A 72,089-nucleotide genomic window follows, 5' to 3' on the forward strand; every position below is an offset into this window, starting at 1 on the left:
ATGAAAGGGACTATGCACTCACTTGTTAAAGTGACGACTCGAAATTCGAGCAGCGCTTCGCTTCTTAACAATATGATTTCCTTCGATGAAACCTGGTGTTATTACCACTAGATTTTAGTCTAATTTGCGACTAATTATTAGTCTATATTCATCATTAACTCAGAGTATACTTCATGATCTATCAAGAAAGGAAGAACCAAGTAGGATCATATCGGAGGTAGGGTCCGTTTGGTGTACGAAGTATACTGTATGCGAATCCCACTTTAAACACCTCACTAAATCACAACCTAGACATCATCCCCGTAAGTAGATCAATCAGTATATCGACTTTGAATCACTGATAAATCTTATTTATAGGTTCATTATGACGATATTATATTTAAATATAAGCTATATTTAAAATAGGGTAGGCGTATCTTACCTACGAGGGGGTTTGGCTAGGAGCCGGGTTCTGCAGGGGCAGAACTTCTGAGCCGAAATCTCTTCTTCTCGGAGCCTTCCGGTGCTCCGGGACTCGCATCTAGCACTAAGAAGTTGCTAGGAGGGGGGAAGAGGGTTTGGGGGTAATGGGAGAGAAAGAGTATGAAAGGTGTGAGTTTTGGGGGTGATTTACGCCTCTATTTATAGGCTGTCTGGGCTGATTCACGTCGTGAAAAAGGGTACTCACGGCGTGAGCCTTGCGTAGGCTCCAAGGCGAAGTCTGGTGCTGACACGTGGCTCCGGACGCAGGTATAACAACCAATCTATAAATGTTCATAACTTTCGCATACGAACTCCATTTTTGACGTTCTTTATATCCACGTGTAGATAAAGACAAGATCTACAACTTTCCTTTTGACTTCATCGGCAAATTCTCGACCGATTTTAAATTTAACAGTATGAGAAGATTATACTGTTAAATGAATGCTTAAAATTCATAAATTCTACATACGAACTCCGTTTTCGTCTGTCCTTTTATCCTTGAGCTCCTATTAATTAGATCTTCAATTCTCATTTAGGTTGCATTGGCCAATAACCGATCGATCTAAAATTCGAATTCCGGGTTGTACACTGCTATGCTAAATCTTAGAAAAGTCATAAGTTCCCCATACGAAGTCAGATTTGGACGTTCTTTTGATGCACGCTCTCGGTTTAATGTATACTATAACTTTATTTTATATTAGTAAGACTAAAAGGTAATTTATTAAAAATTCACTTTTTACGTTACGCCGTGCGGTGCCGGTTTAGCTGTAAAACTTCGACGGGCCATAACTTCTTCGTTATAACTCGGATTTCGGCGTTCTTTATATGTACAGAACCCTTGTGACATATACTACAACTTAGTTAATGTTGTTCATCCTAAATAAAGTTCTATCAAAAAGTCATTTTTTTATGCTTATTGTCTTTAAATTGACTAGCCCGAATCTACGGGCGTTACATGCTCCTCAAGATTACGGGTGTTACATGTTAACTCCTTAAACGTAATACATCAACATTTCATACCATATAATATTCAAGAAATTCATCGGCAAATGACTATACTAACACAATCGCCTAATCAACATACTACAACGCTTCTACCATCTAACGTAATGGACATATACCATGACATGTATTATAGTGAGAAAAATGCAAATTTCGATCTTACGAACCACCTAGACATTAAATAAAGTTCAAAACTCAGTTTTTGGCCCAAAACCCTAAAGTTTAACCCAAGGTCAAACTTAGTAGAAAAAACATCTTAGTCAAAAGACCAAAACGTCAAAAACTTCGTCAACAGGCGCCAGTCACTCCATTCTAGGCGCCTCGCGTCCACTACGGGACAAACCAGACAGGCTCCAATTCAATTCATATGTGTCTTAGAAATATTCAGATTCATCCTGATGCCTTTCAAAAGACGCATCGCCTCTAGGCTAGTTTCAAGAGCGTTTTGACTTATTCCATGTAACGTATCGAAAATCCAAGGTAAAATTTTCATTTTAAAACGATAATACATATAACAATTTGTTCTCAAAACCATTCAAGAAGAAAATAGTATTTAAATATCAGAGTAAAAAATCATCAATGCGGAATAAACTCTGGGGGATCCTATGCAGTCACGTCAGGTCCTTCTCTTTCAATCCGGAAGTACTTGAAACCATAAATATGAAACCGTAAGCACAAAGCTTACTGAGTTCCCTAAAATACCACATACCATACATATAATTGGACCTAGCCGGCATATTAGGCCCATCCTACAATAATAAGTGTAGCGCTTCCTAATCAATGGGCCTAGCCCAACATACAAATAGGCCTTTCCCGACATACAATGGGCCTAGCCCATCATATAATGGGCCTATGCCTCTCATGCAATTGGGCGTAGCCCTACATGCATTCCCTTGGGCCCAACCCATCATACGATACAAGAGTCACAAACATAGCTAGCATCCTACATAACATATCCTAGTGGGCCGACATTGGTGCCTTCGACCCACGGGTACACTGAGAAGCCTCACCTCTATCTGAGAAAACTGATGCACACACGCATTGCTGCTGTCGAGATCCTCACACCGAACATATCCAAAAATCATACCTAATTAATAATTAAGACAATCATCCATAATCCAAGGCCCAAATCATATACTATCATTTCAAGGGGTAAAAGACTATTTTACCCTACCCATACATGGCCCAACAAAACAAGGTCCAAGGCTAAAACGACCAAAGGCCCAAAATGGCCCAAAAGACCATCTGGTGAGTACGCCCCTCATACTTCCTTGTACGCCCAACATACTTCAAAGAAGCGTAGCAGGAGGATAGGCATAGTGTAATACTCCGATGTCTAAACTCAACCCCAAGCTTCTTAATGCCTTAAGAAAAAACAACTAACTCCATGATCTGATTCATTTGGGATGTCCTAAGTCATAAAGTTCCTGACTTTATGACTTTGCATGGCTTAATCGTGTCCAAACCAAAGCCCTAAATTCATAATTTCATCAAAAGGTTACTAGCCCATGCATGGAAGGATAATACTCATCAAGATCTGATTTTTATGACTTAATGACCTCAAATGGTCTTTGATCTGGAGTAACTTTTACTCACAAGAACCACAACTATAGGACCAATACATGATAAATCATAACCCAAACTAGATCTACATGAAAGAACAATAAAGATTAGAACTTTATACCTCCAGAATCTTGCAAATGGGAAAAGAGTTCTAGATCTTCAAGCTTCTAGCAAACCAACACTCCTCCAATGAGTTCTTCTTCTTCCAAATACACCAAAAACACACCAAAATCACTCAAAGGCTCAAGAATCAATCAAATGGGGCATGAGTTTCGAATTAAGGGTTATAGAGGATGGACGCTGAAGGTAGGAAGGGTTTGGAATGAGTTAAGGCCTTTAAATTGGGTCCAAGACGCAAATATTAGGGTTGCATCTGACTGACATATGCCCAACTTACGACTGGTATTCCCCGGATACTAGGAAGAAGCTTCGCGACCAACATTTCCTAGTGTGCCCAACGTACTAGGCCAAAGCCCAAACCAACCTAATTTCTAATGGTCATAACTTCTGCGTTCCAAATCCATCTTTGGCTTTCTTTATATGCTTGGAAAGGTAATGAAAATCCCTACAATCATGTCAACTCTCATTTGGCTTAAAACCTTCCGAACTTAAATCTTTAATTCATGAAAGGTCTGAAGCATCACTTTTACCATTATACCCTTGGGCTCCAAAGCACAAACAAAAATATTGGATCACATAATCTACATTACCCACTTCCAATGGGTCTATGCCTCTCTTTTCTTAATGTCTGAAGCCTTAAGATAATTGATTCCCGGGTCACGGCCCATAATTAAGAAACAAATCGAAATAGGGTGTTAGAACTATCCCCCGCTTATATTAGATTTCGTACTCGAATCATCCCTCGCTACTTCTTCTGCCACACTGGCCGATCTGGACAGAGTTTTCTTGAATTCCTTATTAGGCCGCGATGATGCCTCATACCGATGACTACTCTTCCAGCAATGCAATTATGATCCAAGCCTTAGTAGAATTTGTAAACTTCGACGAAGACCGAGCCTTACCAAACCAATTTTAACCAACGAGGAGTAACCATCACTGCCCCTCCCAAAATTTAGAAATCCAATCACTTGCCTGACTTTTCGACCTACTAAGCCATTCTGATACACACTCAAAATGACATTACTTTGAAACTCAAACGAATGAAACTCTTTCAACCCAGAGTTATCTTGTTAATACAACGAGAAAACAGTATCCATGACCATTTATTGTTGCTGACAAAACCTTCTACTATCATGCAATACAGAATCCCCTATCGCCTACTACATCCGACCATTTCGCGCATGGTCACATTATGAGACTCTGCCCAATAGTCTAACTGATAAAGGCTACCCTAGCCTAACTACCACATGGGTTCAGTTCGGTGATCATAGAGCTTCCCAACTATAATCGCAATCTAGCTCCTCAACCAAGCCAATTACAACAGACCCTTGCCCATGGGTTTCACCCATACAATCATAACCAAATGAGCCTCGCCCACGGTCTCACCCATTATTCTCAATAGAACGGGCCTCGCCCACAGGTCTCACTCACTCTAGTGTTGTAAAGGCCAAACCACCTCATATCCAATGATCTTCATTCTAAACAAGGAGTGGTCCATCAACAATATTGTCTGCCTCTACCCAGGCATGCATTGATCCTCTTTTAGCCTACAACCACTCCTACAATTACTTACCTCATCCTATTGAATGATACAACTACATCGCAGACTTACAACACTTCCCTGACAACCTATCATCCTTGTGTATGTTGCGGCTAACCCGTAGTATTACAACACTCCCATATCAACAATGAGCTCGACCCATGGTCTTGCTCCCCATATACCATACCAACCCACAATCAAACATGGGTCAAAACCACATCGATTGTATCCCGATCAGGTGTTCTGTTCATGCTTCAAATCCTAAATCCTACATTAGACAAGAACATGCAGAGATGTTCTAACACAACCCTCAACCTGGATCCAATCACATATCTGCTATGCATCACTACGAATTTTCCATCCTATCTTTGAAAGCTTCTGAACCTCCAATGTTGTGCAGCATCTATCCAGACTGTCACTTGAACTGGCTTCCCTGTCGACTAGGATGCGGAACTCCTCCTTGTTCTGCACCAGATTATATCCCTGAAAATCAAAACGGTTCTCCCCAACTTAGATTTAACTACACCTTGCCAACCTTACTGAATACAATGAATAATGAACCTGTTTATTGGAACTGACGGATCAAAAACCTAACATCCCACTTACCGAAGGATTTATGCATTCTAATCATCTTCAACCAACACAATTTCGAAATTCATTTGACAATTCTAGTGTCTGAACAAATCACGCGCCCAACATCATCATCCACTCACTACCGCTCTTTCCTTAACGATGGTGGCGATCAGAACCAAGAGTCCATTAATAAACAACTGTCATATATACTGAGTGACGCAAGTACCGCTGAATTCTGACTTCGTTATCCAAAGAGGGGATAACCAACTTCCATGAGATCTTTTCCTCAAATCTTCTGATGCGAGGACCACCCTCACGTCCTGAGAATGTCGACCTGGCGGCAACTCTCTTGCACTAAAAACCTGATCAATCCCTTACACCCCACATCTATCTTGAATTCCAATAGTCAAATGAACTTGCACTACCACTTCCTCTGCCTCATTGCCTAAATAACATGCTGATCCGACTACTAATCTTCTAAGAAGTACCCCTAATTTGCCTCCACCGAGACCCATAAGAAATTCCTGACAATCTAAATTTGGATCAACAAGTTGAACCCCACTCATAACTCTCGGCATGGAAAATGAAATATAACAACCCTTGATAATACTAACCAGACAATTACAGGGAAACTAATATGAAGATAATGTCTTATACATACAAACACATGATTCAAAAATCACATAAATACAAACAATAAGGCATGAGGAGAACAAATGAAAACATTCTTGCGATAGCATCTGCTGAAACTCTGGCTTCCCCTGCCTGAAGTTGCAATGCTCGGCTCCACACTGTTGGTGCTTCTGTCATACCCTCACGACCGTCAGTAATCCTCAAAGTAACTAGGTGCGCTCACTGCTCCATTCATCAACCTCGGACAGTCAACCTTCTTGTGGTCCACCTGATTGTAGTGAAAACACCTCGGGTTTGAGCCTCGAGGAAAAACCCTACTGAAATAACCATTCTGAAATCTAAAACAACCCCTACCCTTGTCACGGCAGCTCCCCTCATGGGTTCTCCCACACTTGGCACAACGACCCAATGTGGTCTAGCCTACTCTGGCTTCCTCTTTCCGAGGTGCTTCAAATCAATCTTCCACTCTCGGGCTCTAGCTATCATGTCCTCCAAAGTCCGACAAGCTAAAAAGCTAACAAACTCTCTGATGTCATCTAACAGCATATCATGGCACTGAGTCTTATTTATCTCCTCGTCTGCGGCATATTGTGGAACCAAAAGATCCCTATCCCTGAACTTGGCGGTGATCTCCACCATAGTCTCAGTCGTCTGACGAAGGTCCTGAAACTCCCTCGCCAACTGTTGCACCTCGATAGCTGGTGCAAACTCTATCCTAAACCGCGTCACAAACTCATCCTAAGTCATCATCTCCATGGCCTCCCCTCCTAAAGCGAAATCCACCTCCTCCCACCAGTCACGAGCTCTGTCTTTCAAAAGAATGGAAGCAAATCTAACCTTTGACCCCTCGGGGCTCATCCAGAAAGCGTTCACTATGTCTACTAACCACATCCTACTAGCAATGTGGTCCTTCTCCCCAAAGAACTCGGGAGCTCCACAGACACGGAACCTGTGGAAGGGAAGAGTGCGAGCCCCGACAATAACCAAAATCTCCGTATGGAACATGCCCAGGCGCTCATCCGAAATCTCCATAATCCCCTCCTTGATCGAACCGAAGATCATAGTAATTTGCTCCAAAATAATGTGGGTGATATCTGACAAGACGAATTCCCGCATTTGCTCATCAATCGGCTCAGCACCTGCACCTAAGCCTGAACCAGAACCTGAACCCAAACCTCCTCCACGCGTCATTAACACCATTCTGAAAAGCAATCATGAAAATGAGCAGAACATACCTAAAGAATCCTCATCCTACAGGCTTCCTAGATTCTCTGTGACCCTTCTCTATTCAAGTATTGATCTTGTGCTTTTAGTAGTACTTGCCCAATACTACCTTCCACACCTATCCATACTTTCCTAAAGAATTATTCCTAATCCTCCAAGTCACCTTCTGAAACTGGTACTCTATGTACTCGCTAAATAGCACATCAATACCTACTAAAACACTTCCTAAGCTCTCCTAGGTTCCCAACCTCACCCTGTCATCAGCTGCTGCAGAACTCCCACTAATGTCAGCTAACTACTTCATGAATACAATCACATGCAACACAACTTAGATAATCCTTCAAGTAAAAGAGACAACCCTACAACAGTAGGACTCAAACGAGAGTTGCGTAGTAGAGTCAAATCCAACACTCTGAGATTATTTAACCTTTCCGGCATGTGACTTAACGTATTCACTTAATAGTTAACTCACATCACTAAGGGTCCCACAAAGCACAAATTAAGCAACATTCGTGCAGTAACACTCCATGCTACAAAGAAAATAGCGGACATCCCAAGGTCACTTACTACTACCATGCTAGGAACTTCAACTCTCGCTACGGTTGCCTTATATATGAAAATTATACACAATACATGATCAAATAGACTGTTGAATAAATGACTCTACCCTAGGACCACAACCAGACAAGGAACACGAAATAAGACCAAATCAGTTATTCTAAGGCTATATGATCCTAACTGTATAGAATTTTGAAAGCATACACTTAGCAAGTACTTCTACCAATACATATTTCAAATCTAGTATAACATCCAATTCCTCCTAGGCTACAAGGCATCACATATCAGACAAATCTGTCATGCAATTCCTAAAAGTATCTTTAGCCTTATCCTAGCATGCAAGCATTAATATCATAGAGCTTATCGATATGTATTGGTATTCTGGGAATCACTTACTTGAGCTCAGTTGATTGCATGCATCAGAGTAAAAATCATCAATGCGGAATAAACTCTAAGGAATTTTATGCAGTCACGTCGAGCCCTTCCCTTTCGAACCGGTAGTACCTAAAACCATAAATATGAAACCGTAAGCACAAATCTCAGTGAGTTCCCCAAAATACCACATACCATACATATAATTGGGCCCAAACCATAATAATGGGCCTAGTCCTTCAATCATTTGGCTCATCCCAACACACAAATGGGCCTATCACGACATAATAATAGGCCTAGACCGACATATAATGGGCCCAACCCTCTCATGTAATTGGGCCTAGCCCTACATGCATGCCCTTGGGCTAAGCCCATCATACAATACAAGAGTCACAAAGATAGCTAGCAGCCTACATAACATATCCTAGTGGGTCGGCAGTAGTGCCTTCGAACCACGGGTAAAGTGAGAAGACTCACATTAATCCGAGAAAACTGAAACACACACACACACACACGTTGCTGCTGTCGGGATCCTTACACCGAACATATCCGAAAATCATACCTAAGTAATAATTAAGACAATCATCCATTATCCAAGGCCCAAATCATATACTATCAGATCAAGGGGTAAAAGACTATTTTACCCTACCCATACTTGGACCAACAAAACAAGGCCCAAAGTCAAAACGACCGAAGGCCCAAAATGGCCTAAAAGCCCATCTGGTGAGTACGCTCCGCATACTTCCTCGTACGCCAAACATACATCCCTGAAGCCTGCTACGCACAACGTACCAGGGTGCGTCCAATGTACTACTCTACTGCCCAAACTAAACCCCAAGCTTCTTAATTCCTTAAGACAAAATGGCTAACTCCTAGATCTGATTCATTTGGGACGTCCAAAGTGATAAAGTTCCTGATTTTATGCCTTTGCATTGCTTAATGGTGTCCAAACCAAAGCCCTAAATCCATAAAATCATCAAAAGGTCACTAGCCCATGCATGGAAGGATAATACTTATCAAGATCCGATTTTTATGACCTAATGACCTCAACAAAGACCAGACGTGAGGCTCAAAGGTTCTAGAGTAACTTCTACTCACACGAACCACAACCATAGGCCGAAAACATGACAAATCATAACCTAAACTAAATATATATGAAAGAACCATCAAGATTAGAACTTTATACATCCAGAAGCTTGAAAATGGGAAAAGAGTTATGGATCTTCAAACTTCTAGCTAACCAACACTCCTCCAATGATTTCTTCTTCTTACAAAAGCACCAAAATCACTCAAGGGCTCAAGATCTATCAAATGGGGCTAGGCATTCGAATTTAGGGTTATAGAAGGAGGAGGCTGAAGATAGGAAGGGTTTGAAATGAGTTAAGGCCTTTAAATAGGGTGCAAGACCCAAATATTAGGGTTGTATCTGACTGACGTACGCCCAACGTACTCCTGGTACGCCCAACATGCTGTGAAGAAGATTTGTGAAAAACCATGCCTAGTACGCCCAACGTACTAGGCCAAAGCCCAAACCAACCTAATTTCTAACAGTCAAAACGTCTGCGTACCAAATCCGTTTTAGTCGTTTTTTATATGCTCGGAAAGGTAATGAAAAGCCCTATAATCCTATCAACTCTCCTTTGGCTTAAACCCTTCCAAACTTAAATCCTTAATTCATGAAATGTCTGAAGCATCATTTTTACCATTATACCCTTGGGCTCCAAAGCACAAACTGAACTCTTGGATCACATAATCCACATTACCCACTTCCAATGGGTCTAGACCTCTCTTTTCTCAAAGTCTGAAGCATGAAGATAATTGATTCTCAAGGCACGACCCCGAATTATGAAATGACTCAAAACAAGGTGTTACATTTCATTAAGTTAGGGCTTCAACTTCTTAGATATGATTCTTAATAGCATCTTAATGAATAAAGTTTCCAACTTTATCCATTGGGATGGTCCAAAAGATCAAGATTTAAACCTTAAGTCTCTAAAATAACTAAATGGACCATAATTGTTGCATGACTTGATGGGAATGCACAAGATCCCATTATTCCAAGTCCAGATAGTATTCCAATATGCTTAAAATGTGTTATAGTTCTCTTGACTCCAACAACACAGTCAAATTTACCAAAAAAAATGTTGAAAACTGCATATAACAAGATCTTAAGAACTAAAGAGCCAGGTATGAACTTTGTACTCATGAAAGTCTGGAAATGGAGTGACTTTGCTAGATCTACACTTAGAACCACCTTTCTTGCAACAGAGTAAACCTTCTTGATCTTTAAGATTCATCAAAACACCTTAATGAACACCAAAAATGGTTCAATGAGAGAAGATAAGCTCACAACACTCAAAGGAAGCTAGGGTTTCTCTCAAGGGATGTTCTAGCATTGTTAGAAGTTGAGAATGACAAACCCTGGGGGTTAATGTGCTTTAAATAGTATGCAAAACCCTAATAAATTGTTCAACCAATGGGCCTAGGCACCCTACACCCCATAAACATCTCCCTAACGCCCTCAGTATAAACAGGATATCTAGATTTCAAAACACTAGATCAAAATCACACATAAAGTATAGTGTTACATGTTACGTAGAATATATTTAGATAAAAAAATCGGAATTAGATTGTGTAGAATGGGACACTTTTGTTGATCGATTGTGTCAATTGGAATCAGAAACACGTTTGTAGTATAATGAAATCTATAGAACTATCTTCAATCTGTTTACGAAGGAAATCACTGATGAATTTGAGCTAGAACCAGAATATCGATCTTGAATTTTCAATGTCAATTTATCGTTAATAACGTTCTAATCGCATCAGATTTAGATTTGTGACAAGGAAGGGTTTTCTCTATGAAAGCCCTTTAGATAAAAGGGTTTTGTCGAATGAACTTTTTTATTAAAAGAGAGGAATGTGTTTAAATAGGCTAAATTATATTAACACCACTTCGTCTACCCGAATTAATTACCAGGTTTGGGTTCTTTACACATCTACCACTGCCTCCCTCATTCTTTTGATTAAATCCGAACCTTAGATCAATTTAGAAGAGTGGCTTAGATCTTATCCCCATGTCTATGTTCGGTTTTGTATACTACAACATCCTATGTTGCACATACAACCCTAAAAGCTTTGGATATATGTTTTCTCTAATTATACATGCATATGGTTTCCAAAGCTTTAAGCCTACAACTAGCATACTGTTGGGTTTTGAGCATTCTAACACTCCTAAGTGTACATGCAACCCTAAATACCTTGGATCTATGTTTTCTCTATTATACATGCAAATATGAATATTCCAAGGTATTACCCTATGTAGCATACAATCTTTGATACTTGGGTAATAAAACAAGTTAGAAGACATACCTTTTTATGTAGCTTGATTCATTGATGCTTAAGAGCCTAGTGCCCCAAGTGTGACACCTCAAATGGTTCACACAACATCATCAACACATGGAATAACCATGAGAAGAAGACACTCATGCTCAAATTCGGCTAGCCCTCATATTTGTATTACTAGTGCCAATTTCTTGAGCTAAAGGGGTCCTTATATAGTGTGCACATTAGGGTTACACCATGTAACCCACGACTTTACCCATTCCTTATGATCCATGGGTTTTAACCTCCATGGAGTGTCCATCGATCACCACATGGGTTAAACCCAACATAAGGAATCATGGATCATAAGCCCACATATATAAGAATGAATGATTTACACAATCAATCCCCATATATTTAATTAGTCTCTTTTTTATCACTAAATTAAGTCCAAATTAATTCTTGATCAATTCTAATTAAATAACATGATTTCATTTTAATATATCAGAACTTATAATATATTAATATGTCTCAAATGTCCTCTCCTCACAAACGGTCTATCCAAATGTTCCGATGCCATGCAACCTAAATGGACCGTGCCGAGTCGGGTCAAGTACATACCAATTATAGTTATGGACTTAGACACTAATCCAACACATACAAATAACATATGTATAATAAGACAAGTTTTAGACATACCTCTTGATGTTGTTGATGTTGCTAGGAATACTTTGGCCTTTTAGAACATAGTGCCCCAAGTGTTGCACCTCAAATGGAATCACAACTGACCTAGGACAAAGGTGACTCTTGAGAGAGAATTTCCATGCACCAAAAACACCTCCATGAAATCCAAGAACTAGAAGTATGGCGTTTTTAGGTTATGGAGCTTATATTTATATGTACGATTCCAAGAGTCATGGGTATAACCCAAATCCATACCCATGGGTTTTATGATCCATGGTTTATGTGGCCCAACTCTTTATGTATCCATACATAAACTTAGTCCAATATGGATCTAAAGCCCAACATATATAAATATAACCAATTACCATAATTAGTCCCCATAGATTTAATTAGTCTCTTTTGATCACTAAATTAATTCCAAACTAATTATTGATCATTACTAATTAAATCATATGATTTCATATTAATATATTAGAACTTATAATATATTAATAAATCATATATAACCTCTTCTCAATAGTCCATCCTAACAAATTGTCCTGATGTTATGCAACCCAAATGGACCATGCTACTCTCGGGTTGAGTATATACCAATAATAGTTAGGGCTTAGACATCAAATCCAACAGTCTCCCACTTGGATAAGTCTAAAACTATTATTGCAAATATGACTCCAAATTCCCGACTAGCAATCGTAACTCTTAAAAGCCGATGTCGAACTCTAACCTAGTCAATGACGTGTCCATTAGATAAGGGATCATATATTCCTCCATTCTAGATATCGTATGGACTGGGACATGGATTATAATCATTCTCTCTGTCCATCTGTTGTTTCCCGATTTCTGATTTATGATGACCGGCTAATTGAACAAATCAAATCAGTCCAGGCCCGGCCGAGCACTTATGGTTGTCATCACTAAATCATCGAGGGGCCCACAGATAATGCTTTTATCCACATGGGGTAAAAGGAATGGATAAACTTCGAGCCAAATGCTTGCTTGTACTCACTCATCAAATTACACACAACGATATGTTTTATAACATCCAAGTTACTGGTGCATTTACATATGTCAATGTCCAACCGACTCGCAACTACAACTCACACGTCTCCGTTTGAAGAATATAAGATATTATCGTCTCATGATCACTCGTGATAAAAATCCATGAAATGATTCAAATGAGCGTGGGTTTAATCCAATATTTGAATTTTATTCCAGGAGCACTCATGAATACTGCAGCGATGTCTAAAACACCTAGACATACTACAGACCCATTCATGACAGTCTTGGTGATGGGTTTTGAGCATTCTAACACTCCTATGGTGTACATTCAACCCTATGAACCTTGGATCTATCTTTTCTCTATTATACTTGAAAATATTCAATATTCCAAGGTTTCATCCTAACTAGCATACTATGAAGCAACTATGTCGCACCCCCAAACTAGAACGGCGGAAACGTTCGGGGGCGGAGGACTTAAGGTAAGTATCACAATACATGTAACATAGTAATCAAAGTACAAACAACCATTGCATTAATAAGTATAAGTTTTACATAAGTGTTTAAACATTACATATTCAAACACTAAAGTAGGTACAGTAGAAGACAAGAGTCGCAGTACGATACTAGGTAGTCTTATCAAACGCTTCTAGAGTGTACCTGTCTACTGGATTCCTGAGAATACAAGTTATTTGGAAAGAGTAGATCAGCATTTAAGCTGGCGAGTTCATAAGTATTTTAGTTCTGTTAAGTATACCCTAAGTTCTTTGGATAAGTTCACTGGTTTCTCCGGGAAATCCTATATTTCCTGAGGTGCTAGATTGATAACCTCAATAGTTTCCCTCTGTAATTACTTAGTTTATACTGATTATACATAACACCATATCGAATGGACAGTCAACTAGGTGTATCTGCCCTAAGCCCACAACCAAACAAGGAACAGGAAGTAAGGCGGAAGTCACACACTTCACTGTCAATCGAACATTACTTATGTATAACTATGATGTAATAACTAAGGAATTATAGAATTAACCACTAAAGGTCTTTTATGTTATACTAGTTTACCTAGATTGAGTGACTAACTTCCATTGGATAAGTGGTTTAATCCCATAAACCGTTCTCTTTGTATTATTGTTTTGTATTTGTATTCCTTTATGAAAACTTGAAACTGAGAGAGTGCCTGGCTCCACCAGGTGTTAATGAAAACTGTATTAAACCATTATATTTTGTATTCTATAAACTGGTACTTTGAAGGTGTACTTTCGTTTATTTGTTTATACACTAACGTATTGTTAATATCTTTTTAACGAGTAGTTATTATAACCATACTATGACGGATGGCCTGAAACAAACGCTTTGTGGGCGTTTAAACTGGTGATAACAGTTGTCACTCATCGGCGTGTATGTCGGACTGTAGCTAGCAGCCTGAGTGCGGGGTTGTCAATCCTGATATAGATCTACACACACTTGTTTCGATCCCCGGCTGGAGATTCTGGTTATAATATCAGGACTTTCCTATGTTGTCTAAAATGAATTAAACAACCTGAATATAGAGTCTCATAAAAAGCATATTAAACGTTACATGTATATTAGTTTTGAAAACCCAATCATTCTGAAATAATGATTGACAGTATATTCTTAGTTTTCCAAACATGTATTTGATAAGTGTAAACCCTTGATTTGTTCTGAGTCAAAACCCTGGTTTCTTGTAAAACAGTGTATTCTAGTATACTTGAATTATGAATTATTACCTCGTGTTTGCTAACTCGGGTACTCTGTATAGTACCTTTGCTAATGCAAACTCGGCAGGATGTATTATTACCTCGTGTTTGCTAACTCGGGCACTATGTATAGTACATTTGCTAATGCAAACCTGACATTACCACGTGTTTGCTAACCATGGTACTCTGTATAGTACCTTTTTTAATGCAAACTAGGTATGGTGTATCTTTACTTCTTTAATATGTTGTTCGTATATTAAAGGTATTATACATATCTTGGTATAGTTGAATGAATTTTGGTAATTTCCTTGGGAAGTATACAGTCGTGAATCATACTTGTATATTTAGTTTTGAATCATAAATTATACATATTATAATTTATATGTTCTATCTGATTAGCATGGTTTCTCATGGATGAACACCTTTGCTCAGCCTGATACAAAGGTGATGATACCAAAAGGAGTAACCTTTTGTACTCATATATGTATAATATATATATATATATATATATATATATATATATATATATATATATATATATATATATATATAATTAAGAAGGAAACGACCTTCGGACAAATAACACCACCTTAACTCCACATCCAAACAAGGAAAAGGAAACAAGGTAATTCATTAGTCCTAAGCCCTTCAAGTCTTATTTATATATTTATACATATATAAACATGATTGTGGCATTTATACTTTGAAATAGCTTATAAAACATTCTTCAAAGAATTTAACGGAGTTTATATGACTTTAAAGATTTAACATGGCTTCACGTCATTTTGAAAGTATTTGGTAATTCTTAAAAGCATACGGAAATTCTTTGTGTGATTATTATCACATACAGTTATTAACACAATTTAATATTGTGTTAAACTTGTATTCCCCCCCTAAAAAGCATATAAAACCATTTAAAAAGGTATATTATAGGGGTATGAACTCACTTTGATAAGCAGTGATTCGGGCAGCGTTTCGTTTCCCGGAGAAAGTTTGTTTGACGAAAAACCGGCTCAAACCGGGCAGAGTTTCGACAGGGGAGAGGATGAATTCTCGAGAATTCCGGGGCTCTGGGGCTTGCTTCGGGCTTTAGACACAATACTGGGGCCTTGGGGGGGCGTGAGAAAGTCGAGGGGGTGAAATGGTGCAAAATGGGGAATTTAGGGGTGAAAAATCCTCTCTAGCCGAGAAGTCTCGCACCCTTTATATAGGGGTGCGAGGGTGCGGTCCGAGGTGGCAGCTGGCGAAGGCGCGGATGAGTCAGCATCTACGTGGCAGTTAGCAGCGAAGCCACGTGCGAAGTCTGAGGCGGTGCGCAATTTCGGACCCGGTGCGAGCACGTGATTTCAGACAGATGCATCCTTCTAAGTGGACCGGACTTCGGTCCAATGGGGAAAGGAGGTGACGACTTCGGACCTATCAGGAGACGACATGCGGGGCTGCGGTCCAGTGAGAAGCGAAAACGTGGAGGCCTCGCATACGAGCTCCGTTTTTGACGTTCTTTATATGCACGCGTAGGTAAAGTCATACTATACGAATTTCGTTTAGACTTTGTCGGCTAATTTTGAATTTATTTTTAATATTATTATTTTAAACAGACCGGGATGGGAATCCATTAAAAATTCATAACTTCTTCATCCGACGTCCGTTTTCGTCTGTCTTTTTACCGTTGTGCTACTTTTGACGAGATCTTCGATTCTCGTTTAAGTTGCGTCGGCTAAATATCGATCGAGTTATATTTCGAATTTTTAGTTGTCTACTGCTAAACCGAAACTTCGAAAAATCATAACTTCCTCATACGAAGTCGGATTTTCACGTTCTTTTTATGAACGTTCTCGGTTTAACATATTCTACAACTTTTATTTAGATTGTTAAGTCTAAAAAGCCTTTTATCGAAAATTCACTTTTTACACTAAATAGTGTTTTGCCGGTTTTATCGCGGATTTTCGATTGGTCATAACTTCTTCGTTATAACTCGGATTTCAGTGTTCTTTATGTTTTTGGAAACCTTGTTACAAACTCTACCACTTGGTTCATCCCAATTACAATTATTGATCAATTTATTTTTGACCAAAATTTGACTGGTGTCACAAACTATACTACAAGAATCTAGTAGAATGACATACCTTTTGATGGAGCTTGAAGTCTTGAACCTTTAACAGCTTAGTGCCTCAAGTGTTGCACCTCAAATGGTTCACACAAGACCAAAAACCACTTGGAATAACTATATAATAAGGATAATTAGGTTCACCCCTTATGAAATTGGCCTTGTCCTCTTTTGTGTATGCAATAGTGCCAATTTCATGAACCAAGGACCTCTTTATATGGTGTGGAGGATTAGGGTTACATTAATGTAAACCCTAATACCCATGACATTTCATTTCCATAGGATCCATGGGTTAAAACACTCCATGGACTATCCATGAAAGCTTAGCCCAACCTAAATGAACTTGGCCCAACCTATATATAAGAGTCCATATTTAATTAGTTCCTTTTGATCACTAGATTAATTCTAAATTAATTCTTGATCAATACTAAATAATATGATTTCATATTAATATATTAGAACTTATAATATATTAATATAAATCACAAGTATCCTTTTTCTCATTTTGTCTATCCGTTTGTTCCGATGCCATGCAACCCAAATGGACCATGCTACTTCGGGTCGAGTACATACCAATAATAGTTATGGGCTTAGACATCTAATCCAACACTTTCCTCAATACCTACTTCCAAAGTATGATCAACTGTGGACGGTTTGAATAACCTAGTTATTCGGGAAGTCAAAACATGCAAAGTGAAACACAAGAATAATACTAATCCGATATGGCCCCAAAACTTTTTAGTCATATTGATTACTCATTATTCATTATATAATGTTTCAAATAATCAACTTAATACTTGAACTAAACAATAGTTGTCCCATGCTACAAGCATGCACACTATGTTTACCTATGGTCCTTTCTTTGGGGAATACATCAATTGAAAACATTTCAATGATACTCATTTCACAATTCCAAATCCTTATGGCAAATGTAAGAATACAAGATTCTTTGCCAATCTGTTAGATTCTAAACTTATATGCAATGATCATCTTGTAATGACTATGCACAAAAGTCACAAAGACTTGGCAACAGACATTACAAAGTATTGCAATGGATAACAATTCCATTGAAACGAAGTCTCACATTCAAAGTACATTCCTTTGAACATCCTTCGTGCATTAAGTTTTCTAATCTTACATAGATTTAACGACTAACTTCCACTTATGGAAACATTTCCATATTCCCATTTTGACTATCACTACTGAACAAGAGTTGCCTCTTTTCAGAATATGTGAATATGGTCCTTCCAAAATTAACACTATGCTTCCAACTGTCCATGAGTAACCAATCTTTGGTAAGCCTCAGATTGTCCTCGACAATTTCTTAATCATTTTAGTCATATAAAGTTCTGGTCCTTTTTCCCTCTTAATGCCCTAGGCATTTGGAAAATTCAGAACACATAGAAATATTATAGCATTTGCAATCGATCCTATACCCGAAGCGTATGGGATACAATTCATAATGTCTCATATAAAGACATTATCCTAGATCAGTCTTTTGCTATAATTTTTTCTATTAGCCATGTTCTTAAAATTCGAACTATGAAGAGGGATATCGTAATCATAATTGAATATTGGGAACGCAATTAATATTTCCATATATCAAATTTCCTTATGATGAACCATTCCAACATAACATTCATATATATATATATATATATATATATATATATATATATATATATATATATATATATATACTTGACTAAATTTGATTAAAATCTCAATTTAAGCTTTTAGAATTGGAATGAAGTATAATTTTCTCTCCCTTAATTATAGCAAAACAACTTTTCAAACCCTGCAACTTTGCAAATTGAAACTTTTGTTTTCTATAATTAACATTGCTAACTTGCAACACTTAACATAATAATCATGCTCCCACTAATATGATAATTATCTTCTTATCAGCATAACACTTATGCTCAAACTAGTTGTGACATGTATCCAGAAATCAACTAGACTTCTAGAAATCAATATTTTATTGACTTTCATTACCAATGTTCAGGTTTCTGATACGAGATGCTTCGATAAGACTTTATCTAACTTCCCAAAATCATACACCTTTCCTTAGATAGCTCACATGTGTATCAAAACAATTTTAGAACTATGAAAAGGGATGTCGTAATCATAGTCTCAAATGTTTAGACCTTTGCCATTGCTCACAATACGAATTATGAAAAGGGATGTCGTTATCATAATTGAATTTGAGAATGCAAATATCACAATTTCTATCTTCTTAAAATCTACTTACTGAAAGCGTTTCCTCACCATCATTTTCATGAATCGAAGAGAAAACTTATGACACTTAGATTTTATGGTGTATGTGTTCCTATCCATGTGAATTTGCCAAAAACATAACCACAAGAGGAGGTTAGTGACAAATCCAAACTCATATGGACTGAACTTGTTCAATCTTAACTTCTTGCCACCTGGCAGCACAAGGGCCTACAATTGCTTCCAAGTAGTTATGCAAACAACTGAGAACTCATAGAACTCACATGCATAGTCAACTTTAACCGGAATGGTCACAAAAACAAGAATATGTCAACACGATAGGTTATAAACCTCAAGTCATGTGCTAGTGATAAACAATACCCTTAATTAGTTCTTGAAACTTTTCAAGATCATTAAGACACCCACTGACCTCTTGACATATAAGATTCTCTTGTCAAAAACCATTCCTTGACAAAGAAAATATTTAAGAGTTAGTTAGGATTCTTATCAAGACAAACACTTCACACAATTGGCCATAGTTGGTCTTTGTTTTATCCAAAACATCACAACTAATCAATATCAAATATACAAGAGTAGAAAACATTTTACTAAGTGTTTTAAACATTTTTAACATTATGTCACTCAAGGCTCGATCTTGGAGTATTACTCTAAGACTCAATTTTGGAACGAAGTATGATTCATCTTTTGATTTAACCATTTCAACAATTCACGATTCCTCTTCTTATTCAAACAATTTCAATAAGATTTCCTTAGAGGATCAATTGTGATATGGTTTTACCTAATCATTATGATGATCATAAAACATGATACTGAAGTACTCTCCCATCTTTTCTGCCTAATTTGATTCTTCTCATTTGTCCTGCCATACATTGAACCTTTTTCAAATGTTTCAGAATTATACTTAAACTTGTAAGCATAACCATGTTTACTAAACTATATTAACTCATGACGAATAGTCTTATCGTTCTTTGTGGTGGACCTGACCAGCACACACCCAGTGTACCCGATCCCCTAGTCCTTCACTTGACTCACATATTCATGTGAACTGATGGGTTTTATGCATAAGAAATAATCCTATGTGCTCATACAAACCCTAATGCTTGGATCTAGGTTTCTCTATTGTACATGCTTTGAATCCAAGACTTACAAACCCTAGATCTATCAAATAAGAACTGAAATAAGGGTTTAGTAATTACCTTTGATTGTTATATAGCAATAACAATCAATCCTTGCTTTGATTAGCTTCAGAAAGCTTAGTGCCTCAAGTGTTGCACCTCTAATGGAGTCACAAACACCACTAAGCAACTTGGATGAAGAAGGAGGAGAAAGGAGGCAGCCAAAACGTCCAGAAACCCTAATCTCAGAGTTGTCCACGTTTTTGGCCATAAAGGGCTCTTTATATAGGTGTAGGCTATTAGGGTTTACAACTAGGAAACCCTAATCTGACTGCTTAGGCCCTAAGCAGCCCATGGATCCCTTTCTTTAGAGTCATGGACGAAATCTTATGGGCTTCCCCATAAATATCGTCCATTCCACTCTATGGAGTCCATTAGCCCACTCTTGCAATTATCTTATAATTACAATTCCAGTCCCTTAAGTTTAATTAATCTCTTTTAGTCACAAAATTAATTCTTAATTTATTCTTGACTAATATTAATTAAACTTATATGATTTCTCCTTTAATATATTATTCTTATAATATATTAATAAATCATAATTCTCCTTAATTCATCCTACATATTGCTATGGTGAAGGCAACCCAAAAGGACCATGCTCATAATCGGGTCAAGTACATACCAAAATAGTTATGGACTTAGACACTAATCCAACAGTCTCCCACTTGGATAAGTCTAATAACTATTTTGCATAACTTCAGAACCTGATCAGCAATCGTAGCTTTCAAAGCCGCTGTCAACTCTGATCTTATCAGATACGCGTGTCCTTTAGATAAGGGATTATATATTCCTCCATTCTACAAGATATCGTATAGACATGAGACATGGTTTGAAATCATTCTCTCAGTCTATGTGTCGTTTCCTGATTTCTGGTTTATGACAACTGACTAATTGAACAAATCAAATCAGTCCTGGCCCGGCCGAGCACTTTCCTTTGTCATCACTAAATCATCGAGGGGCCCATAGATATCGCTTTTATCCCACTTTGGGTAAAAGGAATGGATAAACTTTGACTCAAATGCTTGCTTGCACCTACTAATCGAATCACACACAACAATAAGTTTTATAACACCAAGTTACTGGTGCGTTTAGTTATCATCAATGTGCAACTGATCAGCAAGTAACAACTCATACGTCTTGGTTTCAAGAATATACAATATTATCGTCTCACAATCACTCGTGATAAAACCATGAAGTGATTCAAGTGAGCGTGGGTTTAATCCAATACTTTAATCTTATCAAAGCACTCATGAACTCTGCAGCAAACTTGTGCTATGTCTAAACACTTAAGACAATCTACAGACAGATTCACGACAGTCTTCCTTCATGCCTACTTCCAACGTATGACCGACTGTGGAAGTTCGAATAACCCAGTTATTCTGGAAGTCAAAACATGCAAAATGAAACGCAATAATAATATTAATCCTATATGGCCCCAAAACTTTTGAGCGTAAATAAAAACACTTTTATTTAAACACCATATTGATTACTCATTATTCATTGCTTACTGTTTCAGAAAATCAACTTATCACTCGAATTATAACCACAATTGTCCCATGCTCCAAGCATACACACTTTGGTTTCCTATGGTCGATACTTTATGAAATAGATCACTTGGAAAACTTTTCCAATGAAACTCATTTCACAATCCCCAATATGTCAGATTCTAACATTTTATGCAACGATCTTTTCGTAAAGTCATAGTACAAAAGACATCAAGACTTGGCCAATGAAATCACAAAGTACTCTATCTGAAATTGTTACAAAACAATTATATAGATGTGATGTCTCTCACTCAAAGTACATTCCTTTGAACATCCTTTTTGCATAAAAGTTTCTAATCTAGACATATTTCTTAATATCCAACTCCCATTAATGGAAACATTTCCATATTTGCCATATGACAACTCATTCTTAATAGAATCTTATCTATTCACAATAATGTCAATATAGTCCATCCAATACTATACTTCCAACTACTCACAAGCGACAAATCCTCAGTGAACCTCAGATCGTCCTTTGATAGTTGTTTAATTATTTTAGTCAGAACCAGTTCTAGTCCCTTTTCCCTCTTAATGCCCTAGGCATTTGGAAAATTTTAGAATGGTCAAATATTATAGCATATGCAATGGATCCTATACCCGAAGCGTATTGGACACGATGCATAATGTCTCACATAAAGACATGATACTTCATCGTCCTTCTGCCATAATATTTTATGTGCCATGTTCCCACAATTCGAACTATGAAGAGGGATGCCGTAATCATAATCGAATTTTGAGAATGCACTATGTATCCTTGACTAAATTTATTAACGTTTCTTGATCTAAGCTTTAGAATTTTGAAACGAAGTATAATATTCTCTCCCTTAATTATAGCAAAACAACTTTTCAACCCTTGCAACTTTGCAAAATAAATCTTTGTTTTCCATAATTAATATTGCTAACTTGCAATACTTACCATAATAATCATGCTCCCACTATCATGATGATTATTTTCTTACCAGCATAACATTTATGCTCCCACTAGTTTTGACATGTATTTAGAAAACAGCTGAACTTCTAGAGAACAACGCTTATTGAATTCCTTAAGTTCATATTTCTAATACCCGATGCTTTGATAAACCTTTATCTAAGCTTCTTAAACTCATACACCTTTGCCTTAGAAAGCTCACATGTGTGTCTAAACAATTCAGAATTTAGTTACTAAGTCCCAAATGTTCAGATCAATTGTCAAATCTCACAATTTGAACTATGAAAAGGGATGCCGTAATCATAATCGAATTTGAGAATACAATTTTCTCAATTGCTATATTCTTAAAATCTCTCTTAGTGAAAGCATTTCCTCACAATCATTTTCATGAAGGAGGAAAACCTTATGACACTTAGATTTTATGATGTATGTGTTCCAATCCATGTGAATTTGTCAAAACGAAAGTTTGCGACAAATCCAAAACCATATGGACTGAACTTGTTCAATCTTGATTTCTTGCCTCATTGTAACATGAATGCCCACCATGTCTTCCAAGCAACTCACCCTTTCGTATCAATGTACTTTCCATTGATCAAGGTGCTTTGTCTTTATACATTCAAATGAGAACTTCAAAGAACTCACATGCATAATTAACTCAATTGGAATGGCACAGAAAAAGAGTATGTCATCCACGATAGGCTTTAGACCTCAAGTCGTGTGCTAGTGATGATCAACTAGGTTTACTCTTGATTTGTTCTTGAAACTTTTCAAGACAATTAAGACTCCCACTGACTCCTTGACATATAAGATTCTCTTGTCAAGAAACATTTCTTGACAAACAAATATTCAAGAGTTAGTGTAGCCTTTTGTCAAGTTCAACACTTCACATAATTGGTCCTGGTTGGTCTTTGTCTTATCCAAAACATCACAACTTACCAATTTCAAATATGCAAGAATAAGAAAACTTTTCCAAATTCCACGTTTGTCGAGTGTTATAAACCTACTTAAGACTTGTCACTCATGTCAGAATCTTGACTCTAAGACTTGATATTGGAACGAAGTATGATTGACTTCTTGATTTAACCATTTCTACAATTCTCGATTCCTCTTCTTAGACATGCAATTGTACTAAGACTCACTTAGAGGATCTATTGAGATATGGTTCTTAATCATTAAGACTTATCATAAAACACAATAAAAGGTACTCTCCCTTCTTCTTAGAATAGAGAAGCTTTTATCTTTCTGCGTACTTGATTCTTCTTATTCGTTCTGCTATTGATTGAAACTCTTTCAATCAACTCAGAATTATACTTAATCTTATAAGTATAATCATATTTACTAAACTTTAGTAAATTATGACGAATATCTTTATTACTCTTGTGGTGGACTTGATCAACGCACAACCTAGTGTACTCGATCTCCTGGTCATTCTCTTGACACTTTGCCAAAGAATTAGTCTAATTTCCAAAATACGAAGTTTCTCGTTCATCACGCAACCAAGTTGTATGATTCCAAGTTTCTGTCCAATCGAAACTTGGGCGATGAGAATCTTCCTCTATTTGGCAAATTCTTGACATTTCCACAAATAACATAATTAAGAATCAAATCCATTATAGAAACAATTAAACATTAATTTTTCATACACACCATTGCAAGGATAAATAAATAAGACAAAATCAAAATTTATTTTATTGCGGAAAAACTTGTCCTTACAATGTAATTCAACTGAAAAACTATGCTATTACATATTTCTTATCAATCTATCCTAACTCTAGAGTAGCAGCTCAAAAATCTGATCCTCGAGTCCATGCGATCGAAATCCATTTCTTCATGATCAGATTCAGCACGCTTCTGCCTTAAGCTTCCTCTCTCTTCTTCGATCCTGCAAAAACATCAAAATGTAATCTTATCACATCATGTATTTGAAAATCAAAAATAGGAACTTATAGAGTTAGTTATTGGATTTTACCTGAAGTAGAGCCATGCGTTTTGACTCTCCCATCTCTCAGATCTCTCAGGTAAACAGGGCAGCTTCGTCTCCAATGCCCCTTCTCTTGGCAGTAGAAGCAGATGGACTCTTTTGGAATGGCACAAGGAATTATCTCAGAATTTACCTTTTCTGGATTTCCAATGTCACCATTTTCAATGTCCATTGAAGTTTGGGGGTTTGATTTGCCAGACAAATTTGCTCGATCAGCACGCCAAATCATATCTGATTCAGCAGCTATAAGCAAATAGGTCAAATCAATGAGGGTCACATCATGGTCCATCATATAGTACTCTCTAACGAACTCACTATATGATTCAGGAAGTGACTGAAGAACCCAGTCAACAGCCAATATTTCTGAGATATCGACACCCATCATCCTTAACCTATCAATGTGTGACTTCATCTCTAAGACGTGTGCACACACAGGTTTCCCATCTTCGTGTTTACTTGCCAAAAGGGCTTGAGTGAGCTTGAACTTTTCAAGCCTTTGAACTTGTGGGTCAGGGAGAATAATTGGAGGAGGTGGAGCAAGTGAAGCATGACTCTCATTTCCTTGATCGTATCGTGGAACGTCATCTTCATTTGGAAAGCTTGTTCCAAGGGACTTGGGAAGACCATTGTAAGATTTAGACATCTACAGAACGGGAGAAAAATTCTAGTTGAAAAAAATCCTTGATGTAACTCCCAAATGAAACATCAAGGCTAGGATCCAACACAATACTCTACAACCTAGAAGAGGGATGCCGTAATCTAGTTGCAGAATATTTGAAGGTAGGTAAATGACGATTTACCAATTTCCACCATGAAAAACGAAAAAAGAAAATTAAGTTTTAAATGAATTGAAACTCCTAGATCTTTTGAGATTCATTGAACTTTTCAATGGCATGTTTTAATCTCGATTATGCCCTTCTATTTGTGACTGGGATGCCGAGGATCACAAACAAGGTGTGAATAACCATACGAATCACGTGGTGCACCCAATTGCTACTATCACCTAATCAATGTGCCGGTTAGCCACACACGCTCCATTGATCTATGATAAACATCGAGCCACCCTTCGCCACCAATGTCAATCCCAAATTAGTGTGTCGGTTAACCACACACGCTCCACTAACGTTTCGACAAAAGTACAAAGTGTAACTCCATGGATTAGCATACAATTCCACATTTTTCCTAAAGTAACTATGATTTGGGAATTTATAAAAGCATTTAGTTACTTTGTACTTCATTATACTTATAATGGAAGGTTTCGTCCTATCCTACCCGTTCGGCTAACGACCCTCCACTACTCAAGAGTGCGGTGGGTAAGAGTGGATACCCATTCAATCGCCATTTTATAGGCAATTTCCTTAAACACCCCTTATAGACCAGCTTCGTGAATGAGGCCTACTAACGGTAAGACTGACTCTTTACTCATATATATAATATTAGACTTTTAATGTTACATATATATAGTATAGGGTGTATTTTACACTTTTAAAATACTAGGTGGTTTTATTAACTTTCTCTTTTAATTAAACTTTTAATTAACTTAACAAAACCATGAGGGTGTAATTTGAACTTTTCAAAATACTTGAGTTTTAGAATTTAAATATTCAATAATTAAACTATTAATCAAAATTTTAAATTCCAAAACTTGAGGGCAAGTTTTGAAACATTTCAAAACATTAGGGTTTAACTATTTAAATTTCAAAAACAAACTTTTAGGTTCAAATTTAAACTATAAAACCTAAAGGGAGTAATTTGAAACTATTCAAACTTACTAGGGATCAAATAACAAATAATATAAATCAAACAATTAATTTAGTGATTATCTATATTTGACCTAATTCAATTTCTTGCAAGATAAGTTACCCAATTGATACAAATAATCAATTTTAATCATATAAGGAATTTATTATCTAATCAATTGGTAATTATCTTGTGTTTTGGCAAGGATAATCATTTAATTAAGATAAAATTCAGATTTTAACTTCAAAAAACGATTTAGGCATCAAATCCAAGTCAAAACAGCAACAACATCTCGAAATATTCTCTGTCAGACTCCCGGACTCGTCGAGTCAGTCCTGAACTCGCCGAGTAGGGCCAACTCACCGAGTCCAGATACTGACTCGCCGAGTTGAGTCGGGCAGAGACAAAAAAATCGATTTTCAGCAAGCAAAACAGTTAAGCATCACATACAATTGAAACCAATCAAGGCTCTGATACCACTGATGGGTTTTATGCATAAGAAACAATCCTGTGTGCTCATACAAACCCTAATGCTTGGATCTAGGTTTCTCTATTGTAGATGCTTTGAATCCAAGACTTACAAACCCTAGATCTATCAAATAAGAACTGAAATAAGGGTTTAGTAATTACCTTTGATTGTTATATAGCAATAACAATCAATCCTTGCTTTGATTAGCTTCAGAAAGCTTAGTGCCTCAAGTGTTGCACCTCTAATGGAGTCACAAACACCACTAAGCAACTTGGATGAAGAAGGAGGAGAGAGGAGGCAGCCAAAACGTCCAGAAACCCTAATCTCATAGTTGTCCACGTTTTTGGGCATAAAGGGCTCTTTATATAGGTGTAGGCTATTAGGGTTTACAACTAGGAAACCCTAATCTGACTGCTTAGGCCCTAAGCAGCCCATGGATCCCTTTCTTTAGAGTCATGGACGAAATCTTATGGGCTTCCCCATAAATATCGTCCATTCCACTCTATGGAGTCCATTAGCCCACTCTTTCAATTATCTTATAATTACAATTCCAGTCCCTTAAGTTTAATTAATCTCTTTTAGTCACAAAATTAATTCTTAATTAATTCTTGACTAATATTAATTAAACTTATATGATTTCTCCTTTAATATATTATTCTTATAATATATTAATAAATCATAATTCTCCTTAATTCATCCTACATATTGCTATGGTGAAGGCAACCCAAAAGGACCATGCTCATAATCGGGTCAAGTACATACCAAAATAGTTATGGACTTAGACACTAATCCAACAGTCTCCCACTTGGATAAGTCTAATAACTATTTTGCATAACTTCAGAACCTGATCAGCAATCGTAGCTTTCAAAGCCGCTGTCAACTCTGATCTTATCAGATACGCGTGTCCTTTAGATAAGGGATTATATATTCCTCCATTCTACAAGATATCGTATAGACATGAGACATGGTTTGAAATCATTCTCTCAGTCTATGTGTCGTTTCCTGATTTCTGGTTTATGACAACTAACTAATTGAACAAATCAAATCAGTCCTGGCCCGGCCGAGCACTTTCCTTTGTCATCACTAAATCATCGAGGGGCCCATAGATATCGCTTTTATCCCACTTTGGGTAAAAGGAATGGATAAACTTTGACTCAAATGCTTGCTTGCACCTACTAATCGAATCACACACAACAATAAGTTTTATAACACCAAGTTACTGGTGCGTTTAGTTATCATCAATGTGCAACTGATCAGCAAGTAACAACTCATACGTCTTGGTTTCAAGAATATACAATATTATCGTCTCACAATCACTCGTGATAAAACCATGAAGTGATTCAAGTGAGCGTGGGTTTAATCCAATACTTTAATCTTATCAAAGCACTCATGAACTCTGCAGCAAACTTGTGCTATGTCTAAACACTTAAGACAATCTACAGACAGATTCACGACAGTCTTCCTTCATGCCTACTTCCAACGTATGACCGACTGTGGAAGTTCGAATAACCCAGTTATTCTGGAAGTCAAAACATGCAAAATGAAACGCAATAATAATATTAATCCTATATGGCCCCAAAACTTTTGAGCGTAAATAAAAACACTTTTATTTAAACACCATATTGATTACTCATTATTCATTGCTTACTGTTTCAGAAAATCAACTTATCACTCGAATTATAACCACAATTGTCCCATGCTCCAAGCATACACACTTTGGTTTCCTATGGTCGATACTTTATGAAATAGATCACTTGGAAAACTTTTCCAATGAAACTCATTTCACAATCCCCAATATGTCAGATTCTAACATTTTATGCAACGATCTTTTCGTAAAGTCATAGTACAAAAGACATCAAGACTTGGCCAATGAAATCACAAAGTACTCTATCTGAAATTGTTACAAAACAATTATATAGATGTGATGTCTCTCACTCAAAGTACATTCCTTTGAACATCCTTTTTGCATAAAAGTTTCTAATCTAGACATATTTCTTAATATCCAACTCCCATTAATGGAAACATTTCCATATTTGCCATATGACAACTCATTCTTAATAGAATCTTATCTATTCACAATAATGTCAATATAGTCCATCCAATACTATACTTCCAACTACTCACAAGCGACAAATCCTCAGTGAACCTCAGATCGTCCTTTGATAGTTGTTTAATTATTTTAGTCAGAACCAGTTCTAGTCCCTTTTCCCTCTTAATGCCCTAGGCATTTGGAAAATTTTAGAATGGTCAAATATTATAGCATATGCAATCGATCCTATACCCGAAGCGTATTGGACACGATGCATAATGTCTCACATAAAGACATGATACTTCATCATCCTTCTGCCATAATATTTTATGTGCCATGTTCCCACAATTCGAACTATGAAGAGGTATGCCGTAATCATAATCGAATTTTGAGAATGCACTATGTATCCTTGACTAAATTTATTAACGTTTCTTGATCTAAGCTTTAGAATTTTGAAACGAAGTATAATATTCTCTCCCTTAATTATATCAAAACAACTTTTCAATCCTTGCAACTTTGCAAAATAAATCTTTGTTTTCTATAATTAATATTGCTAACTTGCAATACTTACCATAATAATCATGCTCCCACTATCATGATGATTATTTTCTTACCAGCATAACATTTATGCTCCCACTAGTTTTGACATGTATTCAGAAAACAGCTGAACTTCTAGAGAACAATGCTTATTGAATTCCTTAAGTTCATATTTCTAATACCTGATGCTTTGATAAACCTTTATCTAAGCTTCTTAAACTCATACACCTTTGCCTTAGAAAGCTCACATGTATGTCTAAACAATTCAGAATTTAGTTACTAAGTCCCAAATGTTCAGATCAATTGTCAAATCTTACAATTCGAACTATGAAAAGGGATGTCGTAATCATAATCGAATTTGAGAATACAATTTTCTCAATTGCTATCTTCTTAAAATCTCTCTTAGTGAAAGCATTTCCTCACAATCATTTTCATGAAGGAGGAAAACCTTATGACACTTAGATTTTATGATGTATGTGTTCCTATCCATGTGAATTTGTCAAAACGAAAGTTTGCGACAAATCCAAAACCATATGGACTGAACTTGTTCAATCTTGATTTCTTGCCTCATTGTAACATGAATGCCCACCATGTCTTCCAAGCAACTCACCCTTTCGTATCAATGTACTTTCCATTGATCAAGGTGCTTTGTCTTTATGCATTCAAATGAGAACTTCAAAGAACTCACATGCATAATTAACTCAATTGGAATGGCACAGAAAAAGAGTATGTCATCCACGATAGGCTTTAGACCTCAAGTCGTGTGCTAGTGATGATCAACTAGGTTTACTCTTGATTTGTTCTTCAAACTTTTCAAGACCATTAAGACTCCCACTGACTCCTTGACATATAAGATTCTCTTGTCAAGAAACATTTATTGACAAACAAATATTCAAGAGTTAGTGTAGCCTTTTGTCAAGTTCAACACTTCACACAATTGGTCCTGGTTGGTCTTTGTCTTATCCAAAACATCACAACTTACCAATTTCAAATGTGCAAGAATAAGAAAACTTTTCCAAATTCCACGTTTGTCGAGTGTTATAAACCTACTTAAGACTTGTCACTCATGTCAGAATCTTGACTCTAAGACTTGATATTGGAACGAAGTATGATTGACTTCTTGATTTAACCATTTCTACAATTCTCGATTCCTCTTCTTAGACATGCAATTGTACTAAGACTCACTTAGAGGATCTATTGAGATATGGTTCTTAATCATTAAGACTTATCATAAAGCACAATAAAAGTTACTCTCCCTTCTTCTTAGAATAGAGAAGCTTTTATCTTTCTGCCTACTTGATTCTTCTTATTCGTTCTGCTATTGATTGAAACTCTTTCAATCAACTTAGAATTATACTTAATCTTATAAGTATAATCATATTTACTAAACTTTAGTAAATTATGACGAATATCTTTATTACTCTTGTGGTGGACTTGATCAACGCACAACCTAGTGTACTCGATCTCCTGGTCCTTCTATTGACACTTTGCCAAAGAATTAGTCTAATTTCCAAAATACGAAGTTTCTCGTTCATCACGCAACCAAGTTGTATGATTCCAAGTTTCTGTCCAATCGAAACTTGGGCGATGAGAATCTTCCTCTATTTGGCAAATTCTTGACATTTCCACAAATAACATAATTAAGAATCAAATCCATTATAGAAACAATTAAACATTAATTTTTCATACACACCATTGCAAGGATAAATAAATAAGACAAAATCAAATTTTATTTTATTGCGGAAAAACTTGTCCTTACAATGTAATTCAACTGAAAAACTATGCTATTACATATTTCTTATCAATCTATCCTAACTCTAGAGTAGCAGCTCAAAAATCTGATCCTCGAGTCCATGCGATCGAAATCCAATTCTTCATGATCAGATTCAGCACGCTTCTGCCTTAAGCTTCCTCTCTCTTCTTCGATCCTGCAAAAACATCAAAATGTAATCTTATCACATCATGTATTTGAAAATCAAAAATATGAACTTATAGAGTTAGTTATTGGATTTTACCTGAAGTAGAGCCATACGTCTTGAATCTCCCATCTCTCAGATCTCTCAGGTAAACAGGGCAGCTTCGTCTCCAATGCCCCTTCTCTTGGCAGTAGAAGCAGATGGACTCTTTTGGAATGACACAAGGAATTATCTCAGAATTTACCTTTTCTGAATTTCCAATGTCACCATTTTCAATATCCATTGTAGTTTGGGAGTTTGATTTGCCAGACAAATTTGCTCGATCAGCACGCCAAATCATATCTGATTCAGCAGCTATAAGCAAATAGGTCAAATCAATGAGGGTCACATCATGGTCCATCATATAGTACTCTCTAACGAACTCACTATATGATTCAGGAAGTGACTGAAGAACCCAGTCAACAGCCAATATTTCTGAGATATCGACACCCATCATCCTTAACCTATCAATGTGTGACTTCATCTCTAAGACGTGTGCACACACAGGTTTCCCATCTTCGTGCTTACTTGCCAAAAGGGCTTGAGTGAGCTTGAACTTTTCAAGCCTTTGAACTTGTGGGTCAGGGAGAATAATTGGAGGAGGTGGAGCAAGTGAAGCATGACTCTCATTTCCTTGATCGTATCGTGGAACGTCATCTTCATTTGGAAAGCTTGTTCCAAGGGACTTGGGAAGACCATTGTAAGATTTAGACATCTACAAAACGGGAGAAAAATTCAAGTTAGTTGATAAAAATACTTGATGTAACTCCAAAATGAAACATCAAGGCTAGGATCCAACACAATACTCTACAACCTAGAAGAGGGATGCCGTAATCTAGTTGCAGAATATTTGAAGGTAGGTAAATGACGATTTACCAATTTCCACCATGAAAAACGACACACACGCTCCACTAACGTTTCGACAAAAGTACAAAGTGTAACTCCATGGATTAGCATACAATTCCACATTTTTCCTAAAGTAACTATGATTTGGGAATTTATAAAAGCATTTAGTTACTTTGTACTTCATTATACTTATAATGGAAGGTTTCGTCCTATCCTACCCGTTCGGCTAACGACCCTCCACTAGTCAAGAGTGCGGTGGGTAAGAGTGGATACCCATTCATTCGCCATTTTATAGGCAATTTCCTTAAACACCCCTTATAGACCAGCTTTGTGAATGAGGCCTACTAACGGTAAGACTGACTCTTTACTCATATATATAATATTAGACTTTTAATGTTACATATATATAGTATAGGTTGTATTTTACACTTTTAAAATACTAGGTGGTTTTATTAACTTTCTCTTTTAATTAAACTTTTAATTAACTTAACAAAACCATGAGGGTGTAATTTGAACTTTTCAAAATACTTGAGTTTTAGAATTTAAATATTCAATAATTAAACTATTAATCAAAATTTTAAATTCCAAAACTTGAGGGCAAGTTTTGAAACATTTCAAAACATTAGGGTTTAACTATTTAAATATCAAAAACAAACTTTTAGGTTCAAATTTAAACTATAAAACCTAAAGGGAGTAATTTGAAACTATTCAAACTTACTAGGGATCAAATAACAAATAATATCAATCAAACAATTAATTTAGTGATTATCTATATTTGACCTAATTCAATTTCTTGCAAGATAAGTTACCCAATTAATACAAATAATCAATTTTAATCATATAAGGAATTTATTATCTAATCAATTGGTAATTATCTTGTGTTTTGGCAAGGATAATCATTTAATTAAGATAAAATTCGGATTTTAACTTCAAAAAACGATTTAGGCATCAAATCCAAGTCAAAACAGCAACAAAATCTCGAAATATCCTCTGTCAGACTCCCGGACTCGTCGAGTCCGCCAAGTAGGGCCAACTCGCCGAGTCCAGATACTGACTCGCCGAGTTGAGTCGGGCAGAGACAAAAAATTCGATTTTCAGCAAGCAAAACAGTTAAGCATCACATACAATTGAAACCAATCAAGGCTCTGATACCACTGATGGGTTTTATGCATAAGAAACAATCGTATGTGCTCATACAAACCCTAATGCTTGGATCTAGGTTTCTCTATTGTACATGCTTTGAATCCAAGACTTACAAACCCTAGATCTATCAAATAAGAACTGAAATAAGGGTTTAGTAATTACCTTTGATTGTTATATAGCAATAACAATCAATCCTTGCTTTGATTAGCTTCAGAAAGCTTAGTGCCTCAAGTGTTGCACCTCTAATGGAGTCACAAACACCACTAAGCAACTTGGATGAAGAAGGAGGAGAGAGGAGGCAGCCAAAACGTCCAGAAACCCTAATCTCAGAGTTGTCCACGTTTTTGGGCATAAAGGGCTCTTTATATAGGTGTAGGCTATTAGGGTTTACAACTAGGAAACCCTAATCTGACTGCTTAGGCCCTAAGCAGCCCATGGATCCCTTTCTTTAGAGTCATGGACGAAATCTTATGGGCTTCCCCATAAATATCGTCCATTCCACTCTATGGAGTCCATTAGCCCACTCTTGCAATTATCTTATAATTACAATTCCAGTCCCTTAAGTTTAATTAATCTCTTTTAGTCACAAAATTAATTCTTAATTAATTCTTGACTAATATTAATTAAACTTATATGATTTCTCCTTTAATATATTATTCTTATAATATATTAATAAATCATAATTCTCCTTAATTCATCCTACATATTGCTATGGTGAAGGCAACCCAAAAGGACCATGCTCATAATCAGGTCAAGTACATACCAAAATAGTTATGGACTTAGACACTAATCCAACATGAACAAGGAAGTAGTCTTAATTTCCCAAAGAGGGAAAACCTCATTCATCACACAATACAAGTTGCATGATTCCAAGTTTCTATCCAACTGAAACTTGGTTGATGAGAATCTTTTCTTACTTTGTAAATTATGACACTACCACAAACGAAAGAATCAAATCTATTTTCCAATATTTCTATCAATGGAAACATGTAAACAACAATTTTCACAAATTCCATTGTAAGGATACTTAAAATAAATAAAATTAAAAATTTTCCTTTTATTTTAAAATTGTGGAAAAACTTATCCTTGCAATGAAAATACATATGTAAACTATGTTTTTATCGATTCCTAAGGAATCTATCATAACTCTTAAGCAGCAGCTCAAAATTCTGATCTTCGAATCATGCGATCGAAATCCATCTTCGCGATCAGATTCTGTTGGGTTTTGAGCGTTCTAACACTCCTATGGTGTACATGCAACCCTATAAACCTTGGATCTATGTTTTCCCTGTTATACATGCAAATATTTGATATTCCAAGGTTTCATCCTAACTAGCATAATATGAAGCAACTATACTACAAGAATCTAGTAGAATGACATAACTTTTGTTGTAGCTTGATTCCATGGAGCTTAAGAGCCTAGTGCCTCAAGTGTGACACCTCAAATGGTTCACACAACATCACCAACATCTTGGAATAACTTGAGAGAAAAGGTTCCTATGCTCAAATCGGCTAGACCTCATGTGTACACACACTAGTGCCAATTTCTTGAGCCATGGGGTCCTTATATATGGTGGCTATTAGGGTTACACCATGTAACTCATGTCTTTCCATATTCTCCATGGTCCATGGGTTAAAACCTCCATGGAGTATCATGGGTTACTCCATGGGTTTAGCCCAACACGAAGAACTATGGATCATAAGCCCACATATATAAGAATGAATGATTTACACAATCAATCCCCATATATTTAATTAGTCTCCTTTTGATCAGCATATTAATTCCAAATTAATTCTTGATCAATACTAATTAAATAATATGATTTCATATTAATATATTAGAACTTATAATATATTAACAAATCATAATTATCCTTTTTGTCGCAAAAAGTCTATCGAAATTGTTCTGATGCCATGCAACCAAAATGGACCATGCCAATCGGGTCAAGTACATACCAATTATAGTTATGGACTTAGACACTAATCCAACAGATTCAACATACTCTTCTTCTAAGCTTCCTCTCCTTTTTTCGATTTTACAAAACATCAAAATGAGACCTAGTCACATCATGTAATAAGAATCTCCAAATAGGAACTTAATAGAGTTAGATAGTGGACTTTACCTGAAGCATAGTTAAATTTTTGACTTTTACCATCCTAGTGAACTTTCAGGTAAATAAGGAAGCTTCGCAACCAATGCCCCTTCCGTTGGCAATAGAAACATATGGACTCTTTTGTAATGGTACATGGGACTATCTCATACTTAGCCTTTCTCTTTACCATTTGGTCAACCGGGTTGACTATCGCCGATCCCTTTCCATTGGGAAGAGAAGACTTTTCTGGACTTCCAATGTTTCCATTGTCAATGTCCATGAAAGTTTGGGAAGTAGATCTTCCAATCAAATTTGCTTTGCCAGCGCTCCAAATCATTGCTGATTCAGCAGCAACAAGCAAATAGGCAAGATCGATAAGGGTCATGTCGTGATCTGTCACATAGTAGTCCTTTAAAGAACCTGCTATATGACTTAGGAAGTGATTGAAGAACCTAGTCAATAGCTAACTTCCTTGAGACTTCGACACCCAACTCTCCCAATTTGTCAATATGTGACTTCATCTCCAAGATGTGAGCACATATAGACATTTCTTGCCAATAGGGATTGAGTGACCTTAAACTTTTCAAGAACTTGTGGGTTAGGGAGAATAATTGGAGGAGGTGGAGGAAGTGAAGTATGATTTTCAGTCCCATTAATGCACAACAAAGAGATTAAGTTTTCACCTTGATTGCCATTTGGGATATCATCTTCATTAGGATAGCTTTATCCAAAAGGATAAGGAAGACCATAGTTGTCATAACTAGACATCTATGAGGGAGAAATTCAATTTAAGTTCATTAAGCCCTTAATATAACACCCAATATGAAATATTAAGGCTAGGACCCAACACAATATTTTATAACTTGGAAGAGGGATGACATAATCCAAGCTACAAAATATTTGAAGGTAGGTAAATGACGATTTACCAATTTCCACCATGAAAAACAAAATTTAACATTAGGTTTTAAATGAATTAAAACTCCTAGATCTTTTAAGATTCATTGAACTATTCAATGGCATGTTTAAATCACGATTGTGCCCTTCAAGTTTGTGACTGGGATGCCGAGGATCAAAAACAAGGAGTGAATAACCATGCAAATTAACTTGGTACACTTAATGCTACAACCACCTAATCAATGTGCCGGTTAACCACACACGCTCCATTGATCTATGATTAACATCAAGCTACCCTTTTCCACACAGTGTCAGTCCCAGATTAGTGTTTCGGTTAACCACACACGCTCCACTAACGACTTAACATGGTGCAAAGTGCAATTTCATGGGTTAGCACCAGATTCACATTTTTCCTAAAGTAACTAAGAATGGTGAATTTAATAAAGTTTAGTTACTTTTTATTTATCATTATACTTTTAATGAAGGGAGAATTAATGTCCTGTCCTACCCATTCGGCTAACGACCCTCCACCAGTCAAGGAAGCGGTGGGTGAGAGTCGACACCCATTAAACTGCCATTTCATAGGCAGTAACCTTATTCCCCCCTTATAAACCGACTTCGTGAATGAGGCCTACTAACGGTAAGACTGACTTACTCTTATACATATATATAAATTATAAACCTATAATATTATAATAGTGTAAGGGTTGAATATTAAACTTTTAAAATTATATGGGTTGGAATTAACTATACATGGGGGGTAACTTTACAAATTCGAAAACTTGAGGGCATGTTTTGAACATTTCAAAAATTTTTGGTTTCCATAACTTATGAGTTTAATATGGTTTTTATGGAAGACTTTTTAAGTTCCATAACTTAAGGATAAGTTATGGAAGACATAAAACTATTTTAGGATGACATTAAAATAAGACCTTTCATTTTTTTCATAACCTGTGAATCTTAATGAACTTTTAAAAGAAAAAACTCTTCATTTTCCATAACTTGAGGACAAGTTATGAAGTTCATAAAAACCATTTAGATCAAATATTCCAATTAACACAATAACCAAATAATTTTTCCATGATGTTGATTAAACTCATAATAACAAGATAATTCATATCAACTATTTTACAAGAAATTAGTCTATTACATAAACTAATTAAATCTTGAAACTATGACAATTATCTTTTATTTGGATGAGGATAATTATTTTCACAACATAAAATCGAATTTTTTAACAAGAAAACATCTTATAGTAATTATCCAAACCCAAATTAAGCCAAGAAGTTCAAAAATCTACCAGACCCATCACCACCTCGTGGTAATTTTGACCACCTCGTGGTGATCAGGCAGGATAAAAAAACGATTTTTTTAAGCTTTGAAAATAAGTAGCATCAAGTATGATGGAAAACAACCCTAGGCTCTGATACCAATGTTGGGTTTTGTATACTACAACATCCTATGTTGCACATACAACCTTAAAAGCTTTGGATCAATGTTTTCTCTAATTATACATGCATATGGTTTCCAAAGCTTTAAGCCTATAACTAGCATACAAATAAAATATGTATAATAAGACAAGTTTTAGACATACCTCTTGATCTTGTCGATTTTCCTAGGAAGACTTTGTCCTTTAAGAACTTAGTGCCCCAAGTGTTGCACCTCAAATGGAATCACAACTCACCTAGGAAAAAGGTGACTCTTAAGAGAGAATTTCCATGCACCAAAAACACCTCCATGAACTCTAAGAACTAGAAGTATGGCGTTTTTAGATTATGGAGCTTATATTTATATGTAGGATTCCAAGATTCATGGGTATAACCCAAATCCATACCCATGGGTTTTATGATCCATGGTTCTTGTGGCCCAACTCTTTATGAATCCATACATAAACTTAGTCCAATATGGATCATAAGCCCAACACATATAAATATAACCAATTACCATAATTAGTCCCCATAGATTTAATTAGTCTCTTTTGATTAAATTAATTCCAAAGTAATTCTTGATCAAAAATCATATGATTTCATATTAATATATTATAAGTTATAATATATTAATAAATCATATATAACCTCTTCTAAAAAGTCCATCCTAATAAATTGTCCTGATGTTATGCAACCCAAATGGACCATGCTACTCTCGAGTCGAGTACATACGAATAATAGTTATGGGCTTAGACATCTAATCCAACAGTCTATGGTCTCATAGGAACTTCACAGTAACGACCCATAAATTTCAAAATCGATTTACTCTATGCAAGAGTAATATTAAGAAAATTGTATTTTAGTCTGAGGCAATTCCGTGGATATAATGTTTGTCAAAAACGGAGTTCATATAAGAAAATTTATGTCCGATTGAAGTTAAGATAAAAGTACGTTGTTATTCTGAGAATTTCAACGAAATTCAAAGTCAAACAGTCAAAGGTTGGTGTTGCGTGGCATGGTCACCCTGGTTGCCGCGATGTGGAGATGAAGTGAGTCACAAGAAAACGTGTAAACTCGAGTGACACGTGAGGAATAGTAGGACACGTGGAATGTGCGGAGTTCAACACGCGACCAAGGCACATTCACATGATTGATGCACCGCAATAGCTATATATATATATATATATATATATATATATGTATATATATATATATATATATATATATATATAGATATATATATGTATGTGTGTGTGTGTGTGTATGTGTGTGTGTGTTTTCGTCATTCATTGTGCGTTTTTTCGGGAGAGCTCAAAATGGTAACAAAATGTCTTGTAGCCTTCGAAAGCACGTTTTAACGTTGATATATAGGAATTAAGATAAAATTAGGGGAGAGGTAATTACGAGATAGAGACAGAGGTCATGAGGCCGGTTAGTGGGGGAACGTTGAATGTGATAAGGTATTATGTTGATCCAGTAGTACATAATTGTGTTTACGTAGCATTAATAGTGAAAGGTTGTTAGAACCTGATGTAATTGCTAGAGTCATGATATGGTGCGATTATGAACTCAATGGTAATGTTGACAGATGCATTCCCTTATAGGATTCTTGATTTGGATGACCAGGGTTGCGAGCCCTAGTCTTTAGATATATGAGATTGAACTAACAGCTTATGGCGTTAGGTTGTTTAGCAATTGTGAGATGGATTTTAATTAGCCTAGTGAAAAATGGTTACTAAGGTTAACTCCTTCTAGATTGTGACAACTCCTGAGGATCTTGGTATATTTTCAAAACAAGTTTACGTAAGCGGTTGAGTTTCTAACTCGCACAAGTAGATGCGAGTTAGTTTTCATAGTTGACCAGGTAAGTTCATGTATATATTTATGACTTCAAAGAAAATGAGTTTTCCTATGTATAATTGTTCATTTAAGTGTTTTATCACATAAATGGTTATGTTCTCAAGTTGAGATTAAAAAGGGTATTGTGAGTACTTTTGTACATTACTTTTTTCTTTACAGGGCATTGCTACTAGCTCTCTTATGAAAGTTTTAACATGACATATGGTTTATACAAAATTTTGGTACAATTGATGTTATTATGTGTAAAATTATGAATGAGCTTATTGGTGATAAACGAATGGGTATTATAATGCATTTTATATGCTAGTGGTGTGATATACTCCAAAGTGAGTATTAGAGATCATAGTTTCGTATACATGACAATTATTGAGATTTTATTTTTCGTTAGTAGTATTTGTCAATAAATGTATTCATGTTATAAAACCTAATGACAGGTTACGGTCACGCGTTACTCGGTGACAGGTTACGGTTACAAGTTACCTACTGATAGGTTATGCCTATAATTCTTATAGAGAAAATCAATTTATTGATCCTCGTAGCAGGACAAAGTGACAGGAGGTAATTATTCCTTATTGGATTTGTGATAATTTGTGTTCCCTTGGATAATAAAGATTTGATTATGGACTAACTAGGGGTTTTGATTCATGTATATCCATGTTATTGTATTGCAATGTTATATCTGTGAGTGTAGTATTATCTGCAAGGTTATATACGTGAGTGCAGTTTATCTACAAAGTTATATCTGTGAGTGCAATTTTATCTTCAAGGTTATATCCGTGAGTGCAGTCTTATCTGCAAAGTTCTATTTAAAGGTGAAGTCTTACCTATAGCATTACGTTTTGTAGGGTAGTTTTATGTGCAAGCCTACGTCTTGGGATATGAAATCCTAACGTGTAAAATTTTATTTGTAAGGCTATGTTTTAGGGATGTGGGATTCCCATATTTGTTAACGTGACAAGTTAAATGTTAAAAGGTTGACAATATATTTTAATTGTTATATTAAAAGCATGTCTGGATTGTTTTGTTGGGTTAAAACCCATGTATCACACATGTATTTTCAAATTAGGTGTTATTTTTAAATGTGTTATGTACTTAGGTATCAGAGTAAAGCTTAGAGAGGTATTGACAAATAAGGCTTATAAAAGGCTTAGTGATGTCTTCATGTGGTTTGATCCCTACTCTTTTAATATGGTTGTTGATATTATTTTGTAACACCAAACAAGTGTAAAATCTAATAAAGAAATTAATTGTTTTTGTAAAACCACATTTTACTACTATCTATTTTCACAGTAATTAGACAACAATGCTTAATTTTGAAAAGAAAAAAGTCTAGGTGTTACGATTTGGTATCAGAGCCATAATTTAAGCGAATTAGGTGGGATTCTCCTTTCTATGCTTAAACTATGTGAATTAGGGTTCATGTTTCATTAAGAATGATATAACTGCTTTTAGACTGTTGTTTATGAAGTAATGTGATGTATATTAGAAAGATATTTTCTTATAAGCATTCAATGAATTATGTGTCCATGTATAGGAATGTTGAAGTCATGTTATATAACTGACATTTTACTTTCACCATGATAAGGTGCTTGTAGATTAGTTGTTGATAATTAACCACAGGTTAGATTGTTTATCAAATAGTTAAGATTTTGTGCATAGAATTAGATTTTCAAAATTCCTAAGAGATACGAGCTTTCATAGCATAATATTAGGAATGACTGGTAAATGTGAAATACATAAACAGTGAATAAATGCTCGAGGTTTTGGGTGGGACCGAGAGGAATAATTGGCATTGAGGGAGAATGATGAGTCGATCCAGGAGCGAGTTGGATTTGGTGGCTAATGCATGAGTTACTAAGAAAGAAAAGGTCTAATGTTATATGAAAGGCCTTCCCTCAGAATGTTCCTTTCATGTGAGGAGAAACGTCACACTGCTACCAATATGAAGCAGAAGAGCATAAAGAGAGAGAACATGAATCAAAGCTTCCAGTGGGTGCAGGATGTAGTATATGTCATCGAAGAAGACACATTCAAGACTTGTACACGGAATGATGCACAAAAGGTTGGATAAGGTGTCTAAGTCCATAACTATTTCTGGTATGTACTTGACCCGATTCGGCATGGTCCATTTGGGTTGCATGGCATCATGCATTTAGATAGACTAAATGAGAGCAATAACACTTAAGATTTATTAATATATTATATGTTCTAATATATTAATAATATTATTTAGTTAGTATTGATCAAGAATTAATCTAGAATTAATTAAGTGATCAAAAGGAGACTAATTAAATATATATGGGTTGATTGTGCAAATCATCCATACTTGTATAGTGGGATAGATGCTCCATGGATTATCAAGTTGGGCTAAGGTCCATAGGATGCTCCATGGATGCTCCATGGGAGTTACAAACCCATGGGTCATGGAAATGAAGAGCCATGTTACATTAGGGTTTACATAGTGTAACCCTAATGCAACATACTATATAAGCATACTTATAGCAACCAAAATCGGCTACACTAGTGAGACAAGAGGGCAAGGCCGATTTAAAGTGTTAGACAATTCTCTCAAAGTTTATTCCAAGAGCATTTGGTGTTGTGTGAAACATTTGAGGCATCACACTTGGGGTGCTCGGCTCTCAAGGTTTTTCAAGGAATCAAATCAACTACAAGGTATGTAATTCTAGCCATCTTTTATGTTTAAAGTTCCCCATGTATGCTATATAGGATTATGAACCTTGGAAAAAGTATTTTGCATGTATTTTAGACAAACATAGATCCAAGGTTTTCTAGGCTTGCATGTACACATAGAAGTGTTAGAATGCTCAAAACCCATCAGTGGTATCAGAGCCTAGGCTTGTTTGTTTGATACTTGATGCAAAATAGTGAAAAAGTCGAATTTCTTGCTGTCTGCACAGGGGAATCGCCAAGTCCATGGGGGGACTCGACGAGTCCAAGCGTATCTTCAACCAACTCGGCGAGTCAGTTGCTGCACTCGGCGAATTGGCCAGGCAGAGTGCAGATTTTCGATTTTTGCTGCTGGAAATGGACTAGAAATATTACCCTAAACTATTTTGGTGTTTTAAAACTTATTTTAGATGGTGTAATGATTGTTCTAATCCATTTACAATGGCTAATATCAAAATTACATGATTATATGTGTTCATATGTTCTTGAAATTTTGATATGATTATTCATGTTCTTATGAGTTCTTGATAGATCATAGGAATTACTTGTTTAATGTTGAATTCATGATCTCTATGTGTTTTAATGGAGTCCATAACTTTTCCTCAAGTTATGGATAGCCAAAAGTCTCTTTGTATTAAAGCCATTAAAAGAACACATAAGTTACAAAAATGAAGAGTCTTCATTTTAATAACTCATAAGTTATGAATTGAAAGGTTTTGTAAAGTTACAAAACTTGCCCTCAAATTTTGGAACATGTAAAGTCATCTAGTAAACTTTAGTTCCAACCCTTAGAATTTTAAAAGTTAAAAATTCAACCCTTATACTTTATAATATTAAAAGTAAATAATATATATATATATATATATATATATATATATATATATATATATATATATATATGTATAAGATCAAAGTCGTTTTACCGTTAGTAGGTCTCATTCACGAAGTCGGTCTATAAGGGGGGTATAAGGTTGTTGCCTATAAAATGGCATCTTAATGGGTGTCCACTATCACCCACCCCTTCCTTGACTGGTGGAGGATCGTTAGCCGAACGGGTAGGACAATGACTTAAAATTCTCATTAAAAGTATAATGAGTATTATAAAGTAACTAAATGTTTTTATAAATTCTCAATCTTAGTTATTTTAGGAAAATGTGAATAAGGTGCTAACCCATGAAATTACACTTTTCACTTTGATTAAGTCGTTGGTGGAGCGTGTGTTGCTAACCCATGAAATTACACTTTGCACTTTGATTAAGTCGTTGGTGGAGCGTGTGTGGTTAACCGGCACACTAACTTGGACTTAACAAGGTAGGCAAAGGTTGACTTAAGGTTTTTTGTAGGTCGGTGGAGCATGTGTGGTTAACCGGCACATCGATTAAGTGAAAAACATTAAGGGTACCAAGTAATTTGCATGGTTACTTCACACCTTGTTTTCTGATCCTTGGTATCCAGTCACAAAACACGAAGGGCACACTCGAGATTGAAACATGTCATTGAAGAGTTCAATGATTCTCAAAAGAATCTAGGAGTTTCTAAAACCAAATAAAACCTAATAATTTATATATTTCGTTTTTCATGGTGAAAATTGGTGAATCGTCATTCACCTACCTTTCAAATATGTTTTAGCTTAGATTACTGCATCCCTCTTCTAAGTTATAATATATTGTGATTGGATCCTAGCCTTGACATTACATTTGGGTGTTTTATTGAGGACTATCTTTATATCTAATCTAAACTTGTTTTCTTCTTTTCAGATGTCTTCCAACAATGTTGCTTCTGGCTCAAACCCTACCGGCTCCTTCTCTCTCATGAACCTTTGCGGGAGAGTCATCTTTGATGGATCCAACTTTACAGATTGGATCAGGAAAATCAGGATGGTCACTCGGTATGAGAACAAAGAATATATTCTCGACAAGGAGCTTAAGGTACTCGAGCCGACTTCTACTCCTGAGGAGCTTGCTAAATATGAGGCACATGAAAGAGATGCTACCAAAGTGGCATGCATCATGATGGCCACTATGACAGCCGAGCTTCAAAAGTCCTATGAGGACTACTATCCTTTTGAAATGCACCAGTATTTGATGGACCGCTACCATCAGAGTGCTCGTCAAGAGCGATATGAAATTATCTCCTCCATGATAACAACCAGGATGAAGGATGGTGAACCCATCACGGGCCACATGCAGAAAATACAAAGGTATGTGGACTGTTTGATGAAACTTAATGTGAACTTCCCCGAGGAGTTGGCAATAGATATCATTTTGCACTCCTTATCTTCGTGTTATGATCAATTCCACATGACATACCACATGAACAAGGAGGAAGTTACCCTCAGCAAAATTTAAGGACTCCTAAAGACCGTAGAATCAGGTCTTAAAGGTAAGTTGGTTGTTACCACTCCTACTCCTACTCCAAACTCCGCACCTGTCCTGGCAATCGGGAAAGGTAGAGGGAAAAAGAGGAAGAAACCTTCGAAGGGTACCTAGGGTAAGACCCTTGATGGCTCCTCTTCAAGTGGAACCAAGAAAGGTTTCGTCACTCCTTCTTCTGACACAAAAGAGCCTGAATGCTTCTATTGCCATGAAAAGGCGCACTGGAAGCGGAGCTGCCCAAAGTACCAGCAAAATTTGAAGGATGGGAAAGTAAAACCCAACCATGGAGGTATTTACACTATATTATCTAATAACTCACACTATTCTAACTCTTGGGTCCTTGATACGGCTGTGGTATTCATATTTGTTCTGATTTGCAGGGACTAAGAATAAGTGAGAATGTGGAGCATGGAAAGATAAACTTGATCATGGGGAATAAGAAAGCTTCACCTGTCACCAAGATTGGAGTTTATACTTTGTTGCTAAATAGTGGGTTTACTTTAGATTTGAATAAATGTTGTTACTCGCCTGATATGGCAAGAAATATTATTTCCTTTCGTGCTTTGTACAAACAAGGGTTTACCTTTTCTTTTGATAATGAAGTTAGTGGAATAAATGCTTTCTTTAATAATGTGTTTTATTTTAAAGCATTACCTTGTGATGGTGTGTATGAAGTTGTGTCTGTTGTAGATAACTTAGGAAATAATGTGTTGTGTATTGATTCTACTAATGATAATAACTTGGATAAAGCATCATTATGGCATTGTCGTCTTGGACATGTAAGCAAGAAATGCATAGGACAACTCCAGAAGGATGGAGTCCTGGAGTCATTTGACCTAAAGTCAGATGATAGTTGTGAATCATGCTTACTTGGAAAATTGACAAAGTCATCCTTCATAGGTTCTTGTGCTAGGGGTAAAGGTTTGTTGGATCTGGTACACACAGATGTGTGTGGACCCTTCAAAACTGCCACAAGGGATGCTAATCATTATTATGTGACTTTTACAGATGATTATAGTAGATATGGATATGTCTACTTAACCAAGCATAAGTCAGAAACTTTCGATAGGTTTAAAGATTTTAAACAGGAAGTAGAGAATCAATTGGGCAGGAACATTAAGATGCTTCGATCCGATCGTGGTGGTGAGTATCTTAGTACAGAGTTCCTCGACTATCTTAAGGAATGTGGGGTTGTCTTACAATTGACACCTCCCAGGACACCACAGTTGAATGGTGTGGCTAAGAGGCGTAATCGAACCTTGTTGGACATGGTTCATTCCATGATGAGTCGAGCTTCGCTGCCAATCTCATTCTGGGGGTATGCCTTAGAGACTGCCGCCCATATCCTTAATCTGGTCCCTACAAAGAAGGTTGCCAAAACGCCTCACGGAATGTGGACTGGAAAATTTCCTAATCTAGCCTACATCAAGATTTGGGGTTGTGAAGCTTTCGTGAGACGCGAGACTCATGATAAGCTCGAACCTCGAAGTGAGAGATGTATTTTCATCGGCTACCCACAGAAATCCTTTGGTTACCTCTTCTACAGACCTAGTGAGAATGTGGTCTTTGTAGCAAGAAGGGGTGTCTTTCGAGAGAGAGAGAGAGTTCATAAGCCAAGGAAACAGTGGGAGGCAAATTGACCTTGAATAAATTCAAGAGTCAAGTGGTGATGGAACCTCAAACCCTAGCAGTCAACTTGAGGAGGAAACTCTTTTTGATCTAATTGACGAGTCTGTACGTCTGAGGCGTTCCATAAGGGTTAGGAATGCACCTGAGCACTAGTATGGTTTCCATATTACTGCGGAAGGTGAGACACTTATCAGTGATGAGACACTGGTAAGTCTGGATGAACCTAACAGCTATACGGAAGCCATGGCAGGCCCCGAGTCTGCTAAATGGAAAGAGGCGATGGACAGCGAGATACAGTCCATGTTTGACAATCAAGTTTGCAACTTGGTTGACAATGTACCAGGTCGTAAGACAGTTGGGTGAAAATGGATCTTCAAAAAGAAGACCGACATCGATGGTAATGTACACACTTATAAGGTGTGACTGGTTGCAAAGGGCTTTTCTCAAACTCCAGGAGTTGATTATGATGAGACCTTTTCACCAGTAGCCAAGATTAAGTCTATTAGGGTATTGTTATCCATTGTTGCATTTCATGACTATGAAATATAGCAAATGGATGTCAAAACCGCTTTCCTTAATGGAAAGTTGGCTGAGGATGTTTACATGTGTCAGCCAGAGGGTTTTGTCAGTACAGAGTACCCTAATAGAGTGTGTAAGCTTGAGAAATCCATCTATGGATTGAAACAAGCACCTCGTAGATGGAATATTTGTTTCGATGAGAAAGTCAAAGAGTTTGGCTTTTCGAGGAGTGAAGATGAATCTTGTGTATATGTAAAGGCTAGTGGGAGTATAGTTAGCTTTTTGGTAATGTATGTGGATCACATACTACTCATAGGAAATGACATCCCAACCCTGCAGGAGGTGAAGTCTTGGATTGGGAAGTGTTTCGCTATGAAAGACCTAGGAGAAGCTGCCTATATTCTAGGGATAAGGATTCTGAGAGACCGGAGTAAAAGACTGATTGGACTTAGTCAAAGTACCTACTTGGATAAGGTGCTGAAGATCAGCATGCAGGATTCCAAGAAGGGAGGGTTACCTATCCAGTGTAACGCCAGATTGAGTAAAACTCAGAGCCCGAGTACCGAGGCTGAGATAGCAGAAATGAGTCGAGTACCTTATGCTTCCGCTGTAGGATCAATCATGTATGCTACGACTTATACTCGTCCTGATGTGGCCTTTGCCTTGAGCATGATCAGCAGATATCAGGGGAACCCTGGCAAGGCTCACTGGACTGTGGTAAAGAACCTTCTCAAGTACCTGCGGAGGACTAAGGACTGGGTCCTTACCCTTGGTGGGAGTGATCACTTGAGAGTTGTAGGGTATAGTGATGCTATCTTTCTGAATGATAGGGATAATTTCCGCTCTCAGTCAGGCTGGGTCTTTACCTTAAACGGAGGAGCAATTTCTTGGAAAAGTTCCAAGCAGGAGACAGTGGTTGATTCAAATTGCAAATCAGAGTATATAGCGGCAAGCGAGGGAGGAAAGGAGACTAGATGGCTAAAGAACTTCATTAGAGACCTTGCAGTAGTACCAGCTATAAAGGATCCTATGGAAATTTTTTGTGATAGTGAAAGTGCAGTTGCCTTAGCAAAATAACAAAGGGATCACGGGAGATCCAGACACATTGACAGAAAATACCATTTCATAAGACATCGAATTGAAGAAGGACTCCTCGTGGAAAAGAGGGTATCATCGGATGAGAACCCAGCAGATCCCCTCACGAGGGGACTGAGTAGGGCTAAGCATCTCCAGCATGCAAGGAGCATATGGCTGAAGGATGATATTAGTTTTAGTAGTTAGATAGCCTTGAAATTTGTAAAGTGTAATTGACATTTGATGATGAATAAAAGTTGTGTTTATTTATGAGTAAAGTGTTGCTATCTTTTGTCAATCATTTACTATTATTTCTTTTGCATGTTTTGACTTCCAGAATAATTATGTTGTGTTTTACATATTATTCAAATTATCCACAGTCGGTCATATGTTGGAAGTAGATATGAATTAAGACTGTCATGAGTTGGTTGTAAAGGTCTAAGATGTTGGACATGGCCTCAACACTCATGAGTGCTCATAAGTTCTGAGTATTGGATTCAACCCACGCTCGCTCGTATCACTTCATGGAATTTATCTCGAGTGATCGTGAGACGGTAATATCATATAAGTCTTCAAACCTAGAGATGTGACTTGTTGCCTATGAGTTAGTTATGCATTTATCGTACGAAAATGCATTGGTACCTCGATGTTATAAAACGTGCGTTTGTGTGTGATTCAACAAGTAGTAGAACAAGCATATGAGTCGAAGTTTATCTATTCCGTCTTGGATTAGAAGCGATATCTGGGCCCCTCGATGATTTTGTTTTGACCTATGTACCGGGCCCGGTTAGAACTAAGTTGATGTGTTCAATTAAGTTCTATGTCAAATAAATCAGAAATCGGAAATCAAACTGCTGGACAATAAGTAAGATATTGTTCCATGTCTTTGTCCGGCTGATATCTAGAACAGCGGATTATATGATCACTTATCTTAAATGGCGTATCATCATCTTCTCAGTTCCGAGAGACCTTGAAAAGAGCTACGATTGCTGATCGGTTCCTGAAGTCATACTTGCAGTTATAGTTATTACACTTATCCAAGTGGGAGACTGTTGGATAAGGTGTCTAAGTCCATAACTATTTCTGGTATGTACTTGACCTGACTCGGCATGGTCCATTTGGGTTGCATGGCATCATACATTTGGATAGACTAAATGAGAGAAATAACACTTGAGGTTTATTAATAAATTATATGTTCTAATATATTAATAATATTATTTAGTTAGTATTGATCAAGAATTAATCTAGAATTAATTATGTGATAAAAAAGAGACTAATTAAATATATGGGTTGATTGTGCAAATCATCCATACTTGTATAGTGGGCTAGATGCTCCATGGATTATCAAGTTGGGCTAAGGTCCATAGGATGCTCCATGGATGCTCCATGGGAGTTACAAACCCATGGGTCATGGAAATGACGAGCCATGTTACATTAGGGTTTACATGGTGTAACCCTAATGCAACATACTATATAAGCATACTTATAGCAACCAAAATTGACTACACTAGTGAGACAAGAGGGCAAGGCCGATTTCAAGTGTTAGACAATTCTCTCAAAGTTCATTCCAAGAGCATTTGGTGTTGTGTGAAACATTTGAGGCATCACACTTTGGGTGCTAGGCTCTCAAGGTTTTTCAAGGGATCAAATCAACTACAAGGTATGTAATTCTAACCATCTTTTATGTTTAAAGTTCCCCATGTATGCTAGATAGGATTATGAACCTTGGAAAAAGTATTTTGCATGTATTTTAGACAAACATAGATCCAAGGTTTTCTAGGGTTGCATGTACACTTAGGAGTGTTAGAATGCTCAAAACCCATCACAAACTTCATTGAAGATCAAGATCATGCATAAAGGAAAGAGAAAAATGAGTAGGAGTGGAGATATAACTCCTAAAATGAGATAATAGAAAGGACTGGTAGGTCATAGTAAAAAATTATGATTTGTGTCTGTAATAAGAATGGGATCGAGTTATCCTAGTTAATATACTATATATTGCATGGATGCAGGTAAATGTTAGAATTTCATATATGAAAGTAATTACCCATGGAAATATGAAGACCATCGGTGTAAGTGCCTCATTGAGAAATTAAATTAAGCCATATATTGGTAAAGAGTGGTAAAAAGGGTAATATACTTTGAGATCGTTGTGCGATGATAAATGGTACACGATGCATAAGATAATTAAGTTTCTATACGTAGATAGTAACTATAGATGTGATGCGACTAAGAGATGGTGTCAGTATGGTGATGTCGATTTGGTAAAACCTAAAAAAATGTATATTAAATAAGTGAGGTATGAGTATTTGTGTTAGAAAGCAAACCTATTTTGTGAGGATATGAAATCGATAGACCATGACATGATGGTTAGCTTGTTGATATTAAAATGAATGATATACTTCCTAAATTCTCAAATAGAGAACGTGCTGGAATATAGAAAAGATGAACTTGTTTGAACTTCTGAATTGGTAAAACAGAATGGGTGAAGTTGAGACTATATGAGTATAGTGTGCATGCAGGGTTATGGGTACATATCACTAGAGACACATGGAACTCATTGTGACTTGATCAAATCATAAGGTTTTTCGAGAATCAAGCTTTTGGAAGAGGGTGACACTATTGGGATGGTTTTTCCAGTTGAAAAGTAATGTCATAGAGGGTATGAATTTCCTTGATGATTATTATAAGGTTAGATATCTCAATATTCATAGATATCTATGATTAAACAATTGGGTTAGTGATCGATATGAGGACTAACTATAGCTCCTTGCTAGGATGATTGTTTTTAGAAAGAGGTTAATGTTTTAAGTCATGGAATATGATTGAACTCGTACGAAGTGTTAGAAGACCTTGTCTAGATTACTGATTAGTATGCAGGTCATAGAATATGATCATGTATATAAGAGATAATGAGTGGGTTTTCGTGATACCCCATGAAAGGATATAGAGTTAGTAATATCCTGAGGAGGGATAAGAGACAACTATACCTAGGATTATACATCCTCTGTAAGGTAGAATTTGAGGGATACCTTATGAGTTGAATTGTCTTCTCAAATAATAAGGTTTGATAAGGTATCCTTTTTTGATGAAGCCTAAGGGTTGATTGTATGTAACAGAAAGATTATATGAATGATATTTAGCAGTTATGTAAAACTTTCTATAAAAATGTAAAGAACGAGAATTTATTTAATTGGAATGAAAAGAGGTCATTTGGATGACCAGGAATAGCAGATTTAGTAGTTTACTCAAATGATAATAGGATGTTGGATAGAAAGGGTTACTTCTTGGTAGGAGTATTTTTAGAAGGGATACTACTAACAATAATCGATGCTCTGTTGGAAGGGTTACTTCCAACGGTGATTGGTGCTCGTTTATGAGCTTCTTAGGAAGGGTTACTTCATGACTAGTGATATTGTTGGAAAGGGGTTACCTTTTAAGGGAAGTGTAATGTTAGAAGGGTTATTCTAATAGTAATTAGTATCATGTTGGAAGGATTATTCTAACAGTGATTGAGAGCTTGTTAATAGGGGTACTTCTAACAATGATGGTAGCTTTGTTGAGAAGTGTTACTTCTTAGCGGGGAACTTTATTGGGAAAGGTCTAATTTTCGATAAAGTGATGAATAGGAATGGTTAATTCCTAGAAATTAATAATGTTTGTATATATATGACTTTATTAGGAAATGATTACTTTTTAACAAGGACATAGATTGCAGAATGGTTGCACTGTCGGGAGAGTTACTTCCAATAGTGATGGTTGCTTTGTTGGGAGGGTTTCTTCCAACAGTGATGGTGGCTCTGTTGAGAGGGTTACTTCTAATAGTTATGGTTTCACTATTAGTAGGGTTACTTCGAAAAGTGATGGTTTCTCTATTGAGAGGGTTACTTCCAACAGTGATGGGTTGCTCTGTTAGGAGGGTTACTTCCAACAGTGAAGGTTAAGGAATTGTTTATTTGAAGGGTTGCTTCCAATAGTCATGTATGTTCTATTGGAAGGGTTACTTCCATTGTCAAGGAATGGTATGTTAAAAGGTGTACTTCAACAGTAAGTAATAGTTGGTTGGAAGGGTAACTTCCAACAACAATGGTGGTCCGTTAGAAGAGGTTACTTCTAACGATAATGAATAATCTGTTAAAAATGATTATTTTAATAGTGGTAAATGTTTGATGTATGAGTTACTTCCAATAATAACTAATATGTTGTTAAAAAGTTTATTTCTACTAGTGGATAATGCTTTGTTGGAAATATTAATTCCAACAGAGATTGTATTCTTATCAAGAAAGTTAACTGAGAAGGGTTACTTCCCAATATCTTTATATGGAGTGTGACATTTAGGATCATGTGATACTCCATAAAAGAGTATGATTTATTCATTGTGATCATGAATCATATTGAAATTCTGTTGGGTAGATGGAATATGGAATCAGATGATTCCAATGAAAAGACTTGATTGGAGGAAAGATCATGGATACATGAAAAAAGATGAGCTTTTGGTTGAGTATTTAAAGAAGAATAGCCATGGAAGTTTGCAAATTTTTCTTAAGCTCACAAGAAAATGTTAAGGTACTTTAAGTACAACCAGAGGAAACTCTTGGTTAACATATGAATGATGTTTGCTCGATATTAATATCGGAAGTATGGAAAATGATGATGATGATGATGATGATGATTGGTAGTAAATAGTAAAGTTTTCCTACAACGCCCTCAGTTGTGAATATTATGCGGTTTTATATTCCACTATGTGTAACTAAATATAATCCTTGGTATATGTAAACTATCACATGGGGATATTGGTTAAATCTAATATCAAGAGAGATATTAGTAGATTAACAGTGGTTATAATTTTTTAGAGTTTTTCCTTAGCATGCTATTTTATAATGCTCTAAGGAGGAATAGGATATTTAAGTGTAAGTGTTGTTGTTACTCTTTTGGCTATGACTATAGTACTATTAGTGCCTACATGTCATGGATAGTGAGATATATTTAATAAACTATCTTGAAAATGATGTTAATTTTTAAGATTTTTTTTAGAATCTTAGTGTAAATGAATATGTTAGAAATGTGTATAAAGGGCGTATGATAGTAGGGTACACTAAATGTGGTATATTATATCGGTTATGATTAGATGGATGACATGATGCTGATAGGTTTTACTAGTCCTAACAATAAAATGCATACATGGGCAATGGAAGCAATTAAAATTTATTCTAAGGCAAATTAAGATCTAAACCCTATAAGGAATATTATATAATAATATGAATAGTAAAGGTAGTCAAGAAATACCAACCGTATAGCAAAAAAAAAAATTTTTTTTGCTAACTTGAAGATCCCTTGAGTTGATTTCTTGATGCTTGAGGAAATTGGAGCACCCAAAGTTGAGCGCGATAAGGTATTCTCTTCACCCGGTAGTACGCAATTGTGTTTACATAGTGTTAATTTTTTAGGCTTATTAGAACTCGATTTAATTACTAGAGACATGATATGGTGCTATTATGAACTCAACGTTAATGTTGATAGATGAATTATGTTATAGGATTCTTGATTTAGATGACCAGGGTTGCGAGTCCTAGTCTTTAGATATATTAGATTGAACTAACGACTTATGGAGTTAAGTCATTTAGAAATTGTGATATGGAGTTTAATTATCCTGGTGAAAAATAGTTACTAAGGTTAACTACAAGTAGATTGGGACAATTCTGAAGAAACATGATATATTGTCCAAACAGGTTTTAGCAAGCGTTTGAGTTGCTAGATAGAAAAATTAAAGGACAAAGCAAAAGTTAGTTTTCACTAAATGGTCAGGTGAGTCCATGTGGATATTTATGAGTTTTCTTATGCATAAATTTGATATTAAGTGGTTTATACTTCAATGATTATGTTCTCAAGTTGAGATTAAAAAGGGTATTGCTATAATTTTGGCATATATTATGTTGATTGTTTACACGACATTGCTACTAGTTTTGTTATGAAAGTTTTAGCATGCCAATTATTTGATTCCAACTGTTGGGGACAGTTGATGTTATTGTGTGTATAGTTGTGAATGAGCTTATTGGTGATAAACGAATGGGTATTAAAATGCATTATATATGCTAGTGGTGTGATATACTCCAAAGTGAGTATTAGAGATCAAAGTTTGGAATATATGACAATTATCAAGATGTTAGTTATTCTTTGTTGTAGTTGTCAGTAAATGTATTCATGTTATAGAACCTAGTGATAGGCTATGGTAATAAGTTACCTAATTATAATTTATATTTATAGTTTTTATAGAGAAACCGAGTTTATAGGTCCTTATAACCGGACAAAGTGATAGGAGGTTATTATTCCTCATTTGCTTCGGGATAATTTGTGTTCCAGTGGACAGTAAAGATTTTGTTATGGACTAATTAGGGGTATTGATTCGCATATATCCAAGTTTATGTTTTGCAAGGTTATATTCTATGAGTGTAGTTTATCTACAAGGTTATATCCGTGAGTGCAATTTTATCTTCAAGGTTATATCTGTGAGTGTAGTCTTATCTACAAAGGTATATTTAAAGGTGCAGTCTTCTCTGTAGGATTATGTTTTGGAGGATACTTTTATATGCAAGGCCACGTCTTGGGATATGAAATCCAAGTGTGTACAATTTTATCTGTAAGGCTATGTTTTGGGGATGTGGGATTCCCATATTTGTTTATTATGACAACTTAAATGTTAAAAGGTTGACAATATGTTTTAACTGTTATATTGAAATCATGCTTAGATTGTTTTGTTGGATTAAAAGCCATGTATCAAAAATGAATTTTCTACTTAAATTGTATCTCTAAATGTGTTATATACTCAAGTATTAGAGGAAAGTTTAGAGAGATGCTGATAGAGAAGGCTTAATGATGTATTCAAGTGGTTTGATCTCTTCTCTTTTACTATGATTGTTGATATTACTTTTGTAACACCAAACAATTGTAAACTCTGATAAGAAAGGAAAGGATTTTGTAAATCCATATTTTACACCGATCGATATTCATAGTAAATGGACAACTATGGTAAATTTTGAAAAGATAAAAGTATGGGTGTTACATTAACCACATGCGCGCGCACACACACACACACATGTGTATATATATATATATATATATATATATATATATATATATATATATATATATATATATATATATATATATATATATATATATATATATATATAAGTTGGATCGAGTGGGGCTCAAAAATTGGTGAGGAGTGCGATGACATTTTTTAGCGTTAAGACTGAAAAATAAATGGCCATGATTTAACTTTATTTATCATCAATTTCTTGGGAGATGATATGACTTTTTGGTAATTATTTACAAGATTTTGGTATTTTCCAGTAAAGGTTAATCGTTTGGAGAGTACAAATGAAATATAAAAAAAAAAGGAATTCTCATAGGGTCTAATAGGTTGGCACCCGCCCCTTCCCCTTATCGACAATTTTTGTTGTAGCCCTCACTAATTTTTTCCACTCATTTTGTTTTTTCGACCATAACTCTTTTTTTAAAAAAAAAATAAACTGAAAACACCAAATTTCTTAAAATTTATTTCTCTATAAAATGAACATAGTTATGAAAATTTGAAAAAAAAAATTATTTTTTATTTTTGTTGCAACCCAAAATAGAAATATAAAAACTTGAGGGATATTTTTACTCACTATATTAGTGTCTTTAAAAAAAATTCAAAAATATTATTGTTAAGCGTACTCACTAATTATTTAATAATTCAATTTTTTATTAAAATCGATAAAATATGAAAATTATCATTGTCCAAATTAAAAAAAAAATTAAAGATTTAATATAAATCAAATATTATGAACTTCCTGAAAAGAAATCTTAAAAAAAATATAATAATAATAAGATTGTTTAGATACCAACTATTATTTTAAAAGATCACAAGTTTTATAAATAAAATATTGAGCATAATTTGATCCGAAATGAGATGATTCGAAATATTTATGATTCAATATGTTTATGAACCTTAATATGTTAAAATCTAAAACCAATAATTCGAATATTTTATAATCATTAATTATATTTTTCTATAATTTAAAATTTAATTTATAAAATATATAAAGATCCAAAAGTTGTTACGACCAAAAAATTTATTTAATTGAATATATTATTGATCCTAAATCATATGATTAAAAAATGTTACGATCCAAAATTCTATGATCCAAAAATTATATGAACCGAAAACAGTATGATCCAAAAATATTATGATATTTAATATCTTTATAATTCAAAGCTTTTATAGTTGTTAAACACCAAAAACTATAACCGACATTTAGTTCAAAAAAATTAAAAAGTAAAAACAATAATCAGAAAAGTAAACAACAAAAACAGAAAACACACTAGTAACTTCAAATATGTAATAAAAACATTAAAAAAAATTAAATGAAAAAGTAAAATAAAATAAAAAAAGAAAAAATAATAAAATAAAAATGAAAAATAATAGATAAACATTAAAAACTAAATGTGTGTATGTTTGTGTGTGTGCGCGTGTATGTGTGTGTGTGTATATATATATATATATATATATATATATATATATATAACGAAAAAAAGAAAAGAAAAATAAAAGAGAAAAACTCACTTAAATGTAGGGCTGTCAAATCGGGCAGTCGTGTGTGTTTTTGTCTGACACGACACGACACGATAAAGTTTTGTGTAACACGAACACGACACGACACGATATCGTGTTTTTTTCACTAACACGAAAACGAACAAATTAAAACACAACAACACGACACGACGCGACAAAGATAACATTACATAACTATTAGTTTATTTAATTCATACTTAATCATATATAACACGACAAAAACGACAAACATGAAAAACACGACAAACACATGCTCAATCATTTCAATTTCATGTCGATTTATGAACACGAACACGACACGACATCGTGTTTTTTAAACTTGACACGAAAACGACACGAACACAAATTCGAATTTTGATTTCATCCTGATTTCATTTCGTGTCATGTATTTTTGTCGTGTCGTGTCATAAATTGACACCCCTACTTAAATGGAATTCCATGAATATTAGGTGTGCGTGATTAAATCATCGAGTCCCTATGACATTCAACGGACATGTGTCGCATGTAAACGCCTCAACTCGAAGTATTGGGTTTGATGCTTATGCCTTTACCGAAATAGGTGGTGGAGATATGTTCTCGCAATCCTCACCATATCTATATCTATGTGTGTGTGTGTCTGTTTTCTCCACATCTATTGTGTGGTAGAATGGACCGATGAGAATTTAATAAGAATTCAATTATTATTTAATTAAATAAGGTAGATTAGTAATATTGTATGTATATTAAATGATATTGAAAATTATAATTCATACTTTATGAAAACTAATTATATTTAAATTTAAAAAATTCAAGTTTTATCTTTATATTTGATTTGTTAATTAGTTAAAAACAACTGTTAAAAAACTCTATGTTCATTCTTGCTTCAAAACCCGCAGTCAGTTCGTCACCATTGCTTCAATTCGAATCGTTTATGCCTCTTATGATTATACAAGTTTCTTATTTCATTCTTTGTCATTGGTGATGTAACATTCCAAAAATTGTGATGGAATATTTCATTTATAAAATCATCAAATCCATACACCAGGTGTCTCAAAATCAACGACAATACAGTGTATCAAAATTATCAGAGTAAAATAGTCATAAATGTGGAATCATGAGGGGGATGTTATGCTATCACGCCGGGCCCTTCCCTTTCGAGATCGAAGTACCTGGAAATGTTAAACCACAAAACTGTAAGCACAAAACTTATTGAGTTCCCCAAAAATACCACTGACCATACATATAATTTCCATGGCCTACCCTCATGGTCTTTTCCCAGGAATGCCATGGGCTACCCCCAGGGTCTTACAACCAAGTGTCATGGGCTACCTCCATGGTCTTTCCTTGGAATGCCATGGGCTACCCCCATGGTCTAACATCCAAGTGTCATGGGTTACCCCGATGCTCTTTCATGCAATTGCCATGGGCTACCCCCATGGTCTATTCATACAAATGTCATGGGCTACCCCCAGGGTCTTCCAAGCAAGCATCATAAAGACAACTAGCCTTCTACATAACACAATCTAGTGGGCCGAAATTGTTGCCAACGACCTACGAGCACAGTCAAAAGACTCACCCTAACAAACGATAACCAACTGCTACCGCTCTTACTGTCCAGAATGTAGATGCTATATAACACCTATATATCCACACAAGGTAAAACCCTTGGATCTCCTTGCAAAACTAAGGGTTTGACCAAATGTCAACTCAAGTCAAAAAGTCAACGGTCAAGTTAACTTCAGTCAACTATCCACGTTGTCTCCATCCTTGACCACATCGTGGCCCACCAGTGACAAAACAAATGTGGATTCCTCAATCGACACGACGTGGCAGCCTAGGCCCATGTCGCAGGCATTGGGTTCTAAACAGCTTAATGAGTTAAACCATTTTTTACAATACCAAGAACTCCAAAGCTCAAATCTGGTCCTTTTAATGGTCTAAATGGATAAAGTTTTCATCTTTATCTCTTAGGACTCTCCAAGAGAACAAGATCTCAAACCTTAGGTCCCAAATAAGCAAAACATGAAATGGACTTAACCATTAAGCACTTAATCTCCAAAGTCCTTAGTCCATCAGTTCTAGAAGAATTTATAGCACTAAAACTAACTTCAAAGTAGGTGCTTTATAGATATGCATGTCTAATGCTTGTCTTAAGCTCATTAGGTTAAAAATGAATATTATTACCAAAATCCCATGCATGGTTCAATCTACCAACCATACTTTAGATCCAATCCATCAGTTACTCCAAATGATCCTGAGATTCATAAATTTGCAACCTTTATGGGATCTTACCATCCCAACTAATAGGAAGAAGAAGAAAATGGAACAAAACTAAAGATCTAACAACCTAGTAGCACAAATGTGGAGTCTTGGACACTTACAAGGGTCCCAAAATGTGATAAGAAGATAAATGGGAACTTGCTTGCTGATTCTTGGCTTGCTCCTTCTTATTTTTCCTTCAATATCTTCCAAAAGCACCAATGTAAGCTTCAACAATGGAGGAAAAGGAATTAGGGTTTCTTCAGAACTAAGGATGGTGGTGAAGGTTGACGATGAGCAAACCCTAGCCTCATCATTCCTTTAAATAAGGTGAAAAACCTAGAAAATTAGGGTTTAAGTCATCAGCGGAGGTCATGTCGTGGCCTATACCCTCCACGTCGTGGTGGATCAAAGGAAGTTTGTGACCAAAAATTCATCGCCATGTCATGCCGATCCTTCACCACGTCGTGGCAACGCCTAAAAAGCCAAATTTAATAAAAATAATGTGTACCTCAAGATTCGGATGTCATAACTCTCCCCCACTTGAATTAGACTTCATTCTCGAAGTCTGCTGTTGCAAATAATTCTGTGTAATGCTCTCTCACCTCCTCCTCAGGCTCCCACATCCACTCTGAACCCTTCCAATATTTCCATTGCACCTTAACTAAGCCTATCACCTTGTTGCACAATGTCTTCGTTTTCTTATCAAGAATGACAATCGGTCTCTCCACATAATTTAGGCGCTCATCCACCTGAATATCATCTAAGAGAACCATTGCAGAATCATCAGTTAGACATTTCCGCAACTGAGAAACGTGGAATGTGTTGTGGATTTGACTAATCTGATCAGGCAAGTCCAACCGGTAAGCAACCTTTTTCACACCGGCGATAATCCTAAAGGGACCAATATATTACGTGCCTAGGTTGCTCTGCTTTCGAAATCAGATGACACCTTTAACTCGAGGTCTGATCGCCGCCGGTCAGCATAACTCTTTTGGCGACTCTGCGTGGTATGTAGTCGAGCTCGCACCTCAGTACTCACCATAATCTGATGCAGTCGACCTCGCACCTGATGAATCAACTCGATCGATATTGGCATGATAACTATTGTTGTAGGAGAACTCGGCCAGTGTAAGATAAGTATCCCAAATCCCACCAAAATCCAGCCTACACACCTTGAGCATATCCCCGAGCGTCTGAATAGTCTTCTCACTCTGACCATCCCTCTGGGGGTGGTATGTGTTGGATAAAGTGTCTAAGTCCATAACTATATTTGCTATGTACTTGACCTGACTTGGCATGGTCCATTTGAGTTGCATGGCATCACAACAATTGGATAGACAAAATGAGAAAAAAAAGGACACATATGATTTATTAATATATTATAAGTTCTAATATATTAATATGAAATCATATTATTTAATTAGTATTGATCAAGAATTAATTTGGAATTAATTTTGTGATCAAAAGGAGACTAATTAAATATATGAGGATTGATTGTGTAAATCATTCATTCTTATATGATGGATTTATGATCCATGGTTCATAAGATTGGGCTAAAACCCATAGGGTGCTCCATGTATTCTCCATGGAGGTTAAAACCCATGGATCATTGAGTAAGTGAAAGGTCATGCACATTAGGGTTTGCATGGTGTAACCCTAATTGCATGACACTATAAGGAGCCTCAGATGGAGCAAAATCGGCACTTAGAATAAAAGAGAGAGGGCTAGCCGAAATTTGCATACAAGTGTTCTATTCTCAAGTTATTCCAAGTGTTTTGGTGTTATGTGGAACATTTGAGGCATCACACTTGGGGTGCTAGGCTCACAAGGTCTTAAGGAATCAAGCAACAATAAAAGGTAAGTCATTCTACTAGTTTTTATATTACATATACCTCTTGATATGCTAGATAGGATGAAACCATGGGAAAATCAATATTTGCATGTATAATAGAGAAAACATAGATCCAAGGTTTCTAGGGTTGCATGTACACCATAAGAGTGTTAGAATGCTCAAAAACCCAGTGGTATCGGAGACTAGGCTTGTTTTCTGTTATATTGTTGTTTATATGTGATTTTGCAAAGCTGGAATGCTGTCTGACAGATCAACTTGCCGAATCCATGAACAGACTCGACAAGTTGATGGTTTTATTCATGGACTCGACGAGTCTGTTCTTGCACTCGGCAAGTCTGATGAACAGACAACATGTTGTTTGAGTTTTTTGGCCAAAATTGGGTTAGGATCATTACCTGTAACTGTTTTCAATCATTTAAACTGTTTTTTATGATATGGTAATGATTATCCTGAAGGGTCTAATTAGTGGTTTGGTCTAGGCTTTCTATGTAATAGGTCTTTTGTGTCAATTTATAGCTTTTGGTAGATTGTGTGTAGTTTACGGCCCAACAATGAGTTTACGGCCGTAAGCCTGTTTACGACCGTAAACCCAAGGCCGGCCTAGGTCCAGTATATATAGAGGTGTGCTAGGTCTTTTGTCAGTTGTTGATGCCACAGAGTTCACGGCTGTTATTACCACAAGTTGTACCAGACGTTATTCCTAATAGAAAGCGTGTGCAAGCTTGTTATCATTCTTGTTTCTACCTGTTCTTTATTGTTATTGATTGTGTTTGCTATTTGATCACGGGTAAGATCCGTTTCAGGACCTTACAATTGGTATCAGAGCAAAACCAGTGTCAAGGCATCCTACAATCGAATTTTTGACCGTGTTCTTCTTTGTTTACGACTGAAGTTGGTGTTTGCTGCGAAAGGGTTTCAAGCTTAATTCAAAAAACTGTGTTTCTGGGAGATTACGACCATAGCTTACGGCCGTAAACTTAGACTACGACCGCAAACTCAAATAAGTTCTTGAACCGTAAATTTGGTTATTGGGCCGTGAATAAGGATTTTTTAACAACCGGAAACTTGGATTCTTAGACCGCAAACTTAGACCGCAAACACCTTTACGACCGTAAACATCTTTTGACCGTGAACAGAGTTTACGACCGCAAACTCTCTTTTGACCGTGAACATAGTTTACGGCCGCAAACTCTCCTTTGACTGTGAACTTGTGTCTGACCGGAAACTTAATTTATTTTTAATAATTTAATTTCTATTTAATATTAATGGATTCACAAAGTCAAACACACCACCACAAACTGGATTCTGTAATGGGCACCACCACTCGAATTCCAAGACTGTTGTCCGCTGAAGGTTTCCCTGAATGGAAGTACAGGATTGAGAAGTATATCAAGATGAAGGACTTCAAAATTTGGAGAAGCATCATAAAAGATCCTGTCAGAATAACCACCACTGTTGCAGGGCAAGTGGTTGACAAGAAGATTGAGAATTACACAGATGAAGACTTCGAGAAGGTTGAAGAGCAAGAAAGGGCTTTGGCCACTCTGACTATGGCCCTATCTCCTGATATAGCTCAAGGTTTTAGGGAGTACACTTCTGCTAAGGCTTTGTGGGAAGCCCTAATCGAGGTTTATGAAGGGAATCAAGACATGAAGGAGAGTCGCCAAGATATGCTGCGACAACGGTTTAACATGTTCAACTACGTTCCTGGAGAAACTCTTGAAGCACAGCTGCAACGATTCACAACTCTTACCACTGAGATGACTGTAGCCGGGATCTTTTACACCAAGTCTGAGATAAACAAGAAGCTACTGAATGCTCTCCCAAAGTCATGGGACATGAATGTGGCTGTTATAAAGAAGACTAAGGATCTAAGCCGACTCTCTCTTGCTGAAGTGATGGCAGTCATCAAGGCCTGTGATATTGATGACAAGCAGCGGGAGATAAATCATGTGAATTCATACTCAGCTGCAAAGCTTGGGATCTCTTCTAACAATGCTCTTTCATCTCTCACTTTTTCTTCTGCAGGTCAACCCTTTGCTGCTCAGCAAGCTCAGGTTCAGCCTTTTTCTACTCCATCAGCTTCTTCTCTTCCTGCTGCAACAGCCATCCCTCTCTCTCAGAACCAATCATTCATGGCTTCTCAAGCTGCTTCTTCCTCCAATGTGGCTTCCTCATCAAAAGGAAAGGAGGGTGATGAAAATCACGCTCTTGCTACAGGGCTTGTTAACTGGTACAATGCACTTGCAGCTGGAGATCTTCCACCCCAATTGTCATTTGCCGATCTCGATCAGATTCACCCTGAAGACGTAGAAGAGATGGATATCACATGGCAAATTGCCATGGCGGTTTTCAGGGCGAAACAGTTTGCCAAGAAGACCGGAAAGAACAACTGGGGGATGAGTTATGACAAGAAGGTTGGATTCAGCAAGGGAAAGCTGCGTTGTTTCAACTGCCACGAGCCAGGGCATTTTGCTCGTGAGTGTCCGCAGCCGGATAGAAGATTGAATAATGACCAGACAATGGTTGTAGTTGGGAACAATCGAAGCGGTGCTCAGGTCAACAGCGAGAGGGCCATGGTTGCGCAATCGTTTGACTGGGAGGATCAGATGCAGGCCCTGAACATATCAGGACCTGAAAATGCTCATTTCGCACAGGTTGGTGATGATGCTCAAGCAGAGATTGTTGCAGCTGAAGATCAAATGATGGAGCTGCAGTTTGCGTTGATGGTATCTTCTTCTCATGAACCAAATAAAAACAAGGTAAATCTACCCTCATGCTCTCAAGCTTGTATTGATTATGTTAAAATTCTCCATGAGGAAATTGAGACACTACGTAAGGAAGTAGAGGACCTTAGGTATGAGGGTTACCAACTTAGAAAAGGACAAAAACCTCTTAAGGCCCAGTTAGAATCTAAAATAAAGGACTTTAGGAAACTTCAGGAAGACTATAGTAATAAATGTGAAAATTATGACTTCATAAAGAAACAGAACGCTGAGTTAGTGACTGAAATTGAAACATTAAAGGGCAAATTTGAAACTGCTGATTTTGATTTTCGAAAATATGATGTGTCAAGTGAGGTAGTTGCCAATATGATAGACCACTGCATGCAATTTAAACGTAATCAGTCAAAGGGTCTAGGGTATAATCAAGTGCCTCCTCCTTTCAATTATTCATATCAGTTTCAACCTTTGTCCAAGGAAGAGATTGCCAATGAACCATCAATGGTTTATGGCAAGCCATCCGGTTTTGTTTCGGGAGCATTTATTAATGTTGAAAGTACTAACATTTCTACTTCTCCTGCAGATCAATCCTTAAATCAGTCAAAGCACGAAGTTGAAGGATCTGTTTCTGAAAATAAAACTGAGTCTGAACCTGAAGTTTTAGTTTTAAATAAAGACTTTAATTTTTCTGATGTTGCTAGTGACAATGTTTCTTGTGATGTTTCTACATCTTCTGATACCTTTTTGAATGGTTTTAAAGTGTTTGATGATGTGGTTGGAAATTCTAATGTTGTGATGTTAATAATGAAAAACCACCAGTTTCACAAGTTTCTCCATCTAATGCACCCTCACTTGTCTCACAACCTAATTCTTGTTCTTGTTCATGTGAGAGAAGCAAGGGTGTTGGTATGGAAAACAAATCTGAACAATGCAGTACAAGTTTTAACAATAACAAACAGATTTGTTTCAATTGTGGTATTGGTGGTCATATAGCTAGGAATTGTTCTAATCGAATGTTTGTACATTTTGGGTCACCAAGAGGAGAGAACGAATTCAGAGGAAGGTCTTTAACTAGAAAGTCCTCTAGAAATCGTTCTCGGAATGATGATTGGAAGGATGATCGGAGTAGAAAACAGGCTGTTTTTCAAAAGCATATAAAGGTTATTCATAACAAAGTCCCAAGCAGTTTGCCAAAACCGAACATGGCCAAGCCAAGGTCGGTTTTGTCAAGAAGAAGCAATGGGTCTTCAACCAATTCTGGTAGAAAACCCAAGTGCTCCAAGCAAACTGATAAAAATCCAATTTCAAAACCACCCGGGACTGTTAGAAAACCTAATTATCAATGGTTGCCCAAATTAGCCTCCAATCCATCATCTGTGTCCTCTGAAAGGTTATTAAATAATGATAGATCTGAAAAGGCATCGGGACAACCCAGGAAAATAATGACCTGGGTTCCCAAATCTAAATAAACCCGCACACTTTACAGGGACAGTTGCGGGGGAATGTCGTCAGACCTTGGTTCGTCGACAGCGGCTGCTCCCGGCATATGATAGGAGATATCACCCAACTGCATAACATTCAATCTTTTAATGGGGGATATATTTCCTTTGCGGGTGGAGAAGGTGGCAAAATCACTCAAAGAGGAACCGTCACAAATGGGGTGTTAAGTTTCGAGAATGTCAACTTTGCTCCCGAATTGAAGCATAGTTTGTTGAGTGTGTCTCAGATATGCGACAAAGGCTATTCTACACATTTCACTGAAAAGGAATGCATGCTTCTCAAGCCAGGATTTGTCATCCCAGAAGAGTGGATTCTTGTAAAATCTAAAAGGGATGGAAATGCTTACATCATTGATATGAATAGCAATCTTCCAGAACAAGTTACGTGTCTCTTTTCAAAGATCTCAGAACAAAATGCAATGTTATGGCACCGAAGACTCGGTCATGCTAACGCGAAGAACTTGAATCATCTTGCAAAGAATGAGATGGTCTGTGGTTTGCCTGTCAAAGACTTTATAACGTTTGAAAAGTGTGTGTGATGTGCCCAAGGTAAGCATCACAGAAAACCACACCTGCCAAAACAGGTCAACTCAATTAGTCAGGTGCTTCAATTGCTACATATGGATCTGTTTGGACCAGTCAACGTTCTCAGTATTAACATAAATTCATATTGTCTGGTTGTTATTGATCATTTCTCTCGTTTTACGTGGGTTTTCTTTCTGTCCAACAAAGCTGGAGTTGCTTATCTAATTAAGAAATTCATTGTGTTGATTGGGAACCAAACTAACAACCGGGTGAAGGCGCTTCGTACCGACAACGGAACAGAGTTCAAGAACTCTGTATATTTTTGCACAGAAAAGGGTATCATGCGTCAATACAGCTCCTCTCACACACCTCAACAAAATGGTGTTGCTGAGAGGAGAAACAGAACTTTAAAAGACGCTGCAAGGACGATGCTGTGTGACTCCAAACTACCAATTTTCTTTTGGGCCGAGGCGATAAACACTGCTTGCTATGTTCAAAATCGTGTGTTGATCAACAAAGCTCAGATGAAGACCCCGTATGAGATTCTATATGGTCACAAGCCTTCAGTCAGTCATTTCCGTGTATTTGGCTGCCCTTGCACCCTTCTTCACTTAGAAACCAACCCGAAGTTTAATGCCAAAGCCGATGATTGTTACTTCATAGGGTATGCTGCTCGCACCGCTTATAGGGACTACAATAAGAAGACAAAGCAGGTTGTAGAATCTTATGACGTGCGCTGGTTGGAAGAAAATGAGACGGATGCTCGAGTAGGTCCGGATTGGTTGTTTGATTACACATCTCTTTTCAAGTCCATAAATGTGTTTTCAGGTAGCTCATCTGGATCTGTCTCCAGTTCGCAGAATGTTTCTGAAGACGAAGACGAAGAAGTTGTCTACAGACCTCCAACGGTATCCTCTTCACAACCTGAGGAGGAGTCCTCTGCTTCTCCTGAGGGGGAGTCTCCTGCTTCGCCTGAGGGGGAGTCCTCTGCTTCGCCTGAGGGGGAGTCATCTGTACATCATGATAGTCCAAAATCTCCAGTTCAGAGTGATACTCCTGATGTTGAAACTACACCGCTCACTCCTATAGAAAGAGAGTTCATGTCTAAAGATGTTTCCGCTGTTACTTCAACCTTTATGGAGCTACTCTTTCCTGAAGATATTTCAAATGAGTTTGTGGCAGAGTCGTCTGGCGCGGCTCAATCAGCAAATGAAGGAGGTGTCAATGTTCACAATCTTCCTGTCTCGCTTAATGATGTCAGCCAAGAGATACCCTCCAGGATTCAACGCGATCATCCGATCGAAAACTTCATTGGTCAGCTGGGAGACGGCGTTAAAACCAGAAGTTAGAGTGGAGATGTCAATACTTGTCTTTACTCTTGCTTTATCTCTCAAATAGAGCCCAAGAATGTTGAAATGGCTCTGAATGAGCCCAGCTGGGTAGATGCAATGCATGAAGAATTACATCAATTTGAAAAACTCGGGGTTTGGAAGTTGGTTGAGTTGCCAAAGGGCAAAAAGTCTCTTGACACACGATGGGTCTATCGAAACAAGCAGGATGATTCAGGGGTTATAGTGCGAAATAAAGCTAGATTGGTGGTTTGCGGGTTTCGACAAGTCGAGGGTCTTGATTACACTGAAGTTTATGCTCCAGTAGCTCGCTTGGAGGCTATTCGTATCTTCCTTGCATATGCCTCTTACATGAACTTCACCGTTTACCAAATGGACGTCAAGACTGCCTTCTTGTATGGCAAGGTGAAGGAAGAAATCTACGTTGATCAACCCCCTGGGTTCGTTGACTCGAAATTTCGTAATCATGTCTACAAGTTGGACAAGGCATTGTATGGGTTACATCAAGCTCCTCGAGCGTGGTATGCGACTCTAACAAAGCACTTGCTCGAGCATGGTTACTCTCGTGGCACTATCGATCAAACTTTGTTTATCAAGCATGTCGGTAGTGATCAGATTCTGGTTCAAATCTATGTTGACGACATTATCTTTGGGTCGACCAGTCCGCAGCTTTGCAAGGAATTCGAAGGTGTTATGAAAAAGAGGTTCGAAATGGGTTCATTGGGGGAAATGACCATGTTTTTGGGGCTTCAGGTCAAACAAAATTCAACCAGCATCCTGCTACATCAAGCCAAGTATGTGCAGGATATTCTTGACAAGTTCGGGTTTCACGACGCTAAATCTGCATCAATGCCAATGGCTGAAAGACCTCTTCTGACTCCAGATACTGATGGCGACCCCGTAGATCAGACTCCCTACAGATCGATGATCGGATCGTTGATGTATCTTACTGCAAGCCGTCCAGACATTATGTTTGCAGTTTGTCAATGCGCACGTTATCAGGCTAATCCAAAACTTTCACATCTTATTGCTGTTAAAAGAATTCTGAATTTGATTTATATGCTTTTGCTGACAGTAATTATGGAGGCTGTGAGCTGATGGGTTTTGAGCATTCTAACACTCCTATGGTGTACATGCAACCCTAGAAACCTTGGATCTATGTTTGACTAAGATACATGAAAATAATTATTTTTCCAAGGTTCTTATCCTATCTAGCATGGCATGGGGAACTTGAATCAAATAAAGCTAGTAGAATTACTTACCTTGTAGTTGTAGTTGATTGCTTGGAGTTTTAGAGCCTAGCACCAATAGTGTGGATGCCTCAAATGGAAATCACAAATCACCACAAACTTGGAATTTTGAGAGAATAGTAATCACCTTTCTTGAAATCGGCCCTCTTACTTTACTCACCACAACTAGTATGATTTCTAGAACCAAAGCCTCCTTTATATAGTGTGGTGGATTAGGGTTACACCTATATAAACCCTAATACCCATGTCTTTTCATTTCCATGAGATCCATGGGTTAAAGCTCCATGGAGTATCCATGGACTTTCCATGCAAGCCTAGCCCATTCCAAATAAGCATTAGCCCACACTATATAAATACAAGAGCCCATATTTAATTAGTCATACTTTTGATCTCTAAATTAATTCTAGATTAATTATAGATCAATACTAATTAAATAATATGATTTTATATTAATATATTAGGACTTATAATATATTAATAAATCATAACTTATACTATTCTCAAACGATTATCCATAAATTGTTCGGGTGAAGTGCAACCCAAATGGACCATGCCAGGTCGGGTCAAGTACATACCAAATATAGTTATGGACTTAGACACTATATCCAACATGAGCTTGACAGGAAATCTACTTCAGGAGGGTGTCAATATCTTGGTGACAGACTAGTCTCTTGGCAGTGCAAGAAGCAACACACTGTCTCAACCTCAACAGCGGAGGCGGAATATGTTGCTGCATCTGCCTGTTGTTCTCAAGTTATCTGGATCCAACATCAACTGTTGGACTAAGGTTTGAATTACTTAGAAACCCCCATTTACTGTGATAATGAGGCCGCAATTCAAATTGCCAAAAATCCAGTACAACATTCTAAAACCAAGCACATCGATATTAAAATCCATTTCATCAGAGATTGTTATGAACGTTCTCTAATCCGGCTGGAACAGGTTCCCACTGCTAACAATGTGGCGGATCTGTTCACTAAGCCTTTTAATAAAGCTCGTTTCGATGTGCTTGTGGGATTTCTGAAAATGATTCGTTTTGAGGATGAAGTTTTTTTTGTTTTGTTTTCCTGTTTTCTTAATTCTTCTTAATTTTTTAAATTTATTTCTGTTTCTGTAGGTTGGATAATTTAAATTTGCGCATTTTATTTCCTTTTATTTTTATTCTCACCCATGCACAAATTTAGGGGGAGAAATAATCAAAATCCAAAAACAATAAAAATTTCAAAAATCCAAAAACATACAAAATCAGAATATAAAAAATATTGTTGATAGTCTTGTTTGCAGGTGTTGTGACGGGAAATGATATTAGCAAGTGATAACGGGCAATCTAAATCTGTGTAACGTACCTAAATTGAATTGTCTACGCTCTACTGGTCACACTAAAGAACCCGTATCTAGAACTGTGGATTCACTTTTCCTTGATCTGCGGATTCTGTCCTTAATTCCGGTTTTGATGGGGTGACTGGGGAATTCCGATAAACTAGGTCTGTAGAAGGTTATTTTCTTGCTTTCTGTCTGTTAGTCATATGTTGCCTCCTCTGCGTGATCGAGAGTTCCGACCTGGACTGTGACATATGCAATTCTATCTCTCTGCATCTTCTCTCTATGTAATTCTTTCTATCTGTTAGCCATATACTGTCTCCTCTGTGTGACTCATAATCCGACCTGGTACACAGTATATGCATCATTCTCTTCTCAATCCCTCTAAAACTTCAGTTAGTCATATGTTTCATCCTCTACGTGATTGGAAGAGATCCGACCTGGATGTATAGCATATGCACTCTAAATCTTTTTTCTCTTTTAATAATTGTCTGCTCACCCAGTGTAAGGAGTATTCTGGAAGTCCTTGATGGCTGGAGCATATCAGGAACCGGGAAACACGTTCTAGTATAATTAAAATTGAACACATACAGATTGTCTGTAGATCTCGCTGCTCAACTTAGGTGGACAACAATATCTCTGGTCGTCGTCAACTAAATGGTCCCTAGGAAATTTATTTAAGAATAAGGGCTAAAAATGTCATGTTATTGGTAAATTGTCCAAAATTATGTCACAAATGTTTCGTGTTTAAGTGGACCACAATACTGGCGATCGATCAGACGAAGAGGTGAAAATAAGGGTACCGACGAGTGGAATAGGGCTGTCCAACAACTTTGATCCCAGCGTCACAAATTTATTCTCAGTAATTAAATTCTTTAAGTTTTATATTTTATTTGATGTTACTTTTATTTATTTTTATTTTTATTTTTGTTTTTTAATTTTTAATCTTATTTTTATATTTATTTAATTAACTGTTAAAATTTAACGATTATTTTTTAATTTTTAAATTTTGCAGATTAATTGTATTTTATTTTATTTTGTTTTATTTTTAATTTTAGTTTTAATTTTAATCCTCAAAAAGATTTGTTTTTTAAAATTTTTGAAAAACTTGGACTGTGTCTTACACTGTGTGGCCAATAGGTAAAGGGTTCTTGGGTATTTAAGGAGTTTACATCCGGAATCATCCTCATTTTTCTATTTCCGGCCGCAAACTCTCCTCCTCTCTCTCTCTCTCTCTTCGAATTTTTTTTTCTTGAAATTGCTCCAATAGCTTCGAAGGTATCATGTTTTCGACCGTGGATATGTGTTTATTTCAGAGATTAAACGATTTTTGAGCCTAAAATCGACGAAAATGGGTTTGTCGGAGTTTACGGCCCAAGCTTACGGCCGTGAAGAGCTTACGACCGTAAACTCAGTTTGCGGCCGCAGGCTTACGGTCACGAGTTTACGGCCGTAAACTCCTCGTTGACCGTAAACTTCCATTGACCGTAAACTCCCCATTTACTTGAAATTTAATTTTAAAAATTAATATTTCACTTTTGGGCTCGAAATTAAATTATTTAAAATATTATTTGCTCAAATTTTTCTCTTGTCTTACTTGGTGTATTTTAGTGCAGATAAAATGGCAGCATTAAAATTTGCAGATATGCATAACCTGGCGATGATTCTCGCTGATCCTCCAGTGGCTCATGGAGACTTCAAATCAATGATTCATGGATTACGAGAATGGTGTCTAGCCTCTGCCATCACTATGAACACTGTTGTCTATCAGAAAATCATTCGGGAATTCTGGCAGACTGCCAAAATGACAAGAGACGATGATGGAGCTGTGACTGTGGATGCGATTGTTCAAGGATGCAAGATTGTTATCGATGAGCCTTTTGTGAGAGAGACCTTGTTGATCAATGACCTTCCAAGCTTTCCCACGGAGATTGGTACTGAAGATGCTCAGAAGATATTAAAGAAGATGGGGTACGAAGGTGATTCTCCACCTACAATGAAGAAGCTTATGCCGCCCTATTGGAGATTTCTAGCCCACGTGTTCGTGAGCTGCATCTCCGGCAGAAGGTCCGGTGCTGATGAAATATCCCTGAGAAACACTGGTGCTATAGTTTCTCTTGCTGCGGGGATCGGCTTCAATTTTTCTAGGTTTATCCTGGACGAATTTGTGGTCAACATTAATGCCACTACTCAGGATACCTTCCTAATGTACCCTCGGTTCGTTCAGCTCTTCATCAATAAACAATTTCCTGACTTGGTAAAGGAGGGAGAAACGCTCGATATGAAGTCATTGGGCCCTCATACCATTGGGCTCATCAAACAAAATCGCAGGGGGAAGGTGATCTTTCAAGGGTTGTATCCTTTGGTTAAGTTCGGACGATTTGTTGAACCAAATGAAATAACCGAGTCACACGGATCTTCAGATAAGATATCATCGGAGCCCACTTTGTCAGAAAAAGTGATCTCGGAAGGAGATGTGATCACTGTGTCAGATCAAGAAGGAGAAGAGACTGTTGCTCCTGCTGTGTCAGTAGCCGAGGAGCGTGACCTACAAACAGTCCAAGTTGAAGGAGATTACAATGAACGGTCTTCCAAGAATACTGCTGAGCCTAATCAATATGAAGACCTTGATCTCACAGGTTTCGATAGAGATGAGATCCCAACTAATTTTGGAACCAATGATGACTTTCTGTCAA

Source organism: Lactuca virosa, chromosome 4 (genome assembly GCF_052849685.1).
Source record: "Lactuca virosa cultivar CGN04683 chromosome 4, Lactuca_virosa_CGN04683_v6, whole genome shotgun sequence".
Taxonomy (NCBI): Eukaryota; Viridiplantae; Streptophyta; class Magnoliopsida; order Asterales; family Asteraceae; genus Lactuca; species Lactuca virosa.